The 72089-nt window shown below is 35.5% G+C and overlaps 5 protein-coding genes and 2 long non-coding RNA genes across 11 annotated transcripts; 4 read left to right on the top strand and 3 right to left on the bottom strand.

Moving 5' to 3' along the window:
* The first annotated feature begins 16432 nt into the window (after positions 1–16432).
* On the top strand, positions 16433–17511 carry LOC110776858 (uncharacterized). Its single transcript, XM_021981417.2, has one exon. It carries the CDS (start codon positions 16582–16584, stop codon positions 17215–17217), a length of 636 nt encoding a protein of 211 aa, XP_021837109.1. The 5' UTR covers positions 16433–16581; the 3' UTR covers positions 17218–17511.
* A 3674-nt stretch (positions 17512–21185) lies between these two features.
* Positions 21186–29740, bottom strand: LOC110776861 (cation/H(+) antiporter 3). Of its 2 annotated transcripts, none has more exons than XM_021981421.2 (3): positions 29507–29740; positions 22703–23740; positions 21186–22618 (listed from the first exon to the last, which is right to left on the bottom strand). In XM_021981421.2, the coding sequence occupies exons 2-3, from the start codon at positions 23627–23629 to the stop codon at positions 21443–21445; spliced, it is 2103 nt and encodes a 700-aa protein (XP_021837113.1). In that variant the 5' UTR covers positions 23630–23740; positions 29507–29740; the 3' UTR covers positions 21186–21442. The 2 variants fall into 2 exon arrangements, with proteins under 2 accessions (XP_021837113.1, XP_021837112.1); XM_021981420.2 differs by lacking the exon at positions 29507–29740 and adding an exon at positions 23900–24725.
* A 3368-nt stretch (positions 29741–33108) lies between these two features.
* On the top strand, positions 33109–41787 carry LOC110776862 (phototropin-1). Of its 2 annotated transcripts, none has more exons than XM_021981422.2 (22): positions 33109–34060; positions 34176–34358; positions 35126–35217; positions 35884–36136; positions 36358–36595; positions 36697–36767; positions 36922–37028; positions 37651–37700; positions 37847–37951; positions 38119–38178; positions 38275–38364; positions 38545–38621; positions 38720–38804; positions 39046–39126; positions 39420–39523; positions 39832–39881; positions 39983–40089; positions 40196–40318; positions 40437–40488; positions 40784–40896; positions 41099–41239; positions 41490–41787. In XM_021981422.2, exons 1-22 carry the CDS (start codon positions 33360–33362, stop codon positions 41586–41588), a joined length of 2982 nt encoding a protein of 993 aa, XP_021837114.1. In that variant the 5' UTR covers positions 33109–33359; the 3' UTR covers positions 41589–41787. The 2 variants fall into 2 exon arrangements, with proteins under 2 accessions (XP_021837114.1, XP_056689943.1); XM_056833965.1 differs by having other exon boundaries at positions 33148–34060; positions 40766–40896.
* A 440-nt stretch (positions 41788–42227) lies between these two features.
* Positions 42228–45510, top strand: LOC110776860 (uncharacterized). Of its 2 annotated transcripts, XR_002530272.2 has the most exons (3): positions 42518–42763; positions 44607–44813; positions 44891–45510. It is a non-coding gene; the product is annotated as an uncharacterized lncRNA (long non-coding RNA). The 2 variants fall into 2 exon arrangements; XR_008924395.1 differs by having other exon boundaries at positions 42228–42763; positions 44607–45510.
* Positions 45511–50522: 5012 nt separating this feature from the next.
* LOC130463499 (uncharacterized) lies at positions 50523–53973 on the top strand. The gene is made up of 3 exons (XM_056832645.1): positions 50523–51915; positions 51964–53048; positions 53152–53973. The coding sequence occupies exons 1-3, from the start codon at positions 50523–50525 to the stop codon at positions 53755–53757; spliced, it is 3084 nt and encodes a 1027-aa protein (XP_056688623.1). The 3' UTR covers positions 53758–53973.
* Positions 53974–61845: 7872 nt separating this feature from the next.
* LOC130464200 (uncharacterized) lies at positions 61846–64815 on the bottom strand. Its single transcript, XR_008924548.1, has 5 exons — positions 64615–64815; positions 64149–64241; positions 63128–63954; positions 62788–62906; positions 61846–62184 (listed from the first exon to the last, which is right to left on the bottom strand). It is a non-coding gene; the product is annotated as an uncharacterized lncRNA (long non-coding RNA).
* A 34-nt stretch (positions 64816–64849) lies between these two features.
* On the bottom strand, positions 64850–66707 carry LOC130464373 (centromere/kinetochore protein zw10 homolog). 2 transcript variants are annotated; one of them, XM_056833906.1, is made up of 4 exons: positions 66122–66707; positions 65740–65913; positions 65338–65498; positions 64850–64979 (listed from the first exon to the last, which is right to left on the bottom strand). In XM_056833906.1, exons 1-4 carry the CDS (start codon positions 66134–66136, stop codon positions 64934–64936), a joined length of 396 nt encoding a protein of 131 aa, XP_056689884.1. In that variant the 5' UTR covers positions 66137–66707; the 3' UTR covers positions 64850–64933. The 2 variants fall into 2 exon arrangements, with proteins under 2 accessions (XP_056689884.1, XP_056689885.1); XM_056833907.1 differs by having other exon boundaries at positions 64868–65060; positions 66122–66702.
* Positions 66708–72089: the final 5382 nt, after the last annotated feature.

Below are 72089 nucleotides of genomic sequence, written 5' to 3'. Positions count from 1 at the left end.
TCACTTGATCTCACTGAATTTTTAACTTGTTAATTAATACTGAACCGCATTTATTAGACTTAATATTATATGCATACTTGGACCAAGGGCACTATTTCCTTCAAAAAGTCAAAATGGTGCAACTATTTAGGAACGGAGGAAGTATTATCTTTCAGCAAGTATGTTTGTTAGAAGACAAGAGAGAAAGCTCTAAGCCACCGCACATGCATGCACGCAAGGGTCGGGCTCGGGCATGTGGCGCGGGTGGGGGGTGAGTCCTTTTTGCTACGACTCAGTCATGTGTAACGGCTAGTTTGATATTTAGTGTATAACGGTTACATATTTTATTCCGCAATTAGTCTTTGATTGATACTAATTGATTACTGATTTAATTTTCTTCCAAAATTATTTGGTCAGCTTTTTCCTGTTTTTATACTGTGAGTCTTTCTTCCTCAGAATACACACAGAAAATAATCAATCTCCTTTTTCTCTATAAACACTATTTCTCTGGTTCGTTTTTGGGCAAAGATCAATTTCGTTTTCAATCTATCTTTTTGTACTATAACAACGAGACATATGTCGTGTAACCTTGAAGATTGATTGTCAAGGGCCTTGTGTACGCAAGGAGACAAGTTCAACTTTAGGGCAGTGTTCATGCACGCCATGACTTGGTTGAGCTAAGTTTATTCGCTCATTACTAGTCATTGTTCCTATACTTCGGACTATCTATCCGCCTGTTGTCACTTAAAATAGAGAATACTTTTAAATATTACTCATGTATATATGGTCATGTTTAACAATTAGCGGTTACCTGGTTTGATTAGTTGCTAAATGTAATTATTTGTATTATCTGGTTTGACTAACTGTTTGATTAGTTGTTTGTATAAAGTGTTCAGTAAATTCGTTGTTAGTTGTTTAATGTGTAAATCACCATGAATGACATTGACATAAAATGATGTAGGTAGGTGAAGATTGTAATTGCATGTATTCAATAATAGCACTAAGGTCTGTTTAATTCACCTTATTGCAGGACTTTATTACTTATTTCATATTTAATCAGATCAAATCAGATAATATCAGATTAGAATAATTAAATTCAGATCAGATCAGAAAAAAAAAATAAGTTCAGTCCAGTTGAGATCATATGATGATTATTATTATTATTATTATTATTATTATTATTATTATTATTATTTAATCAACCCGAGGCAATATATATTAAATAAACTAGAAACGCTACAAAAAGTTAGTGGGAAGTCGAGATACTATCTGGGCCCCCATTCCTTTAGCAATAGAGAAACTAATAAACTAGAAACACTACAAAAAGTTAGTGGGAAGCCGAGATACTATCTGGGCCCCCATTGCTTTAGCAATAGAGAAACTAATCATATTATTATTATTATTATTATTATTATTATTATTATTATTATTATTATTATTATTATTATTATTATTATTATTATTATTGATATATATTTATATCATTGTTATTATTACTATTATTCTTTATAAGAAAAATGTTGTTGTCCAGATCTGAACCGATATGTCCAGATCAAAACTGATATGATCATATCATGTCCAAATCATAACTAATATGTAAATATCATGTCCATATCAGAATCGATCTGTACAGATCATGTGCAGATCAGAACCAATATGTCCAGATCATAACTGATTTGTACAAATCATGTCCAGATCAGAACCGATCTATATAGATAATGTCCAAAGTATCGATATGTCCAAATCAGAACTGGTATGATCAGATCATGTCTAGATCATAACCAATTTGTACAGATCATGTCCAGATCAGAACCGATATGTGCAAAACAGAATTGATTAGAACCGATGTATCCAGATTATAATTGTACAGATCATGTCTAGATCCGTACAGATCACATCTCATGTCCAGATCAGAACCAATCTATGCAAATCATGTCCATATCTGAATTGATATTTCCATATCATAACTGGTATATATGATTAGAACCGATATGATCGGTATATGAAGATCATGTTCAAATCAGAACCATCATGTCCAGACCAAAAAACCTTTATGAGTTTATGTCTAGATTAGAACCATAATGTCCTGATCAGAACTGGTATGTGCAGATCATGTCCAGATCAGAACCACTATGTGCATATCATGTCCAGATTAGAACCAATTTGTACAGCTCATGTCTAGATCAGAACCGATCTATACAGATTATGTCCAGATTTGAACTGATATGTCCAGATCAGAACTAGTATGATCGGTATGTGCAGATCATGTCTAGATCAGAACCATTATATCCAGATAAGAACTAGTATGTGCAGATCATGCCCGGATCAGAATCGATATGTACAGCTCATGTCCAGGTCAAAATCAATTTGTACCGATCATGTCCAGATCAAAACCGATATGTATAGATCATGTCCAGATCTGAAATAATCTGTCCAAATCAGAACCCATATGTCCAGATCAGAACCGGTGTGTCTAAATAATGATCAAGTCAGAACCATTATGACCATATCAAAACCGGTATGTCCAGATCCTGTCCAATTTTGAACCGATCTATCCAGACCATGTCCAAGTCTATCTAATATATGAAATAGTTAAATAATGACTAAAGTCAAGTAAATAATTTGTAATTATAACAATATTATAAATCTGAATAAAACTTATTTTCCATGTAAATCATTTAATATTGATAATTGTAGTTTTTGTTATTTAAATCTTATGAAAAATCAAATCAAATCAAATCAGATCAGTTCATATCAGATCGGATAAAAAAAATAAGTTCAGATTAGATCAGGAGAAATAAGGTAAACTAAAAGGGGCATAAGTTGTCATATTCACCTACTTTTTCAAACCTTTATCTAATTAAAAAATCTCTTATATTAAGCTTTTTCAAAAATAGTTTTTTTTTTTGCTAGGCAAGTAAAGATAATATTAATGCTCAAACCAAAATACAACCTAAGCTTAATTCAAAGGGACATGAACCAACTAGGTTGGACCCTATCACCAAAGAGTAAGCAATCACAACTAAAACAACTCAAAGAGCCATAAACCAAATACAATCCTAAAAACTAGTTTTTTCATCCCAAAACTCTCTCCAAACCTTTACTAACCAAACGCTCTCATTAGTTTTTTCAAATGGTCAACCATATAATCACCCAAAAAAACTATTTTTTCTCCCAAACCCTCATGGGCAAACACCCCATATTTGTATATCGATTACATCGATGGCGTTTTGAAAATTCAGCTCAGGCAACCAATCACATTTTTTTAACGATCATGCGTAAAGAATTTTGTCTCATAATATTATGCACAATCTCCAAAATATTTTACCAACTAATTTAAGTAGTTAGCACGTGATCACTATTCTGCTTATGAAGTATTCCGTACATAGAAGTATGATATTTTTTCCCCTATTAAAATTTTAACCTCAACTTGCCCACTACATAATTACATTAGGCTGACCGCCTGAACTTATAAGCTCTATTTACGGTACTATGGTACGTACGGATATTTGACCATTCACAAATGTTCATCCAATTCAGCAAATTCATTAATCATAAATCACCTTTTTAAAATATTAAAAAAAAATAAAAAAAAATCAGCAGCGGACCCTTTTAGCAAGCTTAAGAAAATTGATAATTAAACTCCTTAATCCCTTAAGAATAAGTTAGATATATAATGCATGCGTCATGCGTGTTTTGATATGATTAATTAATTAATTAACACCCTAAAAATAATTAAATAACCCAACTTATTAATAATGCACTAAATAAAATACTTGATTGTAAATTATTTTGTTACCTTTTTACCCAATAAAGTATTTGATTCTATTTTCCTAAAAAAAAGATGTCATTCTATACATGAGGAGTACTATATAAAATCTGTTTTTATATTTTTGTAACAAATATAATAATATATGATTATATTTTTATTAAAAAAATTAATCCATTATACGGATTACGTAGTAGGATATTTACAAAAAATAATTAATGTAATCTACCGATTTGTACTGACATAATTAGAATACAAATAAATTAGAAAATCAACTAAGTATGAATATAGTATAAAAAAGGTCTATAATATTGTATAATATTTTAACAACTAAATTTGATAATTATAAGTAATATTTTATTACTTTAAAAAATAAAGTACGGAGTATGTAACTTCCTTAAACACGAGAAAAACTTGCGTAACCTTATCTATCTAATACTCTACTATGTAACTCCTCAATTTTTTATATTTTGCAACTCTTTTATTTTTACACTAACTATTATATTCACACATCTCTGTAATTTTAATGTTATTTGGTGACTATTAATATAGATGATGAACATAGTCAAGTACTTCGTATCATTTTGTTGGATTTGTCTAAATACATGCATAATACTTACATAATACAAATTTAATACCCATATCATAATACAAATTTAATAAAATGACTAATTGTAATTATATATTGTCAATTTGTATTTAAAATATGTGTCTTATATTGACCGAGGATATGTATAACGAATATTTATCTTTACTTTAATATTCAAAGTAATATTTATCAAGGTTTTGTAAAACATTCTTATTGTAAAAAGAAATTGTTTAATAACTTTGTATCTTTTCTTTCTCGAACTTATAATTTCTACTTATCCTTTTATTTAATAGTTCCTTAATCTTTTAAATGAAAGTAATTTAAATATTTTATAGTTTCATTTTATATTATTAGTTTCTTTGTCTTTGATCATTTGATGGGTAGTATATTTGCCTTTATTTTACATTGTAATCTAATGAAAAATCTTTGCGCGCAATTTTGGATAACGAAAATTGATGTGGGGCTATATCTCTCTCTCTAATTCCCTCTCTTATACTTTATTCTATATAAAAAAATCTCACTATATCCCATCATACCTATTTTTCTATTAGATTATATAATATAATCTTACAATAACTTATCGCATAAAACTCCGTGAATAGACTATTACAACAATTAAATCCGGACGGAGAGAGTACATAATATAATTTTTTGTTTATTTAATCAATTATTCTAATAAAATACTTGAATTGTAGAAGACGCTGTAGTAGAATTTTAAAATTCAAAACTCTCTTAACAAAAAAAATTGAGTCATGGAGTGGGTTTGAGGCGAGTGTGGATACACGGGTGGGTGATAGATTGGGGATGAGTTTTACTTTTAACCCGTTAGAAGGAGATTGGGAGGGGTGAGTACTTTTCCCATCGTGGGTGACGGAAATAGGGATAAGAATTTTAGACGAGTACGAGTTTGGAGACTCCGATTAGTTTCAAAGTCATGACTAGCTGAATAAATAAAATAGTGGAGTAGTTGTAAAGTGATCGGATAATGATATAAATATGACTATCAAAGTAAGGATGGATGAGAATAACACTATAATTGACACATGTGACCATCAAAGTAAATGATGGATGAGAATAACACTATCATTGACACATGTGACGAATAGAGATGAAAATGAATTTGTTTATGTACCATTATTTGACTCTATTTTTATAATAAACAAGATACCGAATGGGGAAATAGCAAAAAAAATCATAATTAATTTTAATTAGGAGAATATCTATAAGGTATATGTGTCCAAGTGTAATCAGACAACAAAATTGAGATTTGAGTTTTAAAATTTAAAACTCTCTTACCAAAAAGTAATGTTGAGTTCAGCCGTCTAGGGCTAGGTTTGACACATGTGATGAGTGGGGATGAAAATAATTTGTTCTATGTACCTTTATTTGTTTTCTTTTTTTAATAAGTAGACCGAATGGGCAATAAAAATTTATCCATCATTAGTTTTAATCAGGAGAATGTCCATAAGCTATATGTGTCCAAATTTTAATGTAATCAAACAACCATATTGTCAAATACTCTAGAATAGAGTTTTAAAATAAACTCTCCTACAGAAAAATAATGTCGGGTTCAGCCGTCTAGGGCTAGGTTTGACACGTGTGATGAATATGGAGGAAAATAATTTTGTCTATGTATCCTTATTTGTTTCATTTTTTTTTTAATAAATAAGACACCGAATAGGGAATAACAAATTTACCCATCATTAATTTTAACTAATTAGGAAAATATCTATAAGTTATATGTGTCCAAAGTATAATGTAACCGGACAACCAAATTGTCTAATACTCTTAGAGTGTTAAAATTCAAAACTCTCTTATCAAAAAATAATGTCGGATCAAGCCGTCTAGGGCTTGGTTTGAGGCGGATGTAGATACACGGACGGGGATGAAGCGGGGTTACTTTTATTTTTTGCCTACGAGGCGAAAATAAGGACTGGGATGAGTATGACACCTATCGTTGTGACGGGCATGTGAATGAGAATTTTAGGTTGTGTTGAGGGACCAACATCACCCCGCTTCGAAGATATCTCTAGCTGAATAAAATATATGGTGGGGTAGGTGTTAAATGATCGGGTAACTATCGAAGTAAAGAACGGATGAGAATAAAGTTATGTTTGACATGGTTTGTTATGAAAGAGGAAGAACGTAAATTTATCTTTGTGCCCTTATTTTATTATTTTGATTTTGTTAAATAAATAAAACATGGAATGGGCAGTAACATACCGAGAAATCATTAGTTTAATAAGAAAATTATCTATAAGCTCTACTTTGATGATAATTGTCTATAGTTATAGTTTAGATATGCAAATTTAATATTCATATCATAAACCGTGCATCGAATGGGGCGAGTTTGAATCGATTGGATTTGAGAACACTCACCTCCTAATTATATATATGTCACTTTTATATATTTTCATCAATATTATAGCTAAAACAATCAACTTAATACTGCGTAATAAACTTATGTCAATATATTTAAAAGTTAGTTGAAAGGAAAAGTGAATTATTTATCGAATATCGGATGTCAGTGGGATGGTTTTTTGGGAGATCCCCCCGTGCATCCGTCCCAAGTGGGCAAGGTTGAAGAAAGTTTGGTGGGTGACGGGGTTAAAAAATGAATTCGTCATAGGTGTCGGGGATATGGTGGATTTTAGATTGGACTTGTCTGCGGCGTTAATCTTCATCTAATTGATTATGAATATATATACATATATAATTGCTACTAACGTACATATTACAATATTTATTTTAATTTATTCAATTACTCTATTCAGACAAACGAATTGTCAAAGACTCTAAAATAGAGTTTTTAAAATTCAAAACTCTTACAAAAAAAGAGTTGAACCTAAGGATGGGTTTGAGGCGGGTGTGGGTATACCGGGGGGTGATGATAGGGGATGAAATTTATTTTGTACCTCCCGAGACGCGGATTGGGAGTGGTGGGTATCGTTCCTATCGTTGATGGAGAAGATGGGGAAGAGAATTGTTGGTGGATACGCGTCTGTAGAGCCAGCCCCGCCTCAAAGTCATCTCTAAATGAATAAAGTAAGTGGTGTATGTAGGTGCTAAGTGACCAGGTAGTGAGGTTGATGGGGTGACCGTGCGAGTATTAAGTAGGTATTACTATCCAATTAGTAAAGGGTGAACGAGATAACTTTATGCTTGACACAAGTGGGAATAATTTATTTTTTTATATATCTACCCTTATTTTTTTAATAAATAAGAAATTGAATGAGCAATAACATATTTATCAATCCTTAGTTTTAATTTGGAAATATCCATAAGTACTATTTTGATGATATTGTCTACCAGATTTCATATAAATTTATATTTAGATGATTATATCGTGCATCGCACGGGTATCATACTAGTAATGCACTAAAGAAGAAATAACCTGAGTTCTGGTTTTATGAGGCAGTTTTGGTGTAGATTTTAGTTGGATTTTGTTAGGTTATGGAAATAAATAAAAACAAAGTAGCAAGCTAAGATACAATGTATTAGGCGCAATTCAGGAATGGGTCGCCACTAGCCAGCTATACTATACAGCATCTATATATGTTAATGGTTAAGCTAGCTTAGCGTTCAAGGGTACCTGGTGGCCTGGGATCATAATTAAAGGGAACAAATACCTAATTATTATTATTCAACAATGGAAAAGTTTGATCATAATTGTGGATTTATGGGTCTACGTCGTAATTAAGTAGTGGTAATAATCGTTCCTTATGCAATTGCAACTAGATATGGCCCGTAATTAACCATATCAATCAATACATCAATACATCAATACATAGCATTTTAAAAGGAAGACCATGGTTTATTAGATGACATGTGTCATCCAATCTTTCCTCCATTAATTTATTTTTTTTTTCAATTTTTCTTTTGTTGTTTGTTTCACATATTATTTTATGGCTTTAACACCGTCTTTCTCATTCAAATCAATTCACCATTTAATTCATATAACTTCTTCCATCCCATCTCCCTCTTTAACACTCGATATTAATCTACCATCTAATTGGTATATTTTTTTCAACTTTCAACCCACTTAAATCACAACCCCTCGACAAAATTAGCACTTTAAAAGACCGCTTAACAATCACTATATATAATTACCCGTTCATTGAACGAGCTCAGAATCTAGTTAATATGTCAACCGTAACACATATCATATATGTACATGAATAGATTTATCACTACAAGAATTTATATCTTTAACGACAACCTAATTACGACGAGTCAAAAATCTCGTCGCAAAAGCCTTTTGCGACGGGCTAGCAACCAAACAATGACGGGAATAACCGTCGCAAATGTCTTTTACGACGGGTTTACGACGGATTTACGACGGGATTTCTATTAACGACGGCCCCCTTTTATGACGGGTTCGCAACATAAAATCCCGTCGTTTATCAACGATTATTGGCCTTTTGCGACGGAATTTCCCGTCGTCAATAGTACAATTTCTTGTAGTGAATCTTCCTAATTAATTCGAGTGCATGTCGTAATCATCGTATATGTTTCAAAAAAGTTCTTAATTTCGTTAGTTGTTTATGTCTGGATTCATTAAGCTAGGAATTAAGGATATAGATGATGATGATTAATTGATAATAATGCAATGAATAATAATTAAGGTTAAAGGGTGGGATAATAATATAATGAAGGTTCCACCTAGACTTTGGTGTTAAGACAGGCATACTCACGTTAGTGAATTATAGTTTCTACGGTCCCTCTAACCACAAAGGGTTCAAACTTACCAATAAAGATTCTTTGATTATAACTTCAAACTCCTCGTGCAGATACCCTTGCAATTTTTCAATCAAATTTAGGACTTAATCTAAGCTTAATTAATAATTCTTAATCCAATTAATTAAAGGGCGGTGCCTCAGACCTACATGCTACGTACGAAGCTTCGTATCTACCAGGATATCATCATTACAAAACATCTGCTACTCTTAACTATATTAGTTCATGATTAATTAATGATTAATAATATCGTATTAATTTTATTGCAAGTTTAGTACTCATATTTAGTGCTTAAAACCTTTTTGTCAGAAATTCGCCGGAGTCTTATTCATCATCAAAAACAATAGAAAATCCACACATTAAAGCACTTAGTTCTATCAAAAGAATTAAATTTAGTTTTAGGTTTTATACACTACGGTAGACGCTTTACCTGCAACATAATCAAATTTCATGTTTACTTCATTGTCACATTTCATGTTTTTCTTTTGGTTTAGAGAGTGACTCAACAGAAAAACAATGTAGACGATATTAATCATATATAAATGTTGATAAACAATGTGAATTAATGTTTACTCCCTCCGTCCCAAATTAGTTGTTACATTTACCTTTGCACAAAGTTTTAAGTAAAAAGTGGTTGTTTGGTTATCAATTGTTATTTTATTGAAAAAGTAGATATTATAGGAGTCAGTTGGGCATTTTTTTAATTGAATGAGAGAGGGTGTGGGGACAAAAAAAAGTTAGTGGGAATATCGAGACAATATAATAATTGTGAGGTCATTCCTAATTTAGAAGTGTAACAACTAATCTGTGACGAATGAAAAAGGAAAGTGTAACAACTAATCTGGGACGAAGGGAGTAATTCGTATTATGCATATAGTTGAATCCATACACATTGTTTTATACTCCGTACGTATCATGTCAGTGAACTACTCTATATTAACCTTGGCTGAAATATGATCGCGTTAATTAAGTACCAATATGATCAACTTGCGTCTCTTATTCATTAAAATGTATATTAATAATTTACAAATGGCTTACGGAACGTAATTATTGCCCGTACTTAAGAATTAATAACTCCTCGTGTAATCCAATAGAAGTTAAGTGAAGAAAATAGCATGAAATATGGAAGAGAAAGAATAAGTAAGGATCGTACGTACTATAAGATTGTACTTGTTATACGCGGTAAAGTGGTCCAAATGTTGAAGGACGTGAAGTGAAGTGGTCCAAATTTTGCAGGGCATTATTATTAGTATTTGCCTATTGCGGAGGCAGGGAATCTATTTCTATGATTCCAACACATAAAAATGTCACCCATTAACTTCTAAACGTATAATGCAATTTTGCATCACTAACAAAATAGGAATACTACGACTACGTACTAATCTACTATTACCAAATACCAATAATTTATATTTTTTAGAAATTACTATAGTTAATCATTTCATTACCATGTCAAAAGACTACAAAATGCAGTCTACAAAATTTGAAAAATGCAGTTTTAAAGATGGGTAGGTATCATGTGAAGATCACGTACATAAATCGGATCAACGAATCGGGTTTGGGTCGCACTTATTGGATTCGGGTTGAGACGGATCGGATTGGAACGGATTAATTTGGCTAACGGGTCGGATCGGATCGGATTGAAAGGTTAACGGATCGGATCGGGTCGGATTTTTTATTCACTGATTCATATGGAATCGGGTTGTAAACGGGTCGGATTGTAGTCGGTTTGGGTCGGGTCAGATCGGATTGGAATATAACGGTTTGTTAACGGGTTTAGTTGGACTATAACGGGTTTGGGTTCATGTCGGGCGGATTCATATCGGATCGGATTCATCTGTAACAGACTAAAACGGGTCGGATTGAAACAAATTTAGCCTGGTTACATTGGATGCAGTTTTATATTGGTTCGGGTAATTATCGGATCGGGTTATTTGGTAGCGGTTTGGAATTTGGGTCAGTTCGGCTCCAAATTATATTATTATAATATCGATGACTTAATTAGGGGACGAAACGATAACTAACTTTTAAAAGTAATAAGAATTTAAGATCAGTAATATAAGTTATTGAGTATATTGTATAACTTGGTTTAATACTACCTCCATTCCTGAAAGTTCTTTACGTCTTAGAATATGTGTCCAAAGTATGAAAACTTTGACCGTAGATTCTCACTATTATAATTTATATACATCAAAATGTTATCATGTAAAATCTTGTTATATTGGTCTCAATATATATTTTCAGAATATCAAAATTTCAGAATATTTTCAGGAATAAAAACGGATCGGATTAAACGAGTCACGTGTTGAAACGGGTCGGATTAAACAGGTCACTAATTAAAAATGGATAGGATTAAACGGATCACGGGTTGAAACGGATCGGATTAAACGAGATTCGAACCCGAGACACACCATATATAGGTAGGAAAAGTGGAAAATTTATGTACCGCTAGGATCGAAGTGTTGCAATCTACAAAATGGTGCCAACATTCCAGGGTTAACACGATGTACAATTACTTTTATCGATTTTTTTCATTAAATGACCCTGAGGTTTAGCGAAATGCACCAAATACACCCGCGTGTTTCAAATCACATAATATACCCCTATTTTTTCCGTACTATTCATCAAATACCCCTGATTTGACCTTCCATTAGTCCTCCGTTAAGTCATGTTTATAATTCACCAAATGCCCCTATTTATAAACTTAATGCACAATACACATTTATTTGTAAACTTATTTGCACCAAATACCCAAATTGCAGGAATTGAATCTAACGGCTAGTTTTATTAAACCTAGGGATCAAAATATAGTCTTTATGTTCTTGCTGCTTATAAATAGTACTAGTGTTCACTTCACTTGCATATTTTCCCCTCTATTTCTTAATTAGCATGAGCTCTTATTAAAAAAAGCAGGAAAATGCATGAAGAGATCAAGCTATTGAAGAAGAAGATGAAGCAACAGAAACAACAAATCAATTTAGCAATTAAAATTGGTGTATTAATGTTTGCATTTCTAATTTGGATAGCAATGAAGTAGAGTGGTAACAAAATTTAAGCAATAAAGAGAGACTTTGATCCATAAATACTTGTTCAAGCATATTAATTAGCTTTACAAAAACTTATTTCTAAGTAGACAAATGCCACTGAAACTACACAAAAACATATTGTCTAAGCCTTGCCTTGCTTTCAAAAACTGATTCTGACTAACTGTTAATTTAATTGACTAAGTTAGTTTAACTTTATACACCTACAATTCACAAAAAGTGATCTTAGCATGGTCAAGCAGCTGTCTTTGACCTCTTCCTAGTCTTTGGAGCTCCTTGTGATGTACTTGCTCCTGCTGCAAGCCTCTTTGAAGTGCTTGGTCCAGTGGCATTTGGTCCTCCACTCATACGTATCCTTGATTTGTGACCAAACTCTCTACACTTTCCACATTTGACATTGTTGTTCCTCTTTGTTAGATAATTTTTACTCCTGAACATCTGTGCCACATACACTCCTAGGTTTTACAAAGAAAATAAACTAAAAGACGGTCATCAGGACAGAGGTCCGAAACGACTATAAAGTCAGACATCAATCATAGATTCATATCAATGCATGAAATTCATAGTCTGGTGAATAACTTGAAGTTCAAAGACATCAAGATAAACATAATTCTTAGCCTCATTAATTCTAGTCACATTGCCTCCTCATAATTATTTCACTCTCATCAGTTTCAGTTTTTATACTTGACTCTCTCAAGCAAAAATAAACAAACCAGTAAAGAGAAAATGCAAATATACAAATACGAACCAATATATACAGAGATGTTAAAGTAAAGAAGTAAGTATACCAGAAGTGATAAAAAGACAGAACCATGTCATTTGAACAAATGCAAAGATATCAAAAGTTCAACTATGTAAGCAAATGCAAAGCTTTAGAAGAGCAACTCAAGGTAGTTTGAACCTTCTAAGTGTCCTAAAGTCATATAAGGGCCTTGCATTTATTCTATTTAATCCTTAATAGAATCAAAATCAAGAACATGCTCAATAGATGCGAGGGAGAACCGCTAAATTCAGATTAATAACCCTCAAAATCAAACCTGAAACTCTCTGGGCAATGCGTATTTTTAAGCGTACTTGAATCAACCTCTTTTGGATTCTCGCACAATGGACTCATGGGGAAAAAACTTCTCCCATAAAACATAATTACTCCCATGAGGATAAACATCCATATTAGGAATTTTAAGAATACACTAAGGCAGAATCACTCGTGAAGTTGAAAGCTGCTAAAGTCCTGAGCAGATCCTAGACAAGTACAAAAATGAAAAACCAGAGAAGCATAACATGTTCAACAAAAGCAAAAACGACCATAAATTCACCAACATTCATCAAGCAGCAAATCACTAAAATAGTGCTAAAGTTAGCCAATATGTAATTAAAATAACTAATCAAGAAGATCAAGAAATCAAACCTAGCAGAAGAAATTGCAAGAACGGTCCAAACAACGAACCCAAGAATCTCAGTCAAATAGTTCCGAGTTCCGCTCAACCAAGGGTGGAGGACGGTGGAGAACTCTGGAGTTTGTAGAGGTCAATTTCCGACTGAGGAATGAGATGCCTTGCTTCAAACAACGAACCCAAGAATCGCAACCCAAACCACCGACCAGCCTCCGATCAAAATCCGGCCAGTACTTCGATCAAAACGCCAAAGAACGCAGAAAAAAAACTATCAAATTCTTGCAAATATGAAATTGCTCGAAAATCTTCAAGAAACCCTATAACTTGGGGAAAAACTCAAGAATAAAAAATCATTTAACACACCAGAAACTATTAATCGGACCACCTCAAAAGGGGAAAAGGTAAAAAACACTACACTTACAGATCCGACGACCTTTAGCTACAGCAGATGAAATCCTTGCAATTCGACGATAATCGAACCGTTATACATCAAACTCGTGAGTTAAGCTCGCCGGCGATCAGAGAGCGGAGATCGGCCGCCGCCGGCGACCAAAGAGCAGGAGGAAGAACAGGGGAGATGAGAGAGAAAGAGAAGAAGATGAGAATTTTTTTTTGGAATTTTTGTCGAAGAATTACAAGTAAATCGCGCCAAACATGCATTAAGGGAAAAATGGTAAACCGCAGCTATCGGAGGACTAACGTCCGTCAAGTCCAAGTACATTTAATGAACAATACGGAAAAATAGGGGTGTATTATGTGATTTGAAACACGCGGGTGTATTTGGTGCATTTTGTTAAATGTCAGGGGCATTTCATGAAAAAAAAACCGTACTTTTATTTGGGTTTTTATGGTCTTGTTTGAAAGTACAATTAGTAATGCTCATATTGTTAGTTTAGTCTTACTTAGCCGATTAAACAAATTTGATTATGTATAATTAGGCCCATTAAACAAATTTGATTATACATGATTAAGCCGATTAAACAAATTTGTTTCTAATATTTTCAATTGAATAAATATTTGTTGGCCGGTTTATTAATTTATTTACGAACTTACTAATAATAGATGATATACCCGCCATCTAATAATGATTTGTTGTTCTTAATCATCTTGGTCTAAGATGGGATGAAGAAATATGGTTAATTGGTTTACAAAAATGTTGGTGATGAAAATGTTAGCTCCACATTATCTTAAATTGTTGTTTACATCATAGACAAGGCTGGATGTACTCTCTAATTCATCATTCCGTACCTAATCTCTTTAATTAATTTCCCTTTAATTTTAATTAAATTGCAGTCTTAAGGTAGCCAAAAATGTGATAAATAAATGGATTAGAATCGGCGCAAGTCTGCCAATATTCGCGATTAATGGTAATGGGTCATGTTGTGTGGGCCACCCAACATGTTAATTAATCAAGTTACTTAATTACCAAAAACAGAGGACCCTTTGTCTGTGTTCTAAACTAATTATATCATCATGTGTTTATCATAAAACTATGTCAATTAATTATTAATTAACTTGTAATGCAAGATCAACTGCGAGTTTCAAGGTTTGTCTTATTTGGTCAACGTCATAAACTGCTACTCTAAACTAATTTAACCTTGCTTAATTAGGCAGCCTTGATTAAGGAAATTCACTAAGATTTGATTCATGAACTCACCCCCATTCAATCAAGGGGGTGGCTGTATTTTTGGCAAGACGGCCACAAATTTCTATTTTGGGATATTCATCATAACTTTTCTATTTTATTTTGAATGATATGTGTGATAGATCATAATTTATTGTAAATTCGGCTCATCTAAAATATCATGATTGAACACATAAATAAACTCACAAACCTAAGCTTAGTTTTAGGTTTGAATCAAAGTATTAAATTGTGTACCTTGTTAGCTAGGTCGAAGGAGGACTATGTTTCCAATGTTACATGCATGCGTATAATTAACCAACATAAGTTGGTGGAGTTGGTGGGGGACTCACCTTGTGACTTGGAGGTCACAAGTTCGAGCCCCATCAGCTGCGAAATGTTTGGGAGTGGCTCAAGCGATGACCTGCGGAGCTGGGCTGGTTAACCTGTGCTAGGTACTGGTTCAGTTTAGGGTCCCTTCTTCTTACCTATTAAAAAAAAATGCATGCGTATAATTGAAAAAAATGTGACATACTGTACATGTTAGTCACATATACGACAACCAACATAAGTTGGTGGAGTTGGTGGGGAACTCATCTTGTGACTTGGAGGTCACAAGTTCGAGCCCCATCAACTGCGAAATGCTTGAGAGTGGCTCAAGCGATGACCTGCGGAGCTGGGCTGATTAACCTGTGCTAGGTGCTGGTTCAGTTAGGGTCCCTTCTTCTTACCTATTAAAAAAAAAAAAAAAGTCACATATACGACGCTATGATATATGAAACACTTATGTCTAGGTTAAGTAAGCACTCTAACTATAACCTAGCTGGTCTATCACCCAATCCGGTAGTTAAAAATTAAAAGCTTCAATAACAAGGACAATATCATTATTATACGAGGCATAAATTAACTTAGAGTTAACTAGAACATTTAAACTATATACTTCCTCCGTCTTTTAATACTCGCAACGTTTGGACTTTTGTCACTATTCATATAATCTACTTTGACTATTCGTAGTGTTTTTTATGTAAGATAAAACATAGTCATGTGGGATCTTGTTAGATTCGTCTCAATGTGTATTTTCAAAATATCAACTTTTTATAATTTTTGCATAAAGAGAATTTAAGATATAAATGATCAAAGTTGTGCATTGGCATGCGTGAAATTAACAAACGTTGCGAGTATTAAAAGACGGAGGAAGTATGTATTATAATTTATAAATAGCTAACGCCTAGCAGTTAGATCATACAATATTATTATTAATAAATTGTATTATAATATAAGGTTGGTCCTCTTATATAATAAGCCTCCACCTTTGAACCTCCATTCATAAGTCATAACCACATTCCACCTCCCTTCACAACATCTATCAAAACTCCCCTCCAAAAATAAAAAGCTTAATTTCATCATCATCATCATCATCAAATTAAATCTGATTAAAAGTTTCCAAAATGGGAAATAGCTTAAGGTGTTGTTTGGCATGTGTACTACCATGTGGTGCACTAGACTTGATCCGTATAGTTCATCTAAACGGGTACGTAGAAGAGATCACAAGAGTGGTAACAGCCGGGGAAATTCTAGATGCTTATCCAAACCATGTTTTAAGTAAACCTTGTTCTCAAGGTAATAATATGGTTAGGAAAATCATGATTTTATCTCCTGATTCCGAGCTTAAGCGTGGTAGTATCTACTTCTTGATCCCTGATTCTTCATTGCCTTCCAAAAAGTCTAAGAAGAATAAGATCAACGCTCCAAAATCAATTCATCATGATCAACTTATTGTTCATGATCATAAACTTATTAGTAAGTCCAAGAGTATTGTTCATGATCATAAACTTATTAGTAAGTCCAAGAGTATTACTACTCAAGTTAATCATGATATTCATGATGCTAAAGTTTTAAGTTTAGATTTATCAAAATTGGAAGATAATCAAGAAAATAGTAATATCAATAATAATGTGTTAGTTTGTGAAGCAAAATTACTCAACTCTAAATCTAAATCTGGGAAGCATCAAAGGAGAAGAAGCAGCAGGGGTAAAAGTGGTATTTGGCAACCTCATTTGGAGATTATTACTGAAGATTTCTGATTTTTTTTCCCTTTTTTTTTTTACATTTTTATTCTCCTTTTATATCTTGGATATTTGCAATTATATTCAAATTGCAAAGCCTTTTTTTCATTTGTCCAATTTTTTAAGGCGTTAAAAGGAGTTAATTTATTGTGGATACATTTTAGTTTAATTTTTCTCCGAGTGCTTTGTAATATTAGCAATTTCGGGTTTTATTGTAATTCTTAAACAGAGCTCAAAATTAATATTTGGAGTAGACCAGCCAAAGTTGAAATTCAGATTTTATTTATCGTTTTTTCCGGTAATTTCCTTTTCTGTTTGTCGACTAATTTACACTAAATCCCATATTTGCTAATTTCACTGGTTTAAAGTAAATAATATAGATTCCTTCAAAAAAAAACAAAAAGTAAATAATATAGATTGGTAGTAAATAAAGCGACACTTGCTACGGTTAGTTATAAATCAGCATTTTTATTTCATTTGTATTTGTATTGCCCTGACGGACCATTCTCTAAAAATAAAACAAAATAGAATTTAAGAAATTGAATCAATTCAAAGCATAAAGAAACATCAACAATTTTTGGTGGATCTTAATTTCAATGCTTTGAATCTCAGGTTCCCCCCATCCCATATTATTTTTCCTTTAAAAAACATATGTCTTCTTTATTAAACCTATGATTGGATGTTCAATGTACATAAGGCAAAGACAGCTATTTTATGAATTTTCTACTATATATATTTGAATTCGGTTGTGATAATACATTGCAACTGATCATGAAACTTTAAATGCTTTTTTTTTATTTTGTTAATTACTCTCTAATTTTTTTAATTAGTGCAACATTAATGTTTAAAATTTAACAATGCAAACATACTGATTAGCCATGCATAATAATATTTTGCACCAACCTTAGCTGGCTTTTGTGTCTTACCCAACTTTTGAATCATTTTTATTACACGTACAATTCTGTTTCCATGTACAAATAGTCCTACATGTACCTAATGGTTACATGTATGTACCTAATTCTATTCTAAATAAATAACAAATAGCTTACGATGAAAATTAAATGTAGAGCTTGTACATTGAGCTTTAAGTGTATTTGGTAATATATACTAAAACGTAATAAAAACAGAAATTGTAAAGATCATTTTGAAATGGAGGTATGTAGTACGGAGTATAAGATAAATGATCATCTACTATAATATATATACTTGCATTACTAATTAAAGTGATTGATGAGTAGTTTGCCTCTTAATTCATGCGAGGGCAAGGAATGTCAATTAATTTAGTTGATAAAATCTCAGGCTCTCATCCTTTTACTACTCGACTTTGTATATATGGATTAAAAAGTGCAAGAGCTAGCTAGGGAAATGCATGGATATGTGCATACATTATAGTTAAGATCAAGGTGTCACATTCCACAAAGCATTAGAGTCTTGTGCTTTGGCACAAACTCTTATATGATTAATTTTTGAAAACACAAGATTATGATCCAAAGTTAATGTTAATTTCATCAAAAAGAATGCACTTTCAAATCTTTTATTTGAATTCCCTGTTAATAAGATCGAGGAAGCATATATTGCATGCTAGCTAATAAAAGAAAAAAAAAATATAAGATTGGTGTTAAACGAAGAATTAAGCTAATACGAAGTACTACGTATGCTGCAATTTTGACAAATTCAGGGGAAGTTACATGAATAATACAAAATCGACAATTAAAAAAAAACGGGAGAAAATTACTTAAAGCAAACGGAAGGAAGATGATGATGTTTTTGTTACTGCTGTGGTAGATGTGTAAATAACTCAAGAGTTTGTCTTCAACATTGGTTCCAACTTTATACTTACATGCGTTTTGTCCTTACTACGGAGTACATTATTTTCCACTATTAAAATAATTAATTTTAATTAATCAAGTTGAATAATTCAAAGAATGTTCATTAAATTACTTGAATTATGATGCATATCTACCTCTATACTTGTAAACGTGTGGAAGATTGATCTAAGAAATTTAGCCAGCTCAACTCAAAATCAAAATTCAAAACCCTTGTTCTTTGTTGCCTAGTTAATTACTTGAAACTTGGAAGGTAACGCGTGTATTTACAAAGATGTTCGGTAAATTTCATAATTTGTTAGAGAACCAAATAAAATTTCGGGAAAAAACTCTTAAAATGCAATGCCAAAACTGTTATAATAATACGTTTATATCGACTAATTACCAAACATATTTTAATCAGTTATTTAAATAGACTTGGACTATAAAGAAGTTTGAAACAATACATGGTTAGTAATTTCTATGGGACTGTATTATTTCTTATATATGGTGGGTAGATGAATATATATTTCTCTTTGAAAACATAAATACTTTAAAAATTGGCGGGTCTTAAATCATCTTAAAAACACAAAAAGTAGTTAAATAACGACAATTCTACGCCATGATGTAATGCCAAACAACCTGGCAAAATCCTATCTGGAATCGAGTCTTCCTCTTCACATGGATTATTCCTGCTTGCTCGTTCCTCTCACTCACTCTCTCTCTTCTCCACATAATTACATAAGTAGGCAATCATTATACAGCCTTCCACTCATCTATCCCTTTCGTAACTTTTACAAGATCATATATTTTTTCTTGAGTCAAAACTTGTAGCACAACGAACATGAACCTGTTTGGTTGATTAGGAGAGTTTCGGATGGGGAAAAAAAATAAAACTTTAGAGTGAAATTAGATATTGGACCATTTTAAATTGTCATTAAGAATGATCCTATCTGGAATCGTGTTTGGTTGGAAGAGTCTTGAAAAGGATAGTTTTGATTTAAAAAAGTTCAACCCAAACACTTTTTACCAAACACGGTAGACAAACACTGAATATACAATTAGCTAGTCAAAGCCGTTAATAATGCAAACAACTAACAAACAGTCAGCTAGAACAACTACTCCCTTCGTCCCTTAATACTCGGCCTGTTTTGACTTTTTGCACTATTTACATAATTCACTTTGACCATATTTTATTTCTAGTATATGAAAATAAATGTTAGTATATAATATGTTGTTGGCTTCATCTTAATATATACTAGATTTTAGCCCGTGCAATGCACGATTTCTATTAACTTGTTATGTTTAAATAAAAGACCCATGTATATATCAATTTTATATTCTTTGTATTAGATTCGATTAGTTTTTGATTTTGCATTGAATTTCATTTTAGATTTTTTTTTATTATGAGAGTGTTTGTTATTGGATGAAATTGTATATACGTAATATGAATAATTAATTGATAAAAATTTCTACATGACAATTAATTATTTATCTATGTGGCACTCGAATTTTTTAATTCAAAATTAATTTTGAATTCTTATTTTTCATTGGCGTAAACCATTATATTTCCTACGTGGCACTCTAATATTGGATTAATGTTTGATTTTAAATTGAATTTTATTTATTTTATTTTAGATTAGTGTTTTATTTTGGATGAATTTTCTTTTAGATTTAATTTTTAATTTTTAGAGTGTTTGATTTTCGATAGAGTTGTATATATTAACAATTAATTAATTAAACTATCTACGTGGCAATCGATTTTTTTAATTCAAAAATAAATTAGAAATCTTATTTTTCATTGGCCGAAACCATTAGTAATCCTAGGTGGCGCTCTAATATTTCAGCAAATATGCCTCCTTTATATATATATAATATATATTAGATTTTCAAAATATTAATATTTTTATAAGTTTTTATAATATGTAGTTAAAGAAATTTGTGGTTAAAGTTGTGCATCGGCAAGCATGTCCGGTCAAAACAGGTCGAGTATTAATGGACAGAGGGAGTATTACCTATTGGCTTGCATCCATTGTCATAGTCACAAATTTTCATCCTAAAATATATTTGGACTTCCAAAAATGCTTCTAGTGAAATCGATGTTAGTTAAAAGTTGCATCGATCTAAAGAACGAACGAGTATGAATTAACACGATCCAAAGTCCAAAGTATGTGGAATAAAGGAAATACGTAGTATTCTTGATAGAACTCGTGCATATTTCATTTTTATTACAGTACGTATGTATGTGTATAAACAGTAATACAAACCTCTCCCATGGGAAGAGTTTGCTCGTATTGAACTTGTATGTAATTTTCATATTTAGACCAAATAACTATTCTGTACTAAATCATATCATGGAGTAAAAGATATCGTTAGGTCGAATTTGTACAACAAAAATTGATTTATGTACAAGTATCGAAAAGACTATCTAGAAGCAATCAACTATACTTGTAGCCTTTTGACGACCATTGTTTTTGGCGTTGTATAACCAAAACTGATGTCCTGCCAGGAAAATCTGGTGCTGCTAAGATATCTCCAAGGATACCAAGTTCCCTTACTTCACTCCATTGTTGTAAACCAGAAAGTTGAGGACTATTTAAATCGTGTGATCTTCCTACAATCATAAGGTCAAAGTCTTGTGCAATTGACCTTAACATTTTTGCTGTTTGTGAACCATCATGGACCATTTGTTCTGAGTAATTAAATTGTGGTTTTATGTTTTTGTATTCTTGGATATCTGATAGTGTTGTGGAATCAAGCACACTAAGTTCACGTTCATCTTGAGCAACAATAAGTCGGATAACAAGCACCCATACCTTTGTTCCTGAAGCAATCCGTTTGGCATATGCTACTGCTTCTTGATCATCTGCTCCTCCTATGAAAATAACTGCTGCTGAGAAGTCATTTTGTCCAGGAGACTCAGTTGGGGATTGCACTACTATTGATGTCAAGTTTGAGGAATGAGTTGTGGGGATTTTTAATGTTCCTTTGTTGATAAAGACTCCAACAGAACACGGGGCTCGCTCGAGGATGCTGTTGTTTAGGACTCTCTGTCCATGATCTTCAAAATCAACAGATCCATCCAAACTACTTAACTTTCTGTGGAAAGGTAAGATGATAAGTGATGCTGAATTGTTAAGGGCAAGAGTGCATATATCATCATGCATTGCCTTATGTGGTGTCACTGTTGTGTACAAGTGTACAAACAGGTCATTGTCCATGCTAGCTCTTTGAATCAATGACTTAAAAGAGGAGATCATATCTTCTGAGAATGACATGTTTTCTGATGCATTTCCTTCCTGCAAATCATGAGATACGAATATGGGTTGTGCTCTTCCTGCTAGCTTTATAAGGTGTAGAACATCCAATATTATATGGTTTGCTGATTGATTTGAAAGAGCTAGCAGATGGATCACTGCAGGTACATCATCTGGTCTAGATATGCAACAAAGTACTCGCAGATGAGCTTCTGGGTTGCAACTCACTATATCTCTCTTCTCATATCCTACATACTTCCTTAGAGGTTGATAAAGGCACTTTACTGTGATCGGTACTACAATTGCAGTAACAATTGTAACAATCATCAAATATGCACAAGTCGACTCTCTAATCATCTGCCAAAAGTACAAATGTCAAGATAAAAAACATAAGAAAATGTCCTCTTAATTAACAAGCAGACAATTAGGTAAGTTAGTTACCTCAGAATCAAATAACATGTTTAAGATCCCAATATCAACAAGGCCTTTGGATGACATAATGGCAGCAAGAGCCAAAGTATCTGAGATTCCCATATCATAGTATTTTCCACACACAAGGCAAACAAGGATCTTTGTAGAGAAACCAGACAGAGTGATGAGGAGTTCACCATGGATGGTCTTGTCATGAAAATTAGCTTTGAACACATTAGCCCTCATGGCCGACATGGTTATGAAAAAAGGAACAAGAATCCCGGAGACTAAGGTGTCGAATTTACTGACAATAGCTGATCCTAAAGGTGGTCCATCAGGTACTACAGCTCCCACCACCCAACAACCAACTATTACAAACTCACCACCGGTATCTGATATGATGCCTCCTATCAACATCAACAAAAATACAAGAATAAGGTAAGTAGCCTTGACTGGTTTCCCTTTTGGTGTCTGTTTTATTATGCTTTTCATCCATGGTCTGAGAAAGTATATTACACAGAGGAAGAACACAGCAAGTCCAATAACACGACGTGTAACAAAGAATACAACTCCTGCTGTCTCCCTTTTTTGAAGAAGTGAAACTGTAGTAAATATCCGTTTCAATATTAATGTGTGACAAAGCCCTGCCATCTCTCCAACAATCCCACAAGACAATGCTAATCTACCAAGTTCTGAGTTAAGAAGTTTCAAGTCACTAAGAAGAACAGCAATCACAGGAAATGTAGACAATGATATTACTGATGCGCTGGCTGAAAGTTCACGAACTCGTCTTAGTTCCTCATCTACTTGATACCAAATTGCAACTGTTAAGCTTACAAAGCCTGTGACAAAGGGAACTAGTAGTCCGATTACAACAGGTTTTCTCCCAGTTTTCAGGATGATGCTGAAATCTGTTTTAACAGAGATTATGAATATAGAAAGAGCGAAACCCAACATAGCTATAGTCTTCCATACTTCTTCACTTGCCACTGGAAATATTATTTCATGACCTGCCTTGAGTGGCTGGATACTTCTACTCCATATTTCTGGACTCAGGACCACACCCGCCTATAATATAATATATGATTATCATTCATCAAAACATTTATTATACAGTAACATATACTGCACTAACTAAACTAAACTAAACTAAACATGTAGGTAGTAGTATCATAAAATAAGAAAAACAACAAAAGCTGTAATGAAAGAAAAGGAGAGCATGCATACTATTAATTGGGAAACAAGAGGAGGGAGGCCAAAATGCTTGCAGGAAGTGTGATGAATGAGTTGAGTTAGACAGTAGACAACAAACATTTGAAGTTGCAATATAACTGAAGGGAATTCCACCAAATGTTGCCTGTGGTACCATGGTGGTATTCTTAGACAAGTCGGTTCCCTCGATGTTTTATTCATTTCTTTTAATAATAACAACTATAGATTTGTTTAACAGCTGATAAAACTCAAACCCTGGGCTCTAGATTACCGGCGAAGGTACATTCCGAGCCCTGTTTCTTATGACACAAACAGGCTGGCTACAATATCCTCCTCCCTTTTTTTTTCCCACCCCGAACATCCAATCGGGGTGGGACCCTAGGAGATTAGGGTAGCTCCACTAAGCTACCCCTCGATTCTCTCTCTCTCTCTAAGAATTTATGCAAAAATTGAGGTTTTGCAATATCTCCCACAAAATGTTCCTTCTTTCCGGTGAATGAACGAGGAGCTAACGGATTAGGGGATTGAAAAAGAGAGAGAAATAAAGAGGGAGGAGGATGACAATCATAGAAAATAAACAGAGGACAATCAAACAAAAGGAAACCATGACAAATTAATTAGTAAATTCAAATACTAAAATTGCTGGCTTTTCTTTCAACTTTACTAAATTTGGGGATATTCTGTCTTGTAAGTTGTAACTATACCATTCATATGGGGTTAGAACGTCAAACAATTTACATGTAGAAAGATGAAGGAAAATGTTGAACATAAACCACCCATATGACTTATGATTATGTTAAAGTCTTACACTTTTAAGTAAGTACTACTAACCACTAATTAGTATGGGCGATACCCTAGTTGTTACGTGATTGAACCCCTAGATAGGATCACGCCAATGACCTTATATTAGAAGGTGGACCATGGTGCACATAGAGCATGGTGCACCTTAAGAACATTAGTATATAATTAAAAGAACATCTGATTACGTAAAAAGAACATGGACATATATTTTTTTATATTTTTAATAAATTGTGATTTTTTATAACAAAAAAGTAAAACATTATATCGCATGTTCTTTTATCGTAGTGTCATGTTCTTTTGTTTATACACATGTGTTCTTTTGGTGCACATGGTGCACCATGCTCACCGTGCACTATGGTCCATAGTCCACGGATTGCATGGTAACAATCTGGTAGTACAACTTTATATTTACTCAGAAAAAATTGGTCAAGTTAGCATATCAAATACTCCGTATATCGAATATTTTGATCAAATTAGCATATCAAACATATAAAATATTTCGTGTATAATAGTAGTAGGACCAAGTTTGCATATTATGGAATAGATCCATGGTTAAATGAGTATCCTTAAAATTTATTAATTGGGGTATGCATTAGTTTTAGGGTGAAAAATATTTCAGTTAATTATTTCATAAAAAAAGATTAAATAATAATTTTAAAATATTCGTGCGTACATGGAACCTAATTTAGTACTCCCTTAGTCTCATTTTGTTCTTTACATTTTCCTTTTTTGGTGTCCCAAAATGTTCTTTACATTTCATTTTCTATCATCATATAAATGTTTTAATATTCTATCAAAAGTTGTGTCAAATGATTATTTTGACCTATTAAATTATTTGGGTTATTTAATCTCTCACACTTTTGCATTGGGATTTTAATTTTTTCTCATCTTCCCAATATATATTTGCTGAAATATTAGAGCGCCACCTAGGATTACTAATGGTTTCGGCCAATGAAAAATAAGATTTCTAATTTATTTTTGAATTAAAAAAATTGATTGCCACGTAGATATATACAACTCCATCTAAATTCAAACACTCTAAAAATTAAAAAATAAATCTAAAATAAAATTCATCCAAAATCAAACACTAATCTAAAATAAAATAAATAAAATTCAGTTTAAAATCAAACATTAATCCAATATTAGAGCACCACGTAGGAAAAATAATGGTTTCTGCCAATGAAAAATAAGAATTCAAAATTAATTTTGAATTAAAAATGTCGAGTGCCACATAGATAAATAATTAATTGTCACGTAGAAATTTTTATTAATTAATTATTCATATTACGTATATACAATTTCATCTAAAAACAAACACTCTCATAATTAAAAAATAAAATATAGAATGAAATTCAATGAAAAATAAAAAACTATTCTAATATAATATATAAATTGGTATATATATATACATATATATATATATATATATATATATACATATATATATATATATATATATATATATATATAGGATTTTTATTTAAACATAACAATTTAATAGAATCCGTGAATCGCACGGGCTAAAATCTAGTTTTAATAAAAGTGAAAACATTACAAATAAACATAATTTGCCTTGTTTAAATTTAAAAAAAATTAGAGAAATCTTAATGCACATTAATTAGTCGTTAAAATGCGTGAAAAATACCAAACGTAAAGAACAAAAAGAGACGGAGAAAGTATTTTATATTTAATACGTAGTACTCCCTCCGTTCCTAAATAAGTGTCACTTTTCCATTTTTGGCGTTCTCTTATAAGTGTCGCATTTCTATTTTTGAACATGTACTTTTCCCACTTTTCCATACACTTTTCACACTTTTCCATACACTTTTCCCACTTTTCTACAAATCATAATTACTTTTACTTACACATTCTACATTTTTCCACTTTTCAATCTCCACATACACTTTTATTTGTACTTTATTCAATTAAACAATTACCTACTTTATCCTCCAAAAAAAAAAAAACATTCCCAATAATTAACTCTTACACACTTTACAATTTTCTTAAGCACCGTGCCGAGGCCCAAAAGTGACACTTATTTAGGAACGGAGGGAGTATAAACTAAAACATCATTCATTTTTTGTATTTTGATGGTATATTATAAAATGTTTGTACTCCACTACCCTACGCCAACCCAATGTTAACAAGTTTCGTTATAGTTTTAAAAGATTTTTAAAATAAAGATTTTTCTACTTTAACGTTGGGTTAACAACAAACATAATGTTGATTGTAATATAGAAAAACCTTAGTTTGTTAAATTTAAAAAGTAACGAGTTTTTTAAACGTTGGATTAACAACAAGGATACGGTTGACTATATTTTACAAGTACAGGGGTACAATGTAGAAGATTTTAAATACATTGGTACAACATAGAAATCAAAGAAATACAAGAATATAATATAGAAAAACACCTTTATTTTATTTTATATTAATTATGTATACTACTTAATTATTGCATACCATGATGACATGTGTCACCCCATCCATATGTCATTTCTTCTATCAAACTTTACTCTTTTCTAACCTTTTTTATTCTTGGTAACAAATTATTACTCTTTTCTTACTTTTCCTCGTGTTTCTAAAGAAGTTTATGTGTCACATGGCGCTCTGTTTGTGAATATTTCATTTCACGTAAACTTCGTATATTTAAAAATTTAGAAACGGAGCATGTATAAGATTCGAACCCGCGACCTCACGTTTAACCAATGAAGTGTTTACCATCGAGCTATAACACATTACATGCCATCATTGTAAAAAAAAAAAAAACTAATAAATTAATAAAAATGAATTGATTAATAATATTTTCAAAATATGAAATAAGAATAATATAAATGTTACTAATGCAGTAACCCGGGGCATCGCCCGGGCCTAAAAACTAATTTTGTATTATTTCACATCCCAATTTTTAAATGGTTTTTTTCATTAAACTTCAGATTTATCATCTTCCATTGTTTCAAATTTTTTATTTCCACTCTTCTTTTCAATGTAATTACTCCCTCCGTCCCGTAATACTCGACCCGGTTTGACCGGCACAGAGTTTAAGGGACTTGAATTGACTTATTTAATTTAATAGGTAGTAGTTGATAGTGAGGTATTATTTTAATGTAGTTAGTGGGAGGTGGGTTAAGAGGTGGGGTTGGGGGAAAGTAGGGGTTGAATTTTTAATTATTTTTTGTATGGAGTAGGGGGTAGGTGGGTTAATAGGGGTGGAGTGAGAAATAATATAATATTGTTAGAATATTTCCATTTTTAGAAACAGGTCAAGTATTAAGGGACGGCCCGATAAGCAAAACAGGTCAAGTATTCCGGGACAGAGGGAGTAATTCTTAAAATTAATAGAAAAATCACATGTTTATAAACTAGTTTCAACATAATACACCACTTTGTTAATAGACTTTATATCCGTTCATCAGTCCCAAAATTATAGTCCTATATTTCAATTTAGGCGTGCCATAATTATAGTCTTGTTTCTTTATTTAAATATAAAACACTTCCCATATTACCCTCTTTTTGGACAAAAAAATGGCAAATTTGTCAAATACGGAGTACAACCTAATAAAGTTCTCTTTTTGTCAATTACAACCTCAATTCCTAAATTTTCCAATTACAACCTTAAATTTGTACATCTATTTTAAATTACAACCCCAAATCATTTTCCGGCAAAAATCACCGGAAAATGATGTCATAACATTATTAAAAAAAATTATGAAGTACATAATATCTGTAAAAATAAATTATTTTTTTTGTTTTTGTTTTAATTGTTATATATCGATTTATTATTTTATAGAAAACATGTAACTATTTTTTTTAATAATATTATGACATCATTTTCCGGTGATTTTTGCTGGAAAATAATTTCGGGTTGTAATTTTAAATAGATGTATAAGTTTAAGGTTGTAATTGGCAAATATAGAACTTTATTAGGTTGTATTTGGCAAATTTTCCCAAAAAATACATTGAAAACCTCTCCCATGTACTATATTCCTCTTCCCCACGTACTTTATCCTGGTTACATACTACCTCTGTTTTCGAAATAATAGAGACACTTTGACTTTTGACACTATTCACAAATTTTAATTTGTTTATCATTTGTATAGGTAAGAAAAAATATAGTCGTGTGTGATCTTGTTTGATTCGTCTCGATGTGTACTATCAGAATATCAAGTTTTTATAATTTTTAGGAATACAAAATCAGAGATATTAATGTCCAAACATTTACATCGACAGGGGTGAAATTTCGAAACAGAGATAGTATACTTCATTCTTGAACGTATTACGTTATAATTTTTTTGAATTTTAAAATTCTATCTTGAACGAGCTTTAAACGAATTTCTTAAAGGAACATGAATTAAGTTATTTGCGAACCAAAATAAGTTCAACATCAAATTATTCGAGCTTGTCTTATTTATCAAACACTTGTTGACGAGCATATCGTCTTATCAGACCATTGACATCCCTAACTTGTCACTTTGTCAGTAATCATGCATGCTAAGGCTTGGATTAAACCGGCCCACTAACTGCTTATTTTATACTCCGTAACTTTATTTACTTGTAACATCGTTTAATTCATCAAAAGTTTGAACCATTAAAACCTTGGGAAGTTAGAAGCAAAGAATACCCTATTTAACCTATTTTCGGTGACTTGAGTAGAGAGTAGAGTCACTTGGTTCAATTTTAGGTAACGATCTCACAACTTTAATCAATTAAAGTCCCGATGAAATGAAGTTGCAACACAACATAATAGTATCAGGCTCAGGCTCAGGCTCAGCGACTGAACAGTGTAATAATAGCAAGAAAAGATGAAGGGAGAGAAAAAGAGACCTGAGTCCGGAGAGCATATCGCAATTTGTCGGATGATCAAATTCGAAATTCGTCGATTCATCAAATTAAGAACCCTAATAACTGATTTTTCATCTCAATTGCTCTGCAAATTCTGAGTATAATTCAGAGCTTTTCAAGTATCGAGTTTCGTCAAACAACTTCCCACTCTTTCCCCAACTTTTTTTTGCTCTTTCATTTTGGAATTCTGAATTTGATAATTTTTGCAGGTGATGGCTAAAAGAGCTGGCCTGCAAATTGTATGGGCTTCTCAGTGTAAAACCATAAACCCAACTTTTGCCAGGCCCAAAACAATTGGGCTTACCATTACCAGCAGTTTCCAGACGAAGCAGCCAAAAATGGAGAGAATGTTTAGAGCAAACAACATGAATGATGTGATGTTGATGTGGATGCAGAAAGGCGCTGGACAATCAGAAGCAGATAAGAGGCAATGCTAATTTTCTTGCTTTTCTTTATTTGGTTTGTTTTTTAGGTTCATGGTTTTAAGTTTACTTATTATTGCACGTGGTTCGGGTCCCCTTTGTGTAGGATATTTTTGGCTACTTTTGATACTCCACTTTTTACCAGGAGTATCAAATGTATCATACCACACATTCCACAATTATGCATCGAGCTCTCTATTGCTCAGTGCTCACTCAGTTTCGAAAAGATTGTCCATTGTAATTTTTTGGGTCAAATTTTTAAAAATTTGATCATAAATTCTTATTAGCCTATAAGAAATGCTCCGTAGTGTAGTTACACGTGGTCTTGTTAGATTCATTTCAATACGGAGTATATATTTTTAATATATCAACTTTTATAATTTTTACGCGTGTAGAATTAGAGTTATTTACGTTTTAAGTCGTGTGTTTGAGACCGTGAATAGTCAAATGGACAATCTTGTAGGGAATGAGCCAAGGAGGGAGTAGTATATACTCTCTCAATCCCTATTTGTCTCTTGTAGAGTAACTTCACTTTATTAATATTTTGTAAAATTTGCATTCGAGTTCGGACATTGGATATGCTTGAGGAAAGAGGAGTGAGAAAAGTTACTAAATAAGATATGGGTTAAACAAACACAGACACCGACAAAAGAAATATGAGATGATCTTTTAGGGATCGAGGGAGTATCATGGGTGTCTTATCTGTTCCACACTATTATTCAGTCACTTACATAACTAAGGTTTTGTTTGGCTAAATTGAATTCTGAACTTATCTAGACTTATTTTTTGTTGAAAAGAAACTTATTTGGGTGTGTAAATTGTCTGAAAAAACTTATCTAAGTGAACATATCTAAACTTATATTAACATATCTACTGAGCATATTGTTGCTAAAAATAAGTTAAGATAAGTTGCAAAAAAACTGACCGGAAGAGCCCATGTCTGCCTATGTATGCCAACTACTCCTGGTTTAATATATAAAACATTTGAGATGTTTTTAGAAGAAGAACATTTTTGTAATACGGAGTAACTTAGGATAGTGAAATCTTGTTTCACTCTAGCTTGTTTACATTTTATTTGTATCTGTCGTATAACTAGTTCAATTTTACATTGTATATCATGACGGCAATTGTTTCAGGACCAAAGGATATACATAATACATAGTATATATATTATTACAGTAATTACATATGTTAACTGTTTTAGTTTGTAAAGCCTTAGTGGATGATGCCCGAAATCTAAAATTGAACCTTCATTAACTTTTATAGATATATACGCAGCATAGAACAAATGTACGTAGATGTATAATGTATTACCTAGAAGAATGAATGAATACTTACTATATATGATGCTTTCTACTTGTATCTATGTGATCTTTTTACCATGGGGTGATTATTCTGATTAGTAGTTTGTTATTGTACTAGAATAAAATGATTATTACATAACAAAACAAAAATAACTAGGTTACATGTGGTGTGGAATCAACATGGGTTCTACAGAGTTTGATGTTTAGTATCTGAGATGATAGACTAGGGTAAAGCAATAAGCCAAGGCAGGAGGATGGGGAGCATTTTGATGCAACCCAACTGCCGGTAAGAGCCTGTAAATCCAACGTGCTCGATTTCCCGTCCTTATATGCATGTACTAGTGAGTTGTCCTTCCTTTGAATGAGCTAGAAAAACATACTTCAATTAATTAGAAGAGAGAGTGTAGGATTCTAGCTGTCTACTCTGCATTATAATTGTAACATTATAACCTGGTGCAAATATGTTGACATGGGCCAGAAACTCGAAAGCAGTGCCATGTGAAATTCAGCCTGCAAAGCATGGGGGTAGGAGTGGCCCTTTTATGATCTTTTCTGATCATCAACTGAAGCTCCATCCTCGTTGGTTGTTTCAAACAATTATTCTTCTGATCTTTTTAATGCTACTACGACGAGTACGGAGTATTATATATTCTGCTGAGCAACTTATCATCAGGTAGATTAACCTGAAGCCGTAGTATTCTCATCAACTCGACTCAAGTCACTGCCTGAGTCTTAAGGTACTATTTCTATAAACTACTATTTCAAGTTGCAACTGACTTTAGTTGCTCCAGATATTCATAATGCACTAGTTTTGATTGTCTAATGTTTGCTAGCAATCTTTGCTAACATGTGAAGATTTTGACTGTTGGTCATGTAATTCATGGAAAAGCTTATGCTTCTCATTTCTTTCCAGATCACTCTTTTTACTGATCTGTCTTTATCATGATTTAAGTTTTCTGACCAAAATACTTGGCAACATGGAGAAAATGTCACCTAAAGGATTGCCCATAAGGTGGGGCAGTGTGAAGACATAGTTGGCCTGAATTTCTTTTAAACATACAAGTAAATGATTTCTGCATTAAGTTTAATAACGTTACTCAGACTCGAGTATTTATATATTTATGTTTGTTTAGTATTTATATTTATTTAAGGTCCATTTCCGATGGAGCCAAAGATTCATTTTTTCTTTTGGCTGTGGGATGTATTGGACTAAATCAAAATGGCTCTTAATACCTCCTCACTTCCTTTCCATGAGGTAGAAGATGGTTGTCCCGTTGTCGTCCCGTTATCGATTTTGGGTCAATTGGAAACAACCTCTCTGTAATTGCAGGGGTATGTTGCGTACGTTCGACCCCCCCTTACCCCGCTTCTTGCGGGAGCCTCTTTGAGGCAATGGGTAATGATAATGATAATGATGAGTATCAAACTCAACTAATACATGAAATTTTTCTATTTTTCGGTCCAAAATGAAGTTCAATTGTCCATTTCCATGTCCAAGTGTTGAACTGACATGGTAATGGTTACTTAAGGTAAAATAAAGAGTCCAGAGTAATATAGATAGTGGTTATTAATCTTGAAATTTCGTCTAGTATGTTGAGAAACTTCTTGGTTAATTAATGGCTCCAATTGTAGGCTAGTGCTGTTGGCAAATTCACCTTGATTGCATGAACCAGTTTGTGTGTGATATTTTCTTCATAAGATGACATAATTTCCCTTGGAATTGAAAGCTACACTACCTTTTCGTTTGTGATCACAAACATTGTGACCACTACTTGACCCCTTTTACACTACTGTTATGGGCATTCCAAGTCATCATGTCCTTATCATTCTTGTTTATTTAGCCAACCCCACAGGCTATAACTCTTATCAAGGCTTGTATATACATCAATTTCTGGGTGCATTATTTTGACACTGTTACACTATCTATTCTTCCATTATGACCCTCTTGAATTGTTTTCCCCACTACTTGTTTGGAGTATTTCTTATGACTTGAGCTATTTGTATCTTCATTTGCTTCCGTCTTTTCACCGTGCCATTGATCCAAAAAATGTTGCCTTATTACTTTTAAACTGATAAAAAGAGAGTACAATTTATTGACAGCAAGCAGATATGGAATCGAATCGTTCGAGCAAGCAGTCCTCACTTGTTCCATCCTTTCCTAAAGACTCTCGAGGCTCACTGGAAGTATTCAACCCATCTACTTACTCTACAAGACCAACTAACCCAGCTTTTCAGTCCCCATCCACATGGCAAAGCTGGGATGAAGCGCGAAGTAAGCTTGAGCAGGTTACAGAAGAGGACTCAAAACTCGAGTCCAATTCTAGTCAAACCAAGACCGATGAGATCACCTCATGGATGGCTCTGCCTGACCCAACTCCTGCTTCCCAAAAGATTCCAACAATAAACAGTTCAAAAGAGGATGATCATCAATTAAAGCTCAAAGGTTCTGGTACTGCCAAGGCTGAACAGAGAGCAGCTGAGTGGGGTTTAGTGCTTAAAACTGATGATGAAACTGGGAAGCCACAGGGTGTCAAGGTCAGGACTTCAGGTGGAGAAGAACCAAATCCTAAACCTGAAAGCTCGAGGAAGGAGTCGGGTGGCTCAGTTCGGAGTTCAGGTGATTCATCTGACGGTGGCCTCACTAGGAACATCCCAAGAGTGTCTGAAGATTTGAAGGATGCCTTGTCAACATTTCAGCAAACATTTGTTGTGTCAGATGCTAGCAAACCCGATTACCCAATTCTGTATGCCAGTGAAGGGTTCTTCAAGATGACTGGATATAACTCCAGAGAGGTTATTGGCAGAAACTGGTAAAGATTTCATTTCTTGATTTCTGGTACTAAGTGGAGTAATATCTTAATTATTCTCTGCCTCCTAAACTGTCATAACAGCAAGATTTTTTCTTTGTTTTCCGGGGTGGGCCAGCCGGTTTTTACAGGGAGCAGAAACAGACCCAGAAGAACTGGATAAAATTAGAGAATCATTACTCAAGGGTACCAACTACTGTGGGAGGTTGCTGAATTACAAGAAAGATGGCACGCCTTTCTGGAACCTTCTAACAATGACACCCATCAAAGATGAAACAGGAAAAGTCCTTAAATACATAGGGTGAGTATATTGCTACCTTTTTTTTTACTTTGCTGTTTATGGGATATTGAACATGATCATTTTTAGTTACAATCTTAGCTACTGTTAGACACATGCACCTATTTAGAAAAGTTGAGGTTTACAGTTATAAAATATGGGATTGAGACATTGAGTTCTTCTGTTTTTGGTAGATAGGTTGCTAGTTCACATTGGAGTTAAAAGATCTAACACTATATTGTAATAGGCAACAAATATGCACCTAAAGCAGCTACTAATATGACTTGTAGGACCATATAAGCGTGTAACCTTCATAAAAGAATGCTCGAGCTAGTGCACACTATTAACGATTAAACAGACCATAATAGAGACGTTTTGCTGTTGTGATAAATCAAGACTCTATTTCCATTAGCATGTCTACTTGTTAGCTTAGTGACTTGACAGAGGGATTTCTTGTCACTGCCTGACTTTCGTGTTGCATGATAGCGACTGAGTTAGGATATCGTCTAAGGGACCTTATGTAATACTTGTATTTAATAAAAGATATCAATGGAACTCTGAGTATATTGATACTAAAGATAAGCATCAAATTAGATAAAGCATTCATGAGTTGTGTTATGTTTAATTCTTCAAATTAGATGCCGTATTTATGATTTATGTTAAAATGTTGGTTATCCTTTATCATAATGGCGATGTATTTTGGACCATGCTTGTTGATTATTAGATGGAGGAAAGTGATGGAACATAAGAAGCTTATCTTATACATTGTTTGTTGAATGCTGATTTGGCAGGATGCAAGTGGAGGTAAGCAAACACACAGAGGGTTCCAAGGATAAGATGGTCCGTCCCAATGGATTACCAGAATCCTTGATCAGATACGATGGTAAATTTAATTCTAGAATTATTTACTTTATTAAACATAAGTACTTTATGTAAATTAAACATAAGTACTTTATGTAAATTACCCTTTCAATTTTAACCATCTAAAATATCACATCACACCCAACTCAACAATGGGGATAAGTCGATAAACAAGTTAAAATACACTATCCTTAGAAAGTGGTAAAGATCTCCACCAAACATTATCAAGAAAGTTTGAAGATTTCATTCGGCATTTAGAAACAAATCTGGGACCATCCCCTTAATAGAAAGATACATTTGATAACAGATTAAAAAGAGTTTCCTTCATTCTTCTTTTTTTCTTAATTAAGGCGTCGTAACTTGTACTTTTCTACACGCACTTCCCCTGGCCCCTACCATGGAGAACAGAATTAGACACAAATATTTTGGTTCATACTTGAAATTTATAGAATCTCAAATCAGGTGTACTACTCCACAGTTGTCAATTTTCATGCAACTTAAATTGGTTATAACTTCAAGTGATTACAATTTACCAGTGTAAAATGTAATGGGATTATCTTAAGGCGTGCTATGATTATTCCTTTCCTCCAATATACTCATGTGAAAAGATGACTAGATTAATTGGAATTTAAAAAAGCATTGTTGTTATGCATGAACCGTGATGAAAGCCAATATTATGACTGTGCAGCTCGTCAGAAAGACATGGCATCCAATTCAGTCAATGAGCTAGTGCAGGCAGTGAAAAGGCCCCGGTCACTAAGTGAATCAGGGAATCGACCCTTTAGGAGAAAATCAGGTGGTGCTGATGAAAAAGACGGTACAAAGTCTCAGATGAGGAGAAACTCAGAACATGTGCCTCCAGCTAGACGCATGTCATTGGAACGACTTAGTGAAGTGCCTGAAAAGAAACCTAAAAAATCTGGACGCCGTTCATTCATGGGGTAGCAATTTCTTCTTTCTTCTTTCTTCTTTCTGAAGCTATCTTCTATAATAAGAACTCTTCCTATGATCATTTTACCAGTAGGATCAACCAGAATTAGTATTATTATGCTATAAGAAAAATAAAAGTTGAGGTTTTTCTCATGTTGCTCGCCCTCCTTCTATATAATGATCATGGTTTGTTGTATTCCTTAACATATATTCCTGTTTGAACGTGCATTAGGATTTTAAAGAAAAGTAAGCCCAGCGAGGAGCCTATTAATGATGAAGAAACTTTTGATGATAAAGGAAGCACTGATGATGATGATTATGGTTTTGATTATGATGATACAAGACCTGATAGTGTAGATGATAAAGTAAGGAAAAAGGAAATGAGAAAGGGTATTGATCTTGCTACCACTCTTGAACGTATAGAGAAAAACTTTGTCATCACCGATCCAAGGCTTCCTGATAATCCCATTGTAAGATCCTTTGTTACTTTAATCATTCATCCATAACAAACCTAGAAATATAAGGTTTGAAGAAATAGTTCAATTGATTTTCACAATCTCGGTTGTTACAGATATTTGCATCTGATAGTTTCTTAGAGCTGACAGAGTACAGTCGTGAAGAAATTTTGGGAAGAAATTGCAGGTAGGTCAAGCTTCTGTTTTTAACCTATGATCTACTTCAATGTTGTTACCTTTTTTTCCCTTCACGTATCAGACCCTGAAATTTGCAATTGATACTAAGATGTTTCACATTATTATTATGCTTAATAATTCTTTGCAATTACATAACTTTACAGGTTCCTCCAGGGGCCTGAAACTGATCCAGAAACAGTACGTAAAATCAGAAACGCGATAGACAATGAGTCAGATGTTACTGTTCAGCTGATTAACTACACAAAGACTGGTACTCTCTATTTTCTGAACTTTTCTTGACAACCTCCCTTCCCCATACTAGGTTATAAATTTAATGGGTTGAATTTTCTTGGTGTTGCCTTATGCTTCTAACTCATTGACTCCTTATCGATGAAGTATAGAAAACTCACTAAGGCTATTTCTACTGTATGTTCTTTAAATATTTTTTCCATTTTTCCATTACTTGTGCTACACTATAATGGTTTGCATTCCTTCAGGTGAATAATAATTTAGAAGATCCATCCATCAAAGTCGTACTGTTTTCTGCACTTCGCCATGTAACTGTGAAAATCCATTTTGTTTTTGTTTTTTAGCAATCTTCGCCATATCCTGATTCAAGAACTTGTGTATGTAAACATTGCCTTGCTCTAGAAATAAAGTGCTGAAGTTAATAGGCTTGGGTGTTTTAGTACTTCTATGTAGTGAAAACATAGTTATCAATCTTATTACTGAACCATTTTTTTATCTGTTCATAAAGGTTGCATTATATTTGTGAAATTATGGTGATTCTAAAAAACCTACATGGATAAAGCATGAAATTAAACAAGTTTCAGTCTCTATATTTCTTGGTAAGTAAAAATTGCTGACGGTTATAACTTTCTGAAATAATATAGGGAAAAAATTCTGGAATGTGTTCCATCTACAGCCCATGCGTGACCAAAAGGTATAACTTTGTTTACGTACACCCTCAAGAATTTGTCTGTGAATTTGTGTCCTGTTGATTATGTGTATTTATATTGGCCTAAACCATGTCTCGTGAATTGATACATCGGTATGGTCTAACTATTCTTTGTGTGTTTGTGTGAGTAGGGAGAAGTCCAATACTTTATCGGGGTACAGCTAGATGGTAGTCAACATGTTGAGCCACTTCAAAACAGTATTCCGATAGCTACTGTTATGGAGAGTGAGAAGCTGGTAAGTTATTCATATCAATCAAGCCCTTCTTTCCTGCCAGACTTGTCGCCCTAGTAAAGTGCAAATGCATATTCATGCATTTTATTGCTGGTAGATAATGTAGACTGACATTTTAGTTATGTAAAAAGGTGGTCTAGAAGTTAACATGTTCGCTACATGCAACTCAGGTTAAAGAAACAGCAGAAAATGTTGATGTTGCAGTCAGAGAACTCCCAGATGCCAACAAGGTAAGCAATAAGAGTATATGGCAAGATAAATGATTCATCTGTCTAAAACTCAAACCAAAAGTTCGACTATATAGTTTTATTGATTGTTATCTGCAGAAACCTGAGGACTTGTGGGCGAATCATTCGAAGTTTGTACAAGCAAAGCCCCATAGGAGGGAATGTGCCTCATGGAAAGCCATTCAAAAGGTGAGGAGGAAAGGATATTTAATTTGGTTCTTTTCTGTTTGAACTTTTTGACCAAACTCCACCCATGCTTTTGTATATTGTTCATACCTGCAGTATTACAAGGCATAGAAAGAATATTTAAACAGAATATTTCTGTTGTGTATAATTTCTTTTGTGTGTATTATAATTTTTTGGATATAGGTTGTTGAAAGTGGAGAACCGATTGGCTTGAAACATTTTAAACCAGTTAGGCCTCTTGGAGCGGGTGACACTGGAAGGTCCCTATTAACTCCTTGAGTTGCAATATTGAACTATAAATCTTTTGTGCTGTAGGAATTGTATTAAGACTTAACTGTAACTGCCTCAAATTATGCAGTGTGCATCTGGTGGAATTATGTGGAACAGGTGAATATTTTGCTATGAAGTCAATGGATAAAAGTTCTATGCTCAACCGTAATAAGGTATCAAAATACGTAGTCTTTGCAATTTAATCTTCCATGACCAGTCTCCAATCCTCCGCTAATTAGATTTGGCTATGCAATCCTTTATTAATAGGATACAGCACTACTGATTAGTTTAAAATGTTAGTTTGCTATATCCTTGATGCTTTAAAAGGAATTTGTCGTTCTGATTTTGAAGCATGTGTCTTGATACTTCTCCTTCACATTTCTTGACACAGTTTATTCGGTAATTTCTCCATAGGTACACAGAGCTATTGCGGAAAGGGAAATTCTTGACATGTTGGACCACCCTTTTCTCCCTGCATTGTATGCTTCATTTCAGGTCAGACAAAGCGAGTTCCATATGATAAGCACTGATTATTCTTTTCTGATTCTAAAAGCATTATAGATAGACTCCGTATTATTTGAGTTAGATTGGCTATTACCTGAAAGAAGCAATTATGGCTGTTAGCCTCTACTGCAGTCTAATTTCTTTTAATATTTGCAACATCATAGAAAAATACCTTTGTTCTGAAAGAAAAACAATGCCATATGCATAGTGGCAATTTTATTTACTGGTATTCATATTAATATCAAATGAACTTGTTGGGATATTCATGTTTGGTAGTTTTGCAGACAAAAACACACATTTGTCTGATAACTGACTACTGCCCTGGCGGGGAGCTATTTCTACTTCTGGATAGACAGCCAACAAAGGTCCTGAAGGAAGATGCAGTGAGGTAAATTTGTAGTGTTATCTCTTCCGCAAATTTATATTAGGCCATGACTGATTTTACACTTTCGTCTAGTTTGCTACCTTATACAGCAAAGGTCACAAAATTATTTGAAAATGCAGTATATTTATCCTCATTGTATTTTCAAAGTAAAATGAGTAACTTCAATTTGATCGTAAATCATTGATTAAATCTGTCTACCAGAGTCCTGACTCCTTAAGAGAAAGAAAACTGGGAAAGCTTATGAATAGTGTTGGCTAGATCTTCCTGTTTTGTTCTCAAACTAAAATCTCAGTGTTTTTTCTTTTTTGTAGATTTTATGCAGCGGAGGTGATTGTTGCATTGGAATACCTTCATTGCCAAGGTACTCGAACAATATCATTTAAATGACAAAATGAATGTGTCTTATTTTAAGAGGTACGCAGAAAATAATATGGTCTTTTCTGTTTCTCTTGCTCCTTTTAGGTATAATTTACAGGGACCTAAAGCCAGAGAATATCCTTATTCAGGGCAATGGCCATATTGCTTTGACGGATTTTGATTTATCGTGTCTAACATCTTGCATGCCACAGGTATTCGTCCTGCAAATTTGGGTATTTGTGTGTATATTTAATGTAGTATTTGGTTTACTTTCCGACATACTTAAATATGACACTGTTGTCTGACTGCTGTTTACAGTTGCTGCTTCCAGAGGTAAACGAAAAGAAAAGGCAACACAAGACTCAACAAAATCCTATATTTTTGGCTGAGCCTATGCGAGCATCAAATTCATTTGTAGGGACAGAGGAATACATAGCTCCAGTATGTGTTCTTTAATATCTTCTCCTCATAGAAAATGAGTTCCCTTGTAAATGTAATCTTTCCACGTTTATCTTTTCATTACAAGGTGCATAACATTCTTTTTCTGTGTCGACTGCAGGAAATTATCGGTGGGGCAGGGCATACGAGTGCAGTGGATTGGTGGGCTTTAGGTAAATTGCTTTTTCTCATTCTAGATACGCGTTTTGTGTGTCTAAAATATAAATCAATTTGAGCTACTTGTGAAATTTCAATGGATTTCCGAACTGTTGTCATATTAGCATACCAATAGTTATAGTTTTGTGTGCTGTTGTACCTGCCTTAGCCTTTTGCATTTTGCAACTTTTCTGTGGGGAATGTTAATCTGGTTTGCACTAAATTATGCAAATTAAGTATAGCGTTCACTTCTCTGATGCACTAGCCAGTTATATATTGATATGAAATCAAAAGTTTGTTGTTGGTTCTTAGGGATTCTGATATATGAGATGCTTTATGGGTATACACCTTTCCGTGGTAAAACGAGGCAAAAGACATTCACCAACGTGCTTCAAAAGAATCCTAAGTTTCCTGCAAGTAAACAAGTAAGCATAGCGTGTATGGTGTGTCACTCTTTAATTACTTAAATATTTGTACCATTTTGGAACTCTGAACTATAAGTTGAGAGCTGACATACTTTAACCAACAATCTGTATTCTGATACTTATAAGAATTCGGAAGTTTTCTTAACCAAGAAGAGTCGAATTGAGTTGCAGTTTTTGTTAGCACTGATGAGTTTTGTTGCAGGTGAGTCTCCCTACCAAACAGCTGATTTATCAGTTGTTGCAGAAAGACCCCAAGAGCAGATTGGGGGCATATGAAGGTGCAAATGAAATTAAGCGTCATCCATTCTTCCGTGGAGTCAATTGGGCTCTTGTTCGTTGCATGGTAAAGATATGCTGACATTTTTTTACTCTCTCCCTTTCTGTAAAATCATGTCATGTTCGTATTTACGGAGTATGTGTGTGTGTTTGGGACAATACGGGAACTAAGCAGATGGAAGATGTACTAATTTGTGATGATTAAAACCAGTTTTCTGTTTTCTTACAATATTGATGATTTGCGAATATGATTTTTGATTTGTTAGTATGGTTGTTTATACAAATGTATAACTAAAATGTTGGGTGATTTTTTACAGAAAGCTCCTGAGCTAGAAGTTCCATTCTCCACTGACCCAGAAAAGGAAGCAAAAATCATGGACCCTGAAATGCTAGATCTCCAAACTAATGTCTTCTAGAGGGATGCTTCATTTAAAGAGCTTTGTTATTATTTTATACACTATTTACTTCTAGAAAATAGATAATAATATCATAATTTGTTACTTTAGGAGAAAGGGGAAAATGAGATTTGTTCATCTGTTTTTTGCTTTTAGTATGAAAAATGTATGTTTAATTGTTGGTTTGTTCAGATTAATAATTTAATTTTTTGTTCGATCTTTTATGGTTGTACAACAAACTTACCCTTCAGGTACAAGTTTCGAGATTAATACACTTCATCCGTTTATGGCTAAGAATGATTTAGCGCAGTTTCTAATTAGGAATAAATTTAGGAATGCAACCTTTACCATTGCAATACTTTAGTGCATTTCCTAATTTGGAATAAATTCAGCAATGCTAAAATTCACGTGTTGTTCGGCATTATCAATACGTAGTATACGTATACAGTAAGTAGTACTCCCTCCGTCCCGGAATACTCGACCCGGTTTGACCGGCACAGAGTTTAAGGGACTTGAATTGACTTATTTTATTTAATAGGTAGTAGTTGATGGTGGGGTATTATTTTAATGTAGTTAGTGAGAAATGTGTAAAGGGGTGGAGTTGGGGGAGAGGGGTTGCATTTTTAATTATTTTTTGTATGGAGTAAGGGGTAGGTGGGTTAATAGGGGTGAAGTGAGAAATAATATAATATTGTTAGAATATTTCCATTTTTAGAAACAGGTCAAGTATTAAGGGACGACCCGATAAGGAAAACAGGTCAAGTATTCCGGGACGGAGGAGTATTATCCTTGAAACTACGCCGTATATATTATTTTCGTACTGCATTATATACGAATATATTTTTGGTACACATGGTAGAGATTAAGTCAAAAGTCTTACGTTAAGATAATTTTTACCTATTTTTCTCGTAAATACGTTAATATTAGTGTGCACCCAACAAACGCACGTGCGGAAACGCTGGTTCAAAGGAAAACCCCCCTCACTCTCTACTGCCCTTTTCTCTCTCAACGCCTTTTCACGCTTTCCTTCTCTCTCCTCCTGGTGGATGAAAAATGTTGAAGAAAATTCAACAAAGAAACGGACGAACAATTGATGAATCTAGCAAACACGAAACTGAAGGTAATTGCAAATTCATCCAGAAAATCGTCTTCGACTCGGGGTCCTAAACCCTAATCCCAAATTCTTCGATCTCTGGGTATGGTTTCTTTCCTCCTTTAATTTACAGAAAAGTGGAGTTTGCTGAGAAACTCCGCGGTCAAGTGGCGTCACCGGCGCCTTCGTCCTCGTCAATCTCCTTTTTTAATTTGATTCGTCACAAATATACATCCTACTACTACAACTTTATTGGCCTTTAAATCTTTTAATTAGATTCATTGTTCGTAATTGAAACTTTAAGCTTCCTCGATTCAATTATATTTTGTGGTTATTTTGATTCAGTTTGTTCAAATCAAGTATATCATAATTTCGTGATTAATTTTTGTTGGTTCAATTATTTTATTTGTGATAGTACATAATTTTGATGCACTATACAACTGATAAAGGTAGCTATAACTGGTAAACATGAACTTTATAGCTTGTTTAAAACGTTGGATTTTTTTGTGTTTTATGATGCACTGTATTACTAATAAGGGTGACTAAGCTATAAGGAGGTAATGTGAACTATGATTGATGGTAGTCTCTACAGCTTATTTTAGTGTTTGTTTTTTCTGGTTTATGGGTAATATGTGATGAACCAGAGACTTAATAGAGTTAATTATAAGGTAGTAAGATGCTATAAGTTGTTCTTTTTAGCACCAGAACAAGAGCTTCGAAGGCTTTGTATTAAGAATGTAGAAGACCACTCCAGAATAGTTAATGCTCATCCAACATGCTTTAAAAGCCTAGTTTTACTTTCTGGTATAGGTTAGAAAAGGAGTTGAACTATTGATGAGTGCAAAAGTGTTTGTAGTCTTTGTACCCAGGAGTTTGTGTTTGAGACAAAGTTATTATATATCTTCCCATTAGACCTATGATGTATCCATTCTCTTCTCCATGAAAGATGAAATATTTTTAACTCCACAAGTACATATCAGATTGAGATTCGAGAGACTATGATATCTGGTTGGAAAACCACTTTTGTTAGTATCAATGCACATTATTTTGGGGCTGCAAGATCATTTCACACAGATTGGGGTACATAAGTAGTTTGGTGTACTTGTGGATATATTTGATAGCTCTTGGGGTGTTTGTGTTGCCTCTTTATTTGGAATATTAAGTTCTCTTCTTCTTGTTTGGAATTTATGTATTAACTTTTGAGCTTGCATTAATACATGTGATGTTCATACTCTTCATCTATTAAGATGTAAGTCTTCTCAATATGTGATTGGTAGTTTTTTTGTTCGGGCATTTTTTCTGTAAGCCTATTAGCTCAATTGGTCGAGCACTAAGTACACAGAAGATGTAGGTTCAAGTCCTACATAGGCTAACATATAGTGACTCTTTTTAACAAAAGGGACCTTTCTTTTACATAGTGACCCTAATTTTATGTGACCTTTCAGTTTAGGTTAATTAATCACCTTTTTTAACATATAATGACCCATTTTCACAAATAGTGACCTTTCTTTTACATAATATAGTAACTCTATTTAACCATAATCAATTAATCACTTTTTTAACATTTTACACCCAAATCCCCAATTCTCAAAACCATGTCCCCCTCCTTTTTTATGTATAGTGATCATTTTCTATGCATAGCGACCTTAAACGAACTAAACACCATTTTCTGATATAGTAATCCTTATTGAATCATAGTAGCCCTGTTCTACATTGTTTCCTCTGCTGATAAACATAAAGGAAATGTTGCTTGATAATATGATAGCGTTCTAACCATATTCAAGATGCTTGCAGTAATCTCTATTTGATCAGTAAACTCAACAGGACATATCAGTTTAAAAAATTGTGATCACATACCATGTTATTTCAGTGGGAGAAGAGTGCATAATAAAGGTTGCATTTGCTTATTATTGAATGCAGGTTGATTTTTGTTTGGTTACATGCAGGTTCCAAGCCAGCAAGGGAAAAGCCTTTACATTAGACTTCATGCTTGAAAATAGCAGAGGATATAGCACAAGGCCTATCTTATATTCATCAAGCTTGGAGATTATTCCACGGCAACCTTAAATCCTCTAATGTCCTCCTTGGTTCTGACTTTGAGGCATGTATTACAGACTATTCCTCAAGTGTTTTGACTGAAAAGTCATTAGCAGGTGATGATCCTAGCTTGTGGTCATATAAAGCACCAGAGATCCGTAAGTCTGAGTGTTGCTGCTTGAACTCTTGACAGGAAAACCACTTTTTGAGCATCCATATCTGACTCCAAACGACATAGTACACTGGGTAAGATCTGCAAGAGATATTGCAGATGGTGGTAGTGACGAGAATAGGCTTGTGATGCTTCTTGAGGTAGCCATAGCATGCAGTGTTGTCGCATCCCCGGAGCAAAGGTCTAACATGTGGAAAGTTTTGAAAATGTTGCAGGAAATCAAGGAGGTGGCACTGATGGAAGAAGATAATGGACCACACTCTGGTGAAGGGATGAAATCACGTTAATAAAAAATAAAAATAAAAATGTAGCACAGGCGTAAACTCCAGAGAAGACAGGCTTGAAGTGAAATGCAGACTCTCGATCAATGGCCTATGTAGGATTCGAACCTACATCATGTGCAAAAGCACATAACTCTACCAATTGAGCTAATAGGCTTTATTATTTGAAACTCATTTTCACAGCATATTTTACACCCAAATCCCCAATTCTCAAAACCCTTAAAGACCCTTAAGAAATAAACACTCTTTAGAATCAAAGTAACCCAATTCTTCCTAGAGTGACCCTTTTACATATATATGACTCTTTTTTTTTTGGGCATCGTGACCCTTAAACAAGATAAGCATCCATTTTGAATCGAAGTAACCTATTCTTCTTAGAGTGACATTTTTTACATACTTTGTATATAGTGGCCCTCTTACTCACATAATGACCCTTAAATAAATTAAACTAACACCCATTTTTAATCAAAGTAACAAATTGAGTTACAATCACACAATTGTAGTCCATAACAAATTGAGACATCTAATTCTAAAAACATAAATTGAAATCATGCTACAACACCAAATTGAGAAGTTATGAACCCATCGATCACTATAGTAAAAAAAAGAACAAATTAGTAAACCCTAATTTTAAAATTAACCTAAACTGAATAAAGTCAAAACGTAAGACATTGAAAATTTCAACAATAGAAATTACATAAAGACTCTAATAAATCAATAAAGCACAAATTGAAAAAAAACGAACACCGATAAATGAAAATAAGAAGTAATTAATTTTTTTGAACGAATGCACATCTAAAGTGCAAAATCAATAACAAATTCATCTCTGAAAAATGAACAGTGTAATAAACAAAATTTACCAGCATTTCGACTTTGGTGATTTCTTAAGAAGGCATAATTTCATCTCCAACAGAACTACGAAGCATTCCTCGCCTCTTTCGGAATGTCGCACCACTTTTTATGTTCACCATTGCAAAAGAACGCCGAAAAATCAAGCATCAAAGAAGAAAAATCAGCAAAACGTAAGCGTTTGAAGAGAGAGAAACAAATTTCAGAAGAGCGGGTATGACAAGATGAGCGGAGGAAGGTAGAATACCAGATTTAAGAAAAACCTCACACGTGACAAACCCTATGATTTAACGCCTATGCCCTTGGTCCACGATAAAATTAACGTGGACCATGTTCATTTAAGTATTTTTGAATTTTAATTTGTTTTTATTAACTTTTACTACCTTCGTTTTTATATGTTCTTTACGGTTACTATTTTCACGCGAATTAAGGTAAAAGTGGTGGTGAGTGAGTGAGGTAGTTATTTGAAAGTGGGTGAAAGTGACATATTATTTAAGTGTGATAGTAGATGAATAAAAATTAGAATATAAGGTACAATTATGCATGTGGGTCAATAAATGTTGCAAATGGATGAATAAAAGAATCAGAATAGAGGGTATAATTGTAAATATTGTATTTTAAAAATAGAATAAAGTATAAGTGTAAAGAATTTTCAGAAACAGACTTAAACGGAAAGCGTAAAGAACTTTCAGGAACGGATGTAGTATATATTAAAAAAAGTTAATCGATAAACATTTTAAAGAGTAAAATGATAAATTTTATACCATATTAGTCATTTGGAAGAAACTTTTTTTATTAAAATGAAAAATATTTATCACTACAAAAATAGATAACTTTTACATATATAAGGGTAACTTTTAAGAACTTTAGGTTAATTTTTACCCCGGTGTACAATATTTATTGTACACCACTCGTAAATAAGAATTTGTGAGCTCAGGTAAGGTCACAATGATAAGTTGGATAACTGGCTTGACTGCTAAGGGTCGTTCAATACCATTTTTAGTTTTTTTACAAAACTAAAACCAAAATATGAAATCACATAAAGTAGCTTTCAGTTTTTTAAATAAACATGATTACGATATGTGTGATTGTTTTTTAGCTCAAGATTCAATCTAAATAATACTTCATTGTTTTGTAATACTCGCCACGTTCGAACTATTCTCATATTCTACTCTGACTATTGTCGGTGATTTATTATATGTGAGATAAAACACAATAACGTGAGATCTTTTTATATTCGTCATGTGTATTTTCAAAATATAAATTTTTTATAAATTTTGCAAAAAGAGTATAAATATATTAATGATCGAAGTTTTGTGTTGACATACGTGAAAGTGGTCAACGTTGTAAATAAAAACGAATGGAGGAAGTATAACTTTCAAAACCAAAAAAACCAAAAGGTAGGAACTGATAGTGATACTGGACCAACGCTAAGATTTTTCGTTATTTTATGTGTTTATGGAATTAAGTTTATATAGGTATTGATTAAAAAAAAAACTTGGATGAATAGATGAGCACTACAAGAAATTGATTAATTTTCGACCGCCAAAAGTAGTTGGTAAAACGCGAAAAACGGTTGGTAAAAGTTTTACCAACCGCCAACGGTCGCAAAATGGCGGTCAGTATTCACCTGGACGGTAATTAAGAAAACTCCGACTAGAAGGCGGTCGCTAAAATTTACTGATAGAACTAGCGACCACCTTCGTAATCGCTAAATTAGTGACCGCCATGGCAGTCACTAAATTAGTGACCGCCATAGCAGTCACTAATTTAGCGACTGCCTTGGCGGTCACTAATTTAGCGACTACCATGGCGGTCACTAATTTAGCGACTGCTTAGGCGGTCACTAATTTAGCGACTGCCAAGGCGGTCACTAATTTAGCGACTGCTTAGGCGGTCACTAATTTAGCGACTGCCAAGGTAGCTGGATGGGTGGCCGGGACAGCGGGACAGCGCGCGGCTGGCGGGAAGGTACCGCGGCTGCCTGGGTGGGTGACGGTGCGGTTGGGGTGGCGCGGGTGGGCGGTGAGGGTGATTTTCCGGCCAAATCGCCGCTCCTTCTCCTTATAGCAATTTTTTTTGGGAATGTTAACGACTGCTAGTAGGAATTGATTTGTTGTACTGGTTGGTATGGCATTAATTTGTTTGACCGCTCATTTTTTTTTAAAAAAAAATCCAAATACCGACCGCAAATTTGGTGGGAGATAATAAATAAGCGGTTACTAAAATTTTAAATGTCTTTTGGAATTAGTCGTATATTTAGCGACTGCTGCGTAGTCGGAACACAGGGAAAAGCGGTCACTAAATTAACGACTGCTGTACAAGCGGACGGTAAATTTATAAAATAGCGACCGCTAAAAATCCAGTTGGTAAATTAACGACTGTTTTTTCAGCGGTTGGTAAATTTTGTTTTACTGACCATTTTTTTGGCGGTTGGTAAATTCAGTTGGTAATCAACCACTTCCTTGTAGTGGAGGCAAAAGGTCTTGTGCGCACAAGGTGTACAATAAATTTATTGTACACCAAGATAACTTTTACCCATTTTTCTATAACTTTAACCTAGTTTTGATTAACTTTTATATTAATAAAAAAAAGTTGATAGATAAATATTTTAAAGGGTTAAATGATTAATTTTATACATTATTATTGATTTTGAAGAAATAAGTTTTACTAAAATCAAAAAAATTATCACTAAAAAATAGATAACTTTTACCTATATAAGCTTAACTTTTAAGCATTTTGAGTTAACTTTTACTCCAATGTACAATAAATAAGAATTTGCGTAGACGGGGAGCTAAAAAGAAAAAGTAATGTAATAATTTTTTTTTTTTGGTAATAAGGATTGACTTAGATTAAAAAACTTAACGAGCAAAGCAGCATAATTCAGTACAGCAAAACTAAAACATAGTTTAACTACTCCCAGTGGGGATAAGACTACAGCCACAGATGGCCCAAAAGTGACGAAGCGAACACGCTTTCAAAAAATTAGTTTGATTGTTTTCTGAGATATCATCTAAAAGGCATGGGGGCGATGTCAATGCACTGATCCAACAAACTCAGCTGGTTCCGCGCCTTTCTTGCTATGTGATCCACCTCCATCAATTCCTCTCTTCTTCTTCCAAAAGTAATGTAATATGTGAAGGAAAGTTTAATGTAGAGTTAATTCCATAACACAGCCATATAGTAAATAGAAAATTTCCCTAAAATTTCGTTTTGATTGTGCAAAAAAGAGTATTCTAGAATCAATTCAAATAAATATCCTAATACTATATGTTCCGGTAGGATTTGGGAACGGTTGGAGATGTCTTGCTGGTTGGGTGCTGCTGTTATGCTGATGATATCCTGCGCAGATAACAAAGATGAACTAGCCTCGAGGGTGATTCGAGGATCCCCCCTCCGATGCTAAAGTCAGGTATGATGAGTGATAAGTATTTTGGTTTTAGTGGAAATGATTGTGTTTGCGTACCTTTTGTCATAAATTAAGCCCATATATATAGGCGTGGGTCGGGCGTACGGACAAATGGGTCCTACCCGATTGATAGCGACCCGTTGACCTCTTGGTTTGGTCACGTGCCTCCCCCCTACCGGCTTGTAAGAGATGCTGGTAGGGAATAATAACTGCCGTTAAGGATTAATAATAACTGGTCACGTGCCTCCTTAACAGTTTGGCGATGCTACCAGCCAGCTGGTAGCATACCCGTACAACTAGCCCCCTCAGAGTGAGCATATCTGTCTTGACTGATGTGCTTGCTCTGAAAATAGTGCTCTCCCTACAACTAGCCCCCTCAGACTGCGCGCTTTCCGCGAAATGCTGGTGTGTTTATGTGTTAAGTGCTGATTAGCTTTCTCGTAGTGAATACCACCTGTAATTTCGCTGAAACTAAGCAGATAGGGTGTCCCGCTCCCTCTTACCGATATGCTCCTTTGGGGATGCTTGGACGCTGACTAGTCCCCTTGAGATTTTGGATGCTGACTAGCCCCCTTGAGGTTTTGGATGCTGACTAGCCCCCTTGAGATTTTGGATGCTGACTAGCCCCCTTGAGATTTTGGATGCTGACTAGCCCCCTTGAGGTTTTGGATGCTGACTAGCCCCCTTGAGATTTTGGAATTTTTTAGGAAGTATTTTGAATTTGTACCGCTTAAATTTATTCCACGTGTGATGCATCTGCGTGCTATGCGACGCGTGTCGCTTTATCATTTTATTTCAATGGCTGAGATTTGCTCTGTCCTTTCAACTGCCTTTAACTGTCAAATCGCCCGTTTTCCTCGATTTTTGACTATTTAACTTTCTTTTCTTAAAACGTCAAAACACTTTCGCTCTTTTCTTCAAACTTTTCTCTCTCTTTCTCAAATCTTCTCCTTTGTTCCTGCGAGTTATTTTTTCGGCGCTGTTTCTGTTGCTGACTGTGGTGCTTGCGGAAGTGTTGTACCTCGGTTCTGGGCTGCTAAATTTCCGTTGTGCGAGAAGGTATAGTCTTTTTTGTTTTTGTTTCTTCCTTCGTATAGGTTTATATTTGGGTGTAATGTCGAGTGAGCGAGATAGTGATAATGTGTTGAGTGGGGCTGGGTATGACGATGCTGACCCTGCGTCTACCTCTGAGGATGTCAATTTTGAGGATGATGATAAGCCGTCTGCCTCTGACTATTTTGAGCCGTCTTACGAGGATGCTGCAAAGGAATTACAGGCTCATATGCGCAAACAGGTACGAGCCGACATTCGTCATGATTTGAATTTAGTAGATAACTGCGAAACAATCCCGGCAGTGGATGCTCCCTCTATTTCCCTTGAGTACGAACTTCGATCATGGACGCAATTTATGGACCCTGCCGGTAAAGGATATGGTGACTATGGCACTAATTTTGGCAATGTTGTTGTGTCTTTTAACCAGGATGCCGTCAGGGGTGCCCATCTAGAGGACGTGGCTGGTGGGAGCCGTCAGATGGATGAAGGGGAGGTTAGCAGTCGTGCTAACGATGTTGCGGGGTCCGATAACTCCGCCGGTAGTGGTGGGGGAGATGATGAGGATGTAGGGGATTCAATTTTGGAGTCTGATGATGATATTGGCCGGTTGTGGGATGATGGTGAAGACGTGGCCTCTCTGTGTGAGCAGGTATTGAGAGAAGGGGATCTGGATGTGGAACCAGATTCCGATACGGAGGAGATGAGCTACAGGGTTGAGAGTCCTCCTCCTGCTGGTAGTGCCGTTTACAAAGCTAAAATAATCAAATCTTTTCGTGATAGGGCTATCAAAGACGACCATCCGCGCTGGGCCAAAGAGTATTTGAAACTGCCCAAAGGGTACCGTCTCGTGATTCCTGCTGAGGGGAGTGTGATTTTGGATTGTCCTCCTGATCATATCGGCGTGTATGCCCATCATCTAGATTTCGGCCTCCGATTTCCTCTTCATCCTTTTATAGAGAAGGTATTCCGGGCTTGGAATGTATGTTTGGCGCAGGTAACGCCTCAGGTAGTGAGGAATGTTGTGGCTTTTACCTGGCTGCTATCTTTTAAACAATGGCCCCAAACCATTAACCTGTTTAGGCGGCTGATTTGGTTGAAAAAGTACAAGAAGAAGTCTGGATGGTGGTCTTTTTACACCAAGGCAAGCAAAATGACAGTCAACCCCAAGCTGTCTAGCTGTAAAGATTGGGAAAAGAAGTTCTATTGGTTGAGAGTGCCTTCTGATTTCCCCATTCGGACTCGCTTTCATCTCCCCCGTCCTCATATGAACCATTACCCCATTCGGGAGTTGGGTTTCAGGGAGAAAAGGGCCCACCAGTTTGTGTCCTGTTTGCATGTTGACACCGGTTTGCAGAAGTCTGTGACCGTTCCTAAGTACTGGTTGCCTCCTGCTAAGTATATTTTGGGAAATGGGCCGCTGTCTGCAGTTGGCTTGTGCCACACCCATACTCTTGGTATGGTCGTGGGGCTGATAGCTATATCCCCCTCTTATATTGTTTAAGTATGCTTTTCTTGTTTTGTACGCATTTTCTGTTTGTCTGTGTTTAAATCTTTTGTTTGTTTTTTCTTACCAGGTCTGCATACTCTCAACTTTGCTATTCTTGGTTTGGGCGAAGACGGTCGTCCTACTACCAACAACCCTCCCAATCCGAAAGGCGTGTTTTCTACTCTGTCGACCTACGCAACCCAAGCCAACAAAAAGCGTGGTTCGACTCGGGAGGAGGTTGTGAGTGAGTCTCCTGCTAAGAAGACAAAAAGATTAAGCTCCATACCAGCTCCCAAACCACTTTCCATCCGTGCACCTACTGGAGTTGTTTTCAAAACGACTCATACTGCTCCCGACAACCCTGCTCCAAGACCTGTCTTCAAGACCGTCCATACTGCTCCTGACATGGCTGGTGGTTTTAAAAGTTTGGATTGCGGTCGTGGTGCTGCCCTTACTGGCAGGCGTCCTCGCGATCGTAACCAACCCTTCACTCGGGTGAATCGGTCTCGAGTGGACGGTACTACACAGCCTGCCCCTGACAAGTCTCAGCAGAAGTCTCCTGAGAAGGGTATTGAATCAGCTGCCGATGCGAACGTCGCAGGCCAAGGGGGTGATGCTGTTGAGAATGTTGAGCCGATAGCCCAACCAGACTTGATGGTTGTGGACCTTATGACTCCAACCCGCCAGAATCAGGAGCAAGAGGTTAATGATACTGATGTTGCTGGTATGGGCCAGAAGACTCCTCCTCTCATGCCTCCTACTCTTCATACCTCTTCTGGGTATGTTCGCCCTAGCCAGAGCGCTGGTACCAGCTCTGGTCTGAACATGGGTGTCTTCGTCCGTCCTGGAGAGTGGATTGAGAAGACTCCGATTTGCTTGACTCCCAGGAAGATGAAGTACTTTGAGGTTCCTCCTGGTGAGCCTGACGAATCCTGGAACCCTAAAATTGATCTTCTTCGTGGTGAGTCGATACTCACCGATGACTGCAAAGGAGGTGGTTGCATGGGTTGGAGGGCTTTGAAGGATCTGGCTACTCCTCGCGACAATCCTGCTGCTGAGATTGACGCGCCGGCTGCCCAACATATGAATGACTTGCTCAAGGTATGAAATCGGTGCTACTTTTATGGTATGCTTTTTGTATATATATATATATTTGTTCAAGGTATGTAATCGGTGTTGTTTTTTGACGATTTGTCTTTTGTAGGCCTGCAACTCTGCAGTGGAGCTTGTGAAGCTGTACCTCTGCTACCAGGAGCAGAATGAAGACCTTCAGAAAAGGCAGGCTGAGCTGGAGAAGCAGGTGAATGACGCCAAGCAAGATCTGGACCAAAAGACTTCTGAGCTGAAAAGGGTGAAGCAACGCAACCAAGAGTTGGAGAATGTTGCGAACAAACTGGAGGCAGAGGAGACCAAAAACAAAGAGCTGTCTGAGAAGTTGCTGGAGGCGGATGAGAAGGCCAAAGCTGCTTACAAGACCGGTGCTCGGGATGGTGCCTTGCGATTTTCTCGGTCCCAGACCTATAGTAAGCGTATCACGGATAGTCATAACGGTGGCTGGTTTGCTGCCCACCGTTGTGGCGTTCATGGTATTGGCCTTACCAAGGAGGACTGTGAGGATATTGAGTATGCTTTCCTGGTGGAGGAAAAGCACAGGGTACCAACCGGTTGGGAGTCACAGATCATTCCGGAGGAGATTATTCAGAATGCTGATCCTTTGACTCTCCCTCCCATTGAGCTGAAGGAAGAAGACTACCTGGATCCTGCCCTGCTGTCTTCCAGTACCAACCAGAAGGATCATCAACAAGTTTGAAGGTGCGGGCAGTCATCACCGGTATCATCCTGTGGTTCATCTGGCGTTGCTGCTTTTAAAGATTAGTTTATTTTTTTAGACGCACTTTTGGTATCAGCTGTTTGTGGCACTTTTTGCCCTGGGATATTTTATGCTTGTTTTTGTAAACTTTACCTTGTGCCATTTTTGATCAGCTAACAAATGTCAGTTTTGGTGTTGGCTGTCGAATTTGCTTTATTCAGATGGTGTTACTCTTATGCTTATGATATTGTGTTGTTTATTTTATTTTTCTATTTTATGCTTGCCTTCATTTATGCAATTGTGCTGTTTGAGTCTGGTACTTTACCCCGAGTCAGCAAGCTGATAGTAGCCTTGCTGACTTACTTTAAGGGTTTTGAATCATGATATTTGACTATACACTACCCCGAGTCAGCAAGCTGATAGTAGCCTTGCTGAGCTACTTTAAGGGTTTGATTCGTATCACCCCTAGTCAGCAAGCTGATAGTAGCCTTGCTGACCTACTTTAAGGGTTTGAATCACGATTTTTGATTATACATCACCCCGAGTCAGCAAGCTGATAGTAGCCTTGCTGACCTACTTTAAGGGTTTGAATCACGATTTTTGATTATACATCACCCCGAGTCAGCAAGCTGATAGTGTTAGGTTATGATACATATGACAATTCATAAATCATGCGGAAAAACCATAAACCCAGGAAAACATATTATTTACACATAATCATTTAGCATAGATTAGATGCATACTCTTTGTTGCGTGCCTTCCCTAGCTGCGCCCGAACCGAACAAGAACAAGTCTTTAGGACTCCAAGTGTCGTCCCTCCGTAGATAGTCCACAGCACGTCCGGATCCGCCTTAAGATTGACCAACTAGAATCGCCCTTAAGGTACTATTATTTTCGGCACTTTATAGGCAAATGTGTGACTGAATTTTTCTCTCAAAAACTCACTTTGAATACTTTGAAACTTGTGTTATAAATTGTGAGCCCTAGCCTCATATTTATAGCGGTATGGAAAGGGAATCGAAATCCTATTCAGATACAAATTAATTAAACCTAGAATCCTACAAGAACTCTAATTTAATTAATTTATAGAATTAGGAATTTAATCATTAACCGAACTCTGCATGTTTTAGGAAACGTGCACGAACACAAACACTTGCACACACACGCACGGCAGCCACGATGGGCCCCATGCGTGCGCGCGAGCAGCAGCCCACTCAGCGCCCGCGCGCGCTGCGCGCTGCGCGCGCTGTGCGCGCTGCGCGCGCTGCGCGCTGCGCGCAGCCTGCTGGGCCTGGCCTTGCGCTGGGCCTGGCGTGGCTGTTTGTGCGGCGCGCTTGGCTTGCTGGGCGATGGCCTGGCTTCGTGCTGGGCCTCGTCCGGCAGGCCTCGTCCGATGCTTATTCGTACGACGCGCTTCCGATTAAATTTTCCGATTCCGGAATTCATTTCCGATACGAACAATATTTAATATTTCCGATTCCGGAATTAATTTCCGTTTCGAACAAATATTTAATATTTCCGTTTCCGGAATTATTTTCCGATTCCGGTAATATTTCCGATTCTGACAATATTTCCGTTTCCGGCAATATTTCCGATTCTGGCAATATTTCCATTTCCGATAATATTTTCCGACACGTACCATGTTTCCGTTTCCGGCAACATCTACGACTTGGATAATATTTATATTTCCGATACGATCCATATTTCCGTTTCCGGCAATATCATCGTTTCGGAGTATTCATTCCTTGCCTGTGACGATCTTAGCTCCCACTGAAACCAAGATCCGTCGGTTCCGAATATTCATAGATGGAGTATTTAATGCTATTAAATACTTGATCCGTTTACGTACTATTTGTGTGACCCTACGGGTTCAGTCAAGAGTAAGCTGTGGATTAATATCATTAATTCCACTTGAACTGAAGCGGCCTCTAGCTAGGCATTCAGCTCACTTGATCTCACTGAATTATTAACTTGTTAATTAATACTGAACCGCATTTATTAGACTTAACATAGAATGCATACTTGGACCAAGGGCATTATTTCCTTCAGTCTCCCACTTGTCCTTAGGGACAAGTGTGCATTTCCTAATTCCTTTGTCGCTCGATGCTTGCTCTTGAACATAAGGTAAGAGTTGTCATCCTTATTACGTCCAGAGGTGTTCCTCGGTTTCAGAGTTCAACTGATCAAATAGACAGATAATCATAGCCTATGATTCATCCGAGCACGGCCATGCATTTCACAGTTTCTAGCTCTCCGAGTGGCCTTGTACAACTTTTAAGCATCTCATCCCGATTTATGGGAGGACAATCCCAATCTTGCGATCTTGAGATTAGACTTCGTTTGATAGGTGATTACCTGAGCGTTGCCTTTATAGCCTCCTTTTACGGTGCGACGGTTGGTCAACGTCAAAGCAACCAGTTCTCAAACAAGTAATCTCAAATCACTCAGGTATTGAGGATTTAGTGTCTAATAATTTAATGAAATTTACTCATGACAGATTTTCATCTCTTACAGTAAAGTTTTATAGGTCTTGTCCGATACTAGTCTTCCCGAAGTAAGTATCTATGCAAATGATTATGACATTGCCATGTCCACATAGTTCAAGAAACAGAACTACTAGTCATCTTGCATTCTAATCGTCTAACGTTTTCTATGCGTCCAATTTTATAGAAAACTCCGATTAGGGACCATTTTCAACCTTTGACATTCAAGTTCACTTGATAGACATTTCTTAGTCACAGGACTGGTCCTGACAGTCTATCTTGAATATATCGTCAAATTTGAAGGGACTCATCATTTAATACTAAACCAAGATTAAATGGAATATGAAAATATATTTCATATATGATAAATGTTCAACCCCAATGTTTTATAACCATGGGCCTCAAACCCATCTTTAAAACAGTTCATGGAATTCAAAGCTATGCTTGATTTCCAGTGCTACAACGTGAGTGTTGCTTCTCATTTGTTGCATAGGTTTAGTTATCATGCTTTGCCAATCTTAATATCATTTTCATCGAATGTTCTTCGAGATATGATGATAAGATCTTTTCGAGTTTGTTTATTATGTGATCTAGTCTTTCTTACTTTGATGGTGGTTTTACTCATTTTGCAATGAAGAACCATCAAGTTAGCAGACGTTTTTCTTGCTTCAAGAGTGGTTCCACGCATTTTTCAATGAAGAACCATCAAGCCAGCAGATAGGTGATCTACCCAAGTTCAGTGAAGAACTTTAAACAACCCTGTTTTATTGCTTCTTAGGCAATAATTACTTTTACTTCAACTGTATAGGTTGCTAGTGATGCTTTGTTTGGATTTACCTATCCAAGCAGTTCATAGATATGTGGAAGACTCTCCAACTATATCTTAGAACATAGAAATTATTATTTTAATTTCCCACGCAACAACTCATGATCTCCAATCCATGTTGTCATTTCAAAACCCGATGCTCTATAGCTCGTCCTTATCAATGGTTAACTCCAAAGGGTCTTGCTTGATCCTTTGCCAGTGTTTATGCGTGTAGCATCAATATTTAGCATATCTTTATTTCCTTGAATCAAGAACTATTCCTATGTATCATTTCAAGTACCATAAGTATTCTTGATCTCAATCTAGTTGATCTTCACTTAGATCAATAGAGATTGGTATATGTTCGTCATGCCTAAAGTCATACGATACGTTTTTGGCGATCCTCATATTATATCATACATGATAAATTCTTTTGCAGAATATTTCCCAATTGAATTCTATTCATGTAACTTTAGCTTATCTAGTTTCAGTAGATACTAAATTCAGCTAAATTCTTTGACATATAATATAGGTTAAGAATCTCATTTAGACTCTTTGATGTTTAACTTAGTAAATGCTTATACATAGTTAAAACATCCTTTACTTAGATTTATTCACATGGGTCGAATATCTCCAATGGAGACTTTCGTGTTTGATTTAGTAAATGCCATTACTTAATCCAAAACAATATCATAAGATCTTTGTAAATAGATCTTAATACCCAGTATGTACTAAGTTTCGCCATGGTCCATCATTGATGAATAATCTCAAATCTAAGTCATTAGCATTTGAATGTTATTTTACAATAGAGAGATATGTGTGTGATACACATAGGACCAATTAAGTTTTTATGTACTCCCACTAAACTTCTTATATATGTATAAGAATCATGTATATTTTATGAAACTAAAATGCTTATTAGCTTCACTTAAAATACAGTTCCAATTCCCAATTGCTTGCTTAAATCTGTACTTAGATTTTATAAGCTAGCTTTCTCTTTCAAGCATTTATTTGGATCCACAAATCCTATGACATACCATGTACATAGTTTATTCCAACATTTGATTGAGGAATACGTTTTGTCATCCAATTGCTATATGTACCAATATGCAATCATTGCTTGAATTATAGACTTGAGCATTACGATTATGCATGAGGTTTCAACACAATTTACACCATGAATTTGCTTGTAACCTTTAGCAACTAATCTAGCTTTGTGTGTGAACACAATTCCATGTTTGATGGTTTTTATCCTTAAAACAAACTTGCAACCAATAGGTGTGAACCCATTCTTGCAAATCAACAAAATTTCAATTTTGTCATCAAAACATTGAGTATGTTTTATGGCCTCTAACCATTTAAAACATTTGAGTCTATATATGGCCTCTAACCATTTTAGGGAATCTAGGTTTCGTCATAGCTTTCTCACAAGTCACAAACTCATTAATCTACATGATAATAGTTTGACTGCAAGTTGTAGGTTTCTTCACTATCTAATAGAAGAATTGCATAGTTTCAGTGACCTGAACTCCATGATTCTTCACTATCTAATAGAAGAATCTCATAGTTCCAGTGACTTGAACTTTATGCCTACTAGGGTATAGAACATCAAACAATAGAATATCAATAGCCACTTGAAAGTCCTTTGAATATTCTGTTCTCCTTGAAGCACTTGTAAAGTCTTCTAAGAGATGTCTATTCTTTAAAGCCACTTCTAAAGTCCTTAAAGAATAAGTTCGGATTTTCTGAAGCACTTCGAAAAGCCTCCGGAATGTCCGTTTATGTTTGTTGTTCGTCTCGAAGACTTTCGAGGTCTATTTTCTCCCACTTGTCATTTTGGAAACGAATCTCCAAAAGGACATTATTTCGAGCAAACAAACATTATGTTCTCAAAAATTCGTGGTAGAAACAATACCCTTGTGCCTCATTTGAATAAATCACAATGAAACATATATCTATACTTGGGCCTTAGTTTGTCGAAATGACAAAAACTAAGCTCCCACTGAGTTTTGCAACTCTCTAGATATATTTTATGAAAAGTTATTCTGAAATTACTTTTCAATAGTTTTGACGAATTTGGTTTAGTTTGGTGGTAGTTGAGCATTTTGTTTTAGAAATTATAGGAAAAGTTTTATGATCCATCATTGATCGAATCAAGTACTAATTGACTTCGATTATTCCAACTAAGATATGCCATATCTTATGGAGCTAGATTGTGAAATTACAACACACAATCATTGATGATCATATTTGGTCTCAAGTAATCATTAACATGATCTAACCTAGATCTTTATGATTTCTTACCAAGTGGATTTTATACTTCTGAATCTTTGAACTAGCCAAACAGATTCAACTTATATCACTTTTGAGTAAATAAACCTATATTCACTCAAATCCATGTGAAATAATAAAGTCATAAAATTTTTCTTTAGCTTTGAACTCTATTGTCTAGGCGTTCTAACAATAGTTCATATCTTTTGTTACTTTCAACAAGTAAGACTGGTTGTCTTAAAATGATCTAGAAATCAATCAACTTTCAAAAGTCCATTAAAATAGAGCTTTTGAATGTTAACTTGTTGATATGGTCTAAGCAACAATGCCAAAGATTTAGTGGAACTCAAATCAAGGGGTTGATTTGAACCTAGTAAAGTTCTTTAAAGAGTTGTTTGTTTTAATCAAGCATATTGACTCAACCTGTAATTGACCATTTCATTCAAATAAACAAACAAACATTGTTTTTGTTTTTCTTGAATGTGAGTCTTTCTGTGTTTGAAGCAGAAATTTAGGTATGCTGATTATGGAACAAAATAGCCATTAAGTTCCAGCCTTGAAAGGACTTAAAACAAACTAGATGACCCTACAACTAATGTAGCATTGCCATGCTTCGTTTCCCACTTGTAGGTCATTAGTGTATCCTAGCTTCCATTGTTTGAGTTATTACCGAAGTAAGAACCTCAAGCGGTATATGATACCAAGGAAGTTTGATTGCTAGGTCACTTCTCTTTAAACATAAACTTATAGGTAGAAACGGAATCGTAAATTCCTTTCATTTGTTCCTTTGTTTTCCTATTTCTTGTACCCTTTCTTATAGTCTTAAGAATTGAATTCTTTAGTGTTGACTTTTATACTTTGTTAGACATGTCCAATGTCACCCCAACAAGGTTCTTTACCATTTATGTTGAATATTTTGTTTCAACTAGATGATCTTACCAGAAGCTTCTAAAGTTCTCTAAGCATCGATCTATTCGAATGTCTAGGGACTAGACTCATTCGAGAATTAAATGGAAAAAGATATTAGGTTGTTAACCATTGGTAAAGCTGAGCGTGTTAAACTCAATGCTTCATGATCTCAAAACTACAGTGTATTTTGAATTCACAAGCACCAATTGGTTTGCCATTCGATTTTGATATTCGAAAACAACCATAAAAGTCGCTATAAGAAACGTACATTTTAAATTGCTCACTTTCTCTCTTTTCCGTGAATCGTTCTTGGATTCACTACCAATCGAGGAAATTTACTGTTACCTTTCTAAAAGGATTTATTGCAGTGCAAGATATTTAATTATAAACAATAATTAAAACATACATTGAAGCATGCAAAGTCTAAACATTTATCATGAATAATAACTTGAAATTAAAGCAACCATGCAATTCAAACAAGTTATTAGCATTTTATTCGATTTTATTGTTCCGGCAGGTGTGAATAAAATGATTCCAAGATCCTAAAATCATTGAAGAACTAAGCACAGTTTGTCGACTTAATCCTAAAACATCTTAGGTAAGCAAAATCCTTTTGCTAATAGTCTAGAAACTACTCTTGGTTGATAGGTACGTCTAAGAACTTGTTAGGTAAACCTATCGATTTTGCCACGACATAAAAGGACTCCTTACTTATATCGTTGAGTTTCACCAAAACTAACATGTACTCACAATTATTTGTGTACCTTGCCCCTTTAGGACCAATAAGTAACACCTCGCTGAGCGAAAACTATTACTAGATTGATGTAAAGGATATCCAAGCAAGTGTATATTTTGGCATGGCACCTTTTAACTCAATTTTTAAGTTTGGAACTTAAGGCTCTTACTATGTTGGTTAGATTTTAAGTGAACTAAAATCCTTAATCATGCAACATAATCAAGCTTTTGATCTCATGCATTTTAAGACATATTTAAAACAATAAATAACTTAAAACATGCATAAGATATTTGTGATCTAGTATGGCCCGACTTCATCTTGAAGCTTTGACTTCAAAGTCCGTCTTGAAAATCTCCGTGGGAGGCACCATTTTCTTCAAATAGGATAAGCTATAACTAATTACAACTATTTGATGGTTCGCAGACCATATTTGAATTGAAAAATAACTTTGGTACTTTAGACCAATTACATTCAAATTAATGGTACGCAGACCATATTTTCTATCCTATTTGGGCCATACTAGTCACTTCATAACCTGCAAAACAGTACATATACACACTAGTAGAAAAATATTGATTTGAGGCGTCACTTTTATATTGATTTGCGGCGTTTTAGGCGTAGCAGCAAATAGAGTGGCAGCAAATGAATTGTATTGATTTGCGGCGTTAAAAAACGCCTCAAATCAATCATTCATTTGCGGCGTAATTAGGGAAAAACGCCTCAAAATATTTGAATTGAATTGCGGCGTTTCTACCTGAACGCCTCAAACTTTGGTAAAATGGCAGAAGTTTATACGCCGCGAATAAATAATATATTTTTTTAATAAATAATATATATTTCGTATACTCAACAATCCCAAAAATGTAGACCTGTACTCACGCCACATTTATACAACGTTCAAAAGTGTCATCAACCACCAATAACTTTCCGAAACATTGATTTTTACATATAAGTTAACCATCATATATATGTTTAAAAAAATAAACCACCTAAATAGTTTCAAATCTATAATAACTATATCTTTTACACTTCGTACGTTACAAAATTGCACCAAAAATATAATAAGGCAATTATATATGATTTTAGTAGCACGAAACATCCACAAGAAGAGATCAATGAAGCGTTAATTACACACAATGTTCGGTGAAGTATGATGCCCATTTGTCTCGTATTTCATCAATTTGCTCATCGGTGAAAGGATCTCCACTCATTGAAATGCAAACCTAACAAAATAATATATATATATCATAAAATTAGGGTTAATTTAAAAGAATAGAAGAAATACACGACGGAAAACATTAACGAAAAACGTCAAATGGTAGTGTTAGTCAAACAAACCAAACTTATAAGGTAGTTAAATTAAAAAAAGTTTATATAAGGTAGCAATTCACAAAACCACCAAACTTAAAGGTAGTGTTTCACAAAATTTCCTATTTTAAACCCTTTAAATGTTTAATATTCTTCTTATTAGGTTACTTAGAATTATTCTCATCTACTTTGGTCAAGTTATGCGCGTTTAAGACTTTAATGATCATTATAGGTCATATTTTGACTGTTATAGTCGTTTTTGCTCCCTAACTCTAACCCATGAACTTAGATTGGTATTCTAAACTCTTTAAATGTTTAATATACTTAATATTAGGTTACTTAGACCGATAGCAACTCACAAGCTATAGATGAGTTTTCATTCAAAGAGACAACTGTGTCTGAGTTCTAACTATCGTCATTGTTAAATCATATTCTTTAAAAATTGCAACTTCGCAAGCTTTCCCGTAAAAAGTGGAAAATATATCAGCAAAAGAAAATAAGGTTACAAAATAACTAACCTCCCAGGAAAGGGCTCAAGCCATATATTATTAACAACATCAAAGTTTCACAAAAGAAGAGCAATTAGACCATGACCAGCCTTCCATACAGCATGTGGGAACTTTGTCTCCCTTGTCCACTGTCAACAAAATAAATTTAAAGCTTATTTGATTGGTCTAGAATATTAAATATCATATAGGGAAATAGGACATGATCATAGATCAATATTAAGGTAAACAAAACAAGGATATTATTTAATTGCCAAAGATACCAAAGTATCGCATATAGTGGGTTCGTGTTGAAACCCCCCCAATTATCAAACTGCCATCCATCAAAGTTTCAAGCAAATAATTGTCATACCAAGTAAATAATAGAGTCACCTTGTCCTCAAGGTGAAAAGCCGGAAATCTGGTCTGGACGGCAAGGAAATCTTCCCAAGTTGCCTCATAATCTGGCAGGTTATCCCACTTAATGAGTACTTCTAACGCAGTTCCATCTCCAGAAACAGCAGGTCGAACTCCTACCAAGGAGTCAGGTTTTTCCACCAACTCCAAGTTTGTTATGGAATTAGTGGATGCAAATCTGTACCCAGAAACAAAGGTAATAATATTAAGGCTAGGATAGAAATAGTTGTATTTGAAGCTATTAAATCACCAATGGTGCATACAACTGAGGTAGAAGGACAAGAAAAAGACAGAATATATCACATAACATTCTTTTACGGCTCCTGCCTTATTTATAGTGCTAGCTCTGACAACTCCTCTCTCATGCGTGACAATCACCAACTTGCTGCTCACGGTATTTTCTAACAGAATGCTGACACCATTAAGTTGTAATTCCTGATTTATCCTTCCTCTTACGTCTGACATATGTCATTCTCACAGGGGGCTTAGTTGGGGGTAGCTGCTGCACTACAGATCCCAGGCTCTCTCAAGCCTGTGTAAAACAGAGGAATTAAGGGAACGAACAAAGAAAAGAAGAAATTGGGAAGACTAAAGAATTACGGTATATAATTTTGTCGCATAATATTTCTCATTTTGTCGCACAATCTTTTCAAAGCATGCATGATATACGGCATCTGCATTACATCCATCCTTAATTGATGGAATTCCGCCTGTTACAAGGACTTGCTTTAACCCTTGTGGGCAAAACTTAGATATGTAACAGCACAAAAACCCCCCATAGCTCTGTAAACAAAAGGGAAAGAAAGGGTCATACTTGTGAGCATACTTCAAGAAAAAAGCATTGCTTCCTAAAAGTGAGCATACTTCAAGAAAAAAGCATTGCTTCCTAAAAGTGAGCATACTTGTAGGCATGTAATGGTCATTAGTGATGCAGAAGTTCTCACATCAATGATTTAAAAACTCCACGACATGAATACCTTGATTGGAATGGTAGCTTCATACAGCAACAGAACATCCCTTGCAGCATGATAGAATTCCAACGCCACTCTTGGGGATGACAAACAAACATCCTACACACAAGAATTATCAAGAAGTCATATATGCCGTCTTATAACATGCAATCAGCAAGATATCAATCCTGCCCAGAGTCAGGGACTCAGGATAGTAGGTATAACTGTGATAAAATGGTGAAGCAAAATGTTCATGTGAAGTAACTCTTAAACATGTCAAGTTTAAAATTTCATGGGGTTTATCCGCTAATCAGAATGATCCATGTATCACATTGAGAAAACATACTAGTTGTGATACCTTAACATCACAAAAACCACTGTTAGGTACAATTCCACCATAATTTGTCAAAATGAAAGCTTAGTGTGATTATAAATAATGATTAATGTAAACAAGTGAACAAGTCAGAATAATAGCCAGAAATAACTATCTTACTTGAAGTGTTTGATGCACCAACTTCATCAACTGACAAGCAGCAAGGGACACTATACACTTCTCTGACGAAAATAGCAAATTGACAGCACAATCAGTGTATCTGTTATTTCCGAACTTAGGTCCTTTGCTGCTAAACTCCTGAGAGCTAATTGTTAGTACGTAATTCCAGCAGATGAGCACAAAGATATAAGACAGGTTGAATGAGAGTTGACTTCTGGAATAGTAAAGTCACATCGTAGAATCAACTGTCTAGCATTTGCCAGCATTTCTCTCTTTTTCCTCACAGCAAAGTGTACCTCCACGTTATCAGCAAAGTTGCTTAATCTTTCATCATTCTTATCAGATTTGGAAATGAACATAATCTCCTGTAAAACAATCTCAAATTCAGAAGAAGAGTTCATGATCTTCTGAAAATCAACTAACTTTGAAGCATCATCAGGGACAACCTGAGAATACAGAATACAAAAGATTCAACACTGCAAAGAGAGGTCAGACTACACTTAAAGAAATAAAAACAAAAGACCAACGAAAACTATGAATTCGCGTTGAAGATCTTAAGCAATCAAACCTAGAGATAGGGTATCAGGTGAACATCAGCCCCCCCCCCCCCCCCCACGTCCCACACCAACCAGCTATCAACATACATGGAAAAAAATATTTACATGATGCATGCAGTGAAGTTGAGCATAAACGAAACATGGATGACAAAGCTGAAGTGTTTACCTTTGAGAGGAAGTTAGAAATAATAAGCTCAGACATTCTTGGCCACGCAACCTTCCGAAACAACGCATCCAAGGACCATTTTCAAGACATATATACTGGTGGATAAACTTAACAACTATCGTCATTCTTGAGAATAGAGCATCGCTATCAATGTCATCTGTCTACATCAAAAAAGGGGTTAATCTAACAGGCTATAGCATGCTGCGTTCTTTTCCTTGAATAACGTAGTCTAATGTTTTAGTGTGTTACTGACTAATTAAAATTTACCAATCACCAAATTCTTTAATGCTCTTCCTGATTTCTTATATCTTGCTTGTCTGCTTTGGCACTCAATATACATACAATTTCTTGAGTGAAAAGGGACCAAATTTATTATACGAGTATTTATATCATTGATGTTACCTTCGGCTCTAGACTTGAGACTATCTTCAAGATTTTGTCACTGCTCTCGACCAAGCTACCACTAGATTCTTCCAGAAACGAAACAGGGGAGTTAAATTTCACTGCAGGAGCAATGACATGCTTGATGAATAAGTCAGCGGTCCTTGCAAGCCCATAATCAAGTATTCCTAGCACCTGGGAAAATGACAATTGAAAACTATAAATTCTAGGAAATGGCAGCTAAATGAATCCTCAAGTTAGCCATGGAATACTCAAATCATACACTAAATTTAGCGAGTTTGCTAATGAATATCATCATACATTCATACACTCAGTTAGTTAAGAATAAAGAATTAAATAGCACATAACAACATCTCACTGCATTGAACAAACAGAAACTTACATCCATGGCTTCCATAACATTACGAAGCTCGACACCACGAGCCTCACCAACGCCAGAGCGATAAACAACCCGAATTCCACCAAAATCAGTGTCAAAACTCACCACAATGTTCAAAAAGTTGACAAGCAAATCTTGAATCTACAAACCCAAATACAACGTGTTACACCAAGGAACGAATTACAGTGAAATCTTAAATTTAGTTTAAAACCTAAGCAAAACCCATGAACAAAAATTTCAGGTTTCTTAGTCTCGAGCCTGAACCAACACCAAATTTGTAGGATACAATCAGAGATAAATTTAAAGCATTTTTAAGGTTCTTTTAAGCCAAAATTCGACATTGAAAATTAGGGTTAATTAATTTACAGTTTCAGCGGGAGAGAAGAGAGGAGAGGACAGAGCAAGAGAGCAATAATTAGATAATTCAAACACAATTCATGTAAATTGAGAGACTGAAATGAGGGGGAATAGAGCAATTGAACAAAAAAAAGGCAAGGATGAGGAGGAGCCAGTGGAAGCATAATGTACCCCAAGTGAGAACGGCGGCGGCAGAGATGAGTTCGAATGACCACGGCGGTGGCGGAGCTTAAGTTTCCCGGCGAAATTCGATGGTGAAGAAAGTAGGTCAGAGTCAGTCAATCGTACGAAGGAAGAAGAAGGTGCTGGTGTTTTTGTGAAGTGAAGACAAGCCAAAAGAAAGAAAGAAAGAAAGAAAGAAAGAAAGAAAGAAGCTCCAAATTTGCGGCGTTAAAGGATAGACGCCGCCAGATTTTTTTTTTTAATAATTCGCTGCGTCATAATCGAAGATAACGCCGCAAAGTGTTATTTTTTTAACTAATTCCTCGAATTTCTCATTTAGTTAGAGGCGTTAATTGATTAACGCAGCTAAGTCATGGCAGCAAATTAATGTTTTTCTACTAGTGACAATATATACCATTCACCCATTCATTATCATGAATGGCCCACATAGCTGGTTAGTAAAACACATTATGCATCACGTAAACATTTGCAGCAATTAATCAAGGGCACCAATAATCTACCAATTATTCAGTCCTTATTAATTCTAATCAAGTTGTTTTAACCTTAAGGATTTGTAGACCTAATCAAGAGTTTATGACTAAAAAGCGCTCCCACTTAAACCAATAAATTCATATGCTTTACCAATTTTAAACATAAAAATGTATTTCTAGTCTAACCGGAAACATACAAATTTAATTAAAATTTAAAGCTCATATAAATTTATAATTGAATCCAAAAAGTTTAATTTAATTTCAGTCGCATTTAAATTAATTCATGATTTTAATTTTAGTAAAATAATTAGAATAAATAACATTTATTATAATTATAATATTCAAAATTAAAATCCAAGAAAATAATTTAAATTATTAATTTTAAAATTAATTAAAATTACGTGAACTGAAATTTTCAAATTAAACATTCAGAACGATCTAATCGTAACGCAAACACCCTACGCGTTGCATGCCCATGGGCCGCACGCACACAGCCATTGCTGGCCATGTGCGCGCAGCCCATGCGCTCGTCGCATAGCTGCTGCATCCCTATCGCAAGCCTCCGCACGCATTGGTGCTCGCTGCGCGCGCCAGCGCTCATCGCACGCGGGCTATCGCTCGCAGTGCGCGCGCGACATCGCTCGCTGGGCGCGCGACATCGCTCGCTGGGCGCGCGACATCGCTCGCTGGGCGCGCGAGCCATCGCTCGCTGGGCGCGCGACATCGCTCGCTGGGCGCGCGACATCGCTCGCTGGGCGGGCGACATCGCTCGCTGTGCGCGCGAGCAATGCTAGGCGCAGCGCTCGTGGCACGCGAGCTTGCGCTCGCTGCGCGCGAGGCTGCGCGCTCTTGTGCGAGGCAGCGCGCGTTGTGGCGCAGCTCGCTTGCTGCCCACACGCGACTGCCTTGGCTCGCCCTACGCCCACGCCCATTCGTCCATTGGTCGTGGCACACGACACAAGGCAGGGCTGCTGCCTTGTGCTCGTGCACTACGCCCTTGCTCATTGCATTCGTGCCGCATGGGCGACGAGCTCCCTTGCTCGTCGTCGCATGCCCGCATTATGCAACACCTCTTTAGGGTAACACGAAGCGTCCATTGCTTCGTGCGTGCAAGTTTTATGAACGAATCGCATAAAAATTTGAAATTTATAAAATTAATGACAAATTAATAAATATTATTAATTTCATAATTTTAGGGCGAAAAATCGAAAATTTATTATCCAATTGATTTCCGATTGTTATGGATTCAAGTCTAGGTCATAAAAATTTAAAATTTATCATAAATTTACAATTTTTATGGTGGTTTTTAATCATAGGTTTCTAATTAAATTACAATTAATTATGAAAATCAAATTAATTCTAAATTATTCTAATTTTCAACAAATTAATCATAATTACAAATTAGATTGCATAATTAACAAGACTAGGCATTCAAACTTGTTAAACATATGCAGTAGGTCAATCAAAAATTCAAGATTTATCAACAAGAATCGCAAATATTTAATTTAACATCTTAAATTTACGAAATTTTGCATTCGAAAAACTAAAACCTTCGAAAAGTCATAGTTAGGCTTCGAATTTGAGAATTCTGGGTTCGGCAGAAAAAACCTATTTTTGTCAAAATTTTAGAATGCCTTTTACATGCGGAATTGACACAAAAATCACTCAATTCGGATGAGTAACGAAGAAACTGCCGAAAAACTGCGTACGTATAATTAAATAAACGCAATTTGCAATTAATTAACAATTACGAAAATTAATCACCCCTTTTAATTCTTGCAAATTTGTAATATTTAACCATGTTCATGCAATTTAGATTATGAAAATAATAAGGGGCTCGTGATACCACTGTTAGGTTATGATACATATGACAATTCATAAATCATGCGGAAAAACCATAAACCCAGGAAAACATATTATTTACACATAATCATTTAGCATAGATTAGATGCATACTCTTTGTTGCGTGCCTTCCCTAGCTGCGCCCGAACCGAACAAGAACAAGTCTTTAGGACTCCAAGTGTCGTCCCTCCGTAGATAGTCCACAGCACGTCCGGATCCGCCTTAAGATTGACCAACTAGAATCGCCCTTAAGGTACTATTATTTTCGGCACTTTATAGGCAAATGTGTGACTGAATTTTTCTCTCAAAAACTCACTTTGAATACTTTGAAACTTGTGTTATAAATTGTGAGCCCTAGCCTCATATTTATAGCGGTATGGAAAGGGAATCGAAATCCTATTCAGATACAAATTAATTAAACCTAGAATCCTACAAGAACTCTAATTTAATTAATTTATAGAATTAGGAATTTAATCATTAACCGAACTCTGCATGTTTTAGGAAACGTGCACGAACACAAACACTTGCACACACACGCACGGCAGCCACGATGGGCCCCATGCGTGCGCGCGAGCAGCAGCCCACTCAGCGCCCGCGCGCGCTGCGCGTGCTGTGCGCGCTGTGCGCGCTGCGCGCTGCGCGCAGCCTGCTGGGCCTGGCCTTGCGCTGGGCCTGGCGTGGCTGTTTGTGCGGCGCGCTTGGCTTGCTGGGCGATGGCCTGGCTTCGTGCTGGGCCTCGTCCGGCAGGCCTCGTCCGATGCTTATTCGTACGACGCGCTTCCGATTAAATTTTCCGATTCCGGAATTCATTTCCGATACGAACAATATTTAATATTTCCGATTCCGGAATTAATTTCCGTTTCGAACAAATATTTAATATTTCCGTTTCCGGAATTATTTTCCGATTCCGGTAATATTTCCGATTCTGACAATATTTCCGTTTCCGGCAATATTTCCGATTCTGGCAATATTTCCATTTCCGATAATATTTTCCGACACGTACCATGTTTCCGTTTCCGGCAACATCTACGACTTGGATAATATTTATATTTCCGATACGATCCATATTTCCGTTTCCGGCAATATCATCGTTTCGGAGTATTCATTCCTTGCCTGTGACGATCTTAGCTCCCACTGAAACCAAGATCCGTCGGTTCCGAATATTCATAGATGGAGTATTTAATGCTATTAAATACTTGATCCGTTTACGTACTATTTGTGTGACCCTACGGGTTCAGTCAAGAGTAAGCTGTGGATTAATATCATTAATTCCACTTGAACTGAAGCGGCCTCTAGCTAGGCATTCAGCTCACTTGATCTCACTGAATTATTAACTTGTTAATTAATACTGAACCGCATTTATTAGACTTAACATAGAATGCATACTTGGACCAAGGGCATTATTTCCTTCAGATAGTAGCCTTGCTGACCTACTTTAAGGGTTTGATTCGTATCACCCCGAGTCAGCAAGCTGATAGTAGCCTTGCTGACCTACTTTAAGGGTTTGAATCACGATTTTTGATTATGCATTACCCCGAGTCAGCAAGCTGATAGTAGCCTTGCTGACCTACTTTAAGGGTTTGATTCGTATCACCCCGAGTCAGCAAGCTGATAGTAGCCTTGCTGACCTACTTTAAGGGTTTGAATCACGATTTTTGATTATGCATTACCCCGAGTCAGCAAGCTGATAGTAGCCTTGCTGACCTACTTTAAGGGTTTGATTCGTATCACCCCGAGTCAGCAAGCTGATAGTAGCCTTGCTGACCTACTTTAAGGGTTTGAATCACGATTTTTGATTATACATTACCCCGAGTCAGCAAGCTGATAGTAGCCTTGCTGACCTACTTTAAGGGTTTGATTCGTATCACCCCGAGTCAGCAAGCTGATAGTAGCCTTGCTGACCTACTTTAAGGGTTTGAATCACGATTTTTGATTATACATTACCCCGAGTCAGCAAGCTGATAGTAGCCTTGCTGACCTACTTTAAGGGTTTGATTCTTCTGCTTTGAATTCCTCGACTTTCTTTCATTTCATGGACCATAACAGGCCTGGCTCAATCGGCCTTTTTGGGTTAGTGACTACACATAAAACTTTCTAAGGACGCTGGCGTTCCATGAATTTTTTAGTGCTGTTCCGCCCATATCCATCAGCCTAAAAGCTCCTGGTACGATTTCTTCCCATATCTGATAAGGCCCCTCCCAGTTTGGGGTTAACTTCCCTTGGACCTTTGCCTTGCCTGTAGCTGCAGTTCTGCGGAGCACCAGGTCTCCTACTTCAAGCTGTCTGTGTTTTACTCTTTTGTTGTAGGCATTACTTATGCGCTGCTTGTAAGCCGCCGACCTGATTTCTGCTCTGAGTGTGATTTCTGGTAGAAGATCCAGCTCCTGCTTTAACAGTTGATCGTTCTTGTTTTCTTCATAATGCTGGATCCTGAATGTAGGTAACCCTACTTCTGCGGGTATCACTGCTTCTGATCCGAAACATAGACGGAATGGGCTCTCTCCCGTTGCTTCTTTAACGGTGGTTCTATTTCCCCAAAGTATCTCTGGAACAATATCGGCCCAACCAGCCTTATAGTCGTCTAGCTTCTTTCTCATTGCTGCCAGTATCTGCTTGTTGGCAGCTTCTGCCTGTCCATTGCTTTGGGGGTGACAAACAGAAGAGTAGGCAAACTTGACTTTGTACGTACTCAAAAAACTTTGAACTGGCGAGCAATCAAACTGTACCCCATGGTCCATCACGATTGCCATCGGTAGTCCGAACCAGGTGATTATATCTTTCCATATGAACTTTTTGACCTGATTTGCAGTTATCTTTGACACCGGTTCTGCTTCTATCCATTTGGTGAAATAATCGACTGCCACTATCAGAAATTTTCTTCCACCGGATGCCGTTGTGAATGGTCCCAGAATGTCCATTCCCCATTGGGCGAACGGTATTGGATTTAGGATTGGCATGAGATCGTTTGCAGGACGATTGATGACTGCTGAAAAAACTTGACATTTTTCACATTTCTTGACGTACTCCTGTGCGTCTGTTAGCATTGTCGGCCAGTAGTATCCTTGCCTTTGGCATTTCAGTGCAAGGGTTTTTCCTCCCTGATGATTTCCACACACTCC

Source organism: Spinacia oleracea, chromosome 6 (assembly GCF_020520425.1).
Source record: "Spinacia oleracea cultivar Varoflay chromosome 6, BTI_SOV_V1, whole genome shotgun sequence".
Lineage (NCBI taxonomy): Eukaryota > Viridiplantae > Streptophyta > Magnoliopsida > Caryophyllales > Amaranthaceae > Spinacia > Spinacia oleracea.
Note: the sequence above shows the minus strand (reverse complement) of the source record. Positions and strands in the feature narration are given on the sequence as shown.

What these genes read in the sequence shown, in the direction of transcription:
- LOC110776861 (XM_021981420.2), bottom strand. Translation starts at nt 24,085, where the DNA reads ATGAATAAAACATCGAGGGAACCGACTTGTCTAAGAATACCACCATGG. An exon ending in CTCTTGTTTCCCAATTAATA is followed by an intron (nt 23,741 to 23,899) that starts GTATGCATGCTC and finishes ATTATATTATAG; the next exon opens with GCGGGTGTGGTCCTGAGTCC. An exon ending in ACATGTTATTTGATTCTGAG is followed by an intron (nt 22,619 to 22,702) that starts GTAACTAACTTA and finishes TACTTTTGGCAG; the next exon opens with ATGATTAGAGAGTCGACTTG.
- LOC130463499 (XM_056832645.1), top strand. Translation starts at nt 50,523, where the DNA reads ATGTCGAGTGAGCGAGATAGTGATAATGTGTTGAGTGGGGCTGGGTAT. An exon ending in GTGCCACACCCATACTCTTG is followed by an intron (nt 51,916 to 51,963) that starts GTATGGTCGTGG and finishes ATATTGTTTAAG; the next exon opens with TATGCTTTTCTTGTTTTGTA. An exon ending in ATATGAATGACTTGCTCAAG is followed by an intron (nt 53,049 to 53,151) that starts GTATGAAATCGG and finishes TGTCTTTTGTAG; the next exon opens with GCCTGCAACTCTGCAGTGGA.
- LOC110776858 (XM_021981417.2), top strand. Translation starts at nt 16,582, where the DNA reads ATGGGAAATAGCTTAAGGTGTTGTTTGGCATGTGTACTACCATGTGGT.
- LOC110776862 (XM_056833965.1), top strand. Translation starts at nt 33,360, where the DNA reads ATGGAATCGAATCGTTCGAGCAAGCAGTCCTCACTTGTTCCATCCTTT. An exon ending in GAGGTTATTGGCAGAAACTG is followed by an intron (nt 34,061 to 34,175) that starts GTAAAGATTTCA and finishes GGGGTGGGCCAG; the next exon opens with CCGGTTTTTACAGGGAGCAG. An exon ending in AAAGTCCTTAAATACATAGG is followed by an intron (nt 34,359 to 35,125) that starts GTGAGTATATTG and finishes CTGATTTGGCAG; the next exon opens with GATGCAAGTGGAGGTAAGCA.
- LOC130464373 (XM_056833906.1), bottom strand. An exon ending in TCTCAAGTCTAGAGCCGAAG is followed by an intron (nt 65,499 to 65,739) that starts GTAACATCAATG and finishes TTTTTGATGTAG; the next exon opens with ACAGATGACATTGATAGCGA. An exon ending in TTTCTAACTTCCTCTCAAAG is followed by an intron (nt 64,980 to 65,337) that starts GTAAACACTTCA and finishes ATTGTTTTACAG; the next exon opens with GAGATTATGTTCATTTCCAA.